The following is a 72,089-nucleotide window of genomic DNA, read 5'->3' on the forward strand; positions in this document are numbered from 1 at the left end:
TTATTTTTTATCATTTATATAATTTTTTTTCTTTTTGTCCATCTCAATTAGAGGAAGCATATATTAATTTTCTACTTTCCTTAATTTGGACTAAGGAAAGTGATAAACGATCACATATGTAGGTGAAGAGACATTCTAATAACTAAAGCATTAAGGTAATTAAGCAATAATTTTGCTAGTTATTTTATGTTTGATTTAGTAATAACAAAAGAAAATATAGAATAAAAAAACATATTTGAATATTATATGTATAATATTAAATTATAATTTTATCAAAATTAGTAGACAGATAAGTTTTTTAAATGAGCATAAATTTGAAAATGAGGGATTAAAATGTACATTAGTGGCATACATTATACTAAACCTAACCCTATGGATGTTCAAAATACCAAATGCCATGAAATCGATTGAGATTTCATTGCATCATTTTCTACCACTTTTTCCTAATTCTGTTAGATCATCCTCAACTAATCCACTATCTTAGAAATGGATGTAGAGGGTTTTGAATGAGGTAGAGGAGGCAAAGGAGAAGACCAAGATGGAGAAGATTGGAAAGATGAAGGGGAGTAGGGAGAAAAGGATAAGATGAAAACTAAGACACAAAACAAGAAGCATAGCAAGGAGGAGGAGGAGGAAAAGAAGGAGAAAACTAAGAAGGAGGAAAAAGGGAAGAAGATAGAAGGAGCCAAAGAAATTTTGGATATGGAGGAGAAGAGGAAGATGAACAAAGATAAGATAAAATAAGATAACTCTATTAATGTCCAAAAAAAGATCGCCAAGGGTCTAAGGGACTGAAAGCATACAAGAAAGGAAGAAACGGATTACAAGACATCAAATGGTGTCTGGGAAAGAGAAAGTGAGAACAAACCAAAAAAAACAACAAAGGGGCCAACAAGGAGGAAAGATCTAGGGGCCCTTCCTTCGTTGAAAGAACTCCAACACTAAACGAAATGAATCTAGGCATGAAGGGCCTCTGGTCTGTCATTGTGAGTTGTGGGAGTGGTGTTGCTAAGGAGTAAGAGTAGTACTAGTAGTACTAAACCTAGTGCAGGGTCTCATTGATCTAAAGTGGCAAGCCATGGGGGTACTGTTGGCATTGGAGGTCTGCTTCACCCCCCTCATTAGATACAAAGGGGAGAAGAACAAGGTGGTGATGAGGGGCTGGTCAGCGACCTTCTATGGGGTCAAGCTTTCAAAGTGGAGTCCTAGAACTGCATCACCTCCCTGAGATAGAGCATCAGGCATCTTTGATCCATATACATGAATAAATTTTTGAGGGAACTAAACTCTTTGAATAGGAAATAGAACCTCCCTCTAATCTCATAGTAGGACAGACAACGGAAGATGAAATGGGTCTCTATCTTAGCCTTTGACAAGGAGCATAAATCAGGTCCTCTCTACTCATATGATGATTAGTCTAGATCCATAACCAGTAGGAGCCAACTCTGAAAGATCCAAGGGAGATTTGTAAGGCATGACACCAACATCATGATAAGTAGTTAGGTTGTGTAATAACCCCATCAGTGATAACCAAGAAGTTCTCAGCATAAAAGGCCATCTTAGGACATAACCCCTTGGCCAAGTTACTCCAAGTTGTGGTGATGTACTATCTACAAATATTTATCCTAACATGCCCATTCAATTCCTATGGTGATGAGATGAGATAAGCAAGAGCATCCAATGAAAATTGGAAGGGAAGGAGGTGGTTAATGTCAATCCCTATTGAGCTCAACAAAGAGGTCACCTAAGCGTACCAACATTGACCTCTAGGGGAGGGATCAAAGGCAGCAATGGCAATAGAGGAGCAATAGGCCAAGTAAGAATATCAATGATGACCAACCACTAAGTCCAAAAAGCCATAGAGATGGTGAAGAAACCAAACCAGGTCAAAAATGGCACTTAGTTTGGAAGGATGAGCTCCAAATTCTGCCAAAATAATGTCATGGGGATGAATCTATGGCATCTGATAATGTGTCTGAGAAGTAGAGTCTAAACATGCTCAATAGAGGCCCAATCTAAGTTGATAAGAGATGATACCCAACCACTAAACCATAAATAAATGTTAGTCTAACCAAGGATTCCATGAGGCACAACTTGGACATTGTGTCCCAGAAGTGGTATTTGAAGCATTATCTCTCTAGCATAGCAAGGGAGCACATCGCCTTGTTAACTTTGGGCTAGATGGTTGGTCTCATACTAAAGCGATGTCCCAAAAACTTGACACTGAGATATGTGTAAGAAGAGGTTATCTCAATATCCTTTCCATGGAAATAAAATTATAAATTAGAGCTCTTTAGACAGTTAAATACCATAACTTATGTCTTACTCAAGTTCACAGTCAGTTATCGTAAGTCACAGAAGGAGCCTAGACTATCAATGAGTCTCTGAAGACTCTCGGGAGAAAATGCTAAAAGGACCACATTGTCAGCATATAGGAGAATGGAGATCAAAACCTAGTGTAAGTAGCAACCATCACCTGGGAGCGAAGACTCTCTGAAGAAGGTCTTTAGCTCATCAATATAAATGTCAAACAGTGTGGGGAAAAGAGGGAAACCCTGTTTCACCCCAATAGTGCTCTAGATAGGAGTTGAGAACCCCTTAGGGGTCTTGAATCTACCCATAATGTTCTTGTATAACCTCATAATAGTCATCAATAAGATCTCTAAATTCTTGATATCTCTGAGCCACTAGAAAAGGGCCCCCCACGGGACGGTGTCAAAAGCCTTACGAAAGTCTACGAAACAATAGTAAACTTTTGCAAAGTGGAGTTGAGCCTCCTACATAATAGCATGTAATGTCATGATGTGGTCCATGGTATGGTATCCTACCTGGAACCCAACCTAGCCTCTAGCTCTACAATCTCTCTTGTCAAGCTCTCTAGTAAGAATAGTGTTCAGTGTTGTGGCATAGAGCTTGGCAAAGGTGTGTCCAATCATGATACTCCTATAGTTGGTAGGGTCCGAAGTCAGCCCAAACTTGTGGATCGAGTAGATAACATGCCTCGACCAGGATTCTGAGAATCCAGTACAGACCACTATGTTGAAGAGTGTGGGAAGAAAGGAGCACAACACCAAGTTCACTTTAGTTCTTCATGGAAGAATTGGGACACCCTTAGAAGGATAATTATTTGTTTACATCTATTCAGAGTGCCATTCATCTTGCAAAGAATTTTCCTCTGCATTCAAAGACCAAACACATACAATTGCATACCATTTCATTCAGTCAGTTTTGGATAATGGCCAATTAAAGCTAGACAAGATACATACAGATGACAATCCAACGGGTATGTTCACAAAGGTAGTGACAAGAGAGATGTTGAATTCTTCTTTAGCTTCGGTTGGTCTTCTAGACTGAATAGGAATGAAAGAATAGCAAAGTCTAGGGTGGTTTGATCCAGTGGGAGCCCCATGTGGTAGCATTATTGCTACAGGATCGGTCTCCAAGTGGGAAATTCTTGTCTAGTGTAGAGTCTAATCAGTCCCCAAGTGGGAGATTAGATTGTGGTGATTGATCATGGAATTATTGTACATACTCCATAATTTCTTGGCGAGGTTTGGGTTGGGCCTCGAGTGGGGATTTGGGGGTGGCAACGCCCAATACAGTCGAGGTTGTTAGGCCATGACTATCTAGGGGTTCAGGGGCAGAGCCCATGAGGAAAAAAATTTGGTCCCTATTTTATTAGGATTTTGGACCGACATGTAATTATTAATTATAACCCTAAAGCGGTAAAAATACTTATATAAAAAGGCTTAGGGTTAGGGATTATTTTATAGTGGGTGATGTGAAAATTGGTCTTACAGTAGTATTGAGCTATAAGGGATTATGGATTGTAATCAAGTTGTAATCACTAGATCATAATAATATTGGACTTGCTATTTGGTTGACATAGCCCAGGGATTAGGTGAACCATGTTAAATCTTGGTGTCTTGTGTTCTTTTCTGTGTGTTCTATTATCTTTTTATATTGTTTATATTTTCATGTAATTGTTATTTATGTCTATGGTCTAATCCTAACAAGTGGTATTAGAGCAAGGGTTTTTTTTTCAGTTATCCTCTATTGAAAGTCTCATGGTTGAGTGGGAGTGATGATAGACGAGGGTAAGCTGAGGGTTGACAAGTTCAATGGGAAGAACTTTCAGTTATGAAAGATGCAAATGGAGGATTATCTCTATTAGAAGGATTTATGGAAGCCATTGGAAGGAAAATCCAAGAATCAGGGATCTATATCAAATGATGACTAGGATATTTTAGACAAAAAGGCACTTGGAAGCATTTGATTATGCCTGGCACCATCGGTGGCATTTAATATTACAAAAGCGAAGACGACAGAAGAGTTGATAGAAACCCTAGTGAAATTGTATGAAAAGCCCTCCACTTCAAATAAGGTATTTCTCATGAAGCGTTTATTTAATATGAAAATGGTAGAAGGTGGATATGTTGTAGATCATTTAAATGAGTTTAATACTATTACTAGCCAGTTATCTTTTGTGGGTATTAATTTTGATGAATAAATTATGGCTCTCTTGATTTTGTGTTCTTTTTGTGAAAGTTGGAATGGCTTGGTAATGGTTGTGAATAATTTGTTTCTAGATCTATTACCCTAAAATATGATGATGTGATCAGTGTTATTTTGAGTGAGGAAACTCATAGGAAAACCTTAGGTGGATCTACATCAGAAAATGCTTTGAACACACAAAGTTGAGGCAAAATGACTAAGAGAGGAATTTATTCCCAAAATCATGGGAAATGAAGAAGAAAGTCAAAGGGGAGGAGGTCTCAATCGAGAGGACTGAACAACTACTAGTACTATGGGAAACCAGGGCATAAAAAGAAAGATTGTTGGACTCAAAAGAAAAATGATGGAGATAAATCAAATGGAGACGAGAGGCAAATGTGATAAGTAACAAATCTAAAGAGGATGCTCTGCTTCTGCCTTTAGAAAGTGTCGATGATTCATGGGTTTTAGATTCTAGTGCTTCATTTCATGCTACACCTCATAGAGGTTATTTCATTGATTATGTCCAAGGGGATTTTGGACTTGTTTAAGTGGGGGATAATGAACCCTGTCAAATTGTTGAAAAGGGAAAAGTTAAGATTAAGTTGCAGAATGGGAATCATTGGCTACTACATAAGGTAAGACATGTTCCAAGGCTGATTAGGAATTTAATTTCAGTATAGCAACTCGGCGATGAGGGTTGTGTAGTTACTTTTAATGATAAAATTGGAAGGTTTCAAAAGGTTCCCTTGTAGTAGCAAGAGGTGTGAAAGTAGGCACCTTATATCTTTGTACAGGTCATATTGTTACTTCTACTTTGATTGCTACAAAGAAAAAGGAATGTTTAGGAACAGTTATTACAGTTAAGCAGGGAGAATAAATAATTGTTGTAGATTCTGATACAGCGTTGTGGCACAACAAACTTGGGCACATGAATGAGAAAGGTATGAAAGTACTTCATTCAAAGAAATTTTGACCAGGTTTGAAATGTGTTAATATGGATTTTTGTGAAAGTTGTGTATGGAAAACAAAAGAGAGTGAGTTTTGTGAAGACTGGGAAGGAAAATAAAAGGGAGAAACTAGAGCTTGTGAATACAAATGTATGGGGACCAGCTCAGGTATCTTCGCTTGGTGGCTCTCATATTATGTTACATTTATTGATGATGCAACTAGAAAAATATGGGTTTATTTCTTTAGACAGAAATCTAATGTATTCCAAACTTTTAAGAAATGGAAATGCTTGGTTGAAAATGAAATTGGAAAGAAATTAAAATGTCTTAGATCTGATAATGGTGGTGAGTATTGTGCCAAATGTGGCATGTTGTGATGGTTAAGTTGTTAACTTTTTATCATTGCCATCAAGGTTCAAATCCAATGGGGATGAGGTCCCTCGTTTCTAGCCTCACTGGTTCATAGTTCCAAGTCAAAGCATTTACCCCTCTTTAAAATAAAATAAAAATGGTGGTGAGTATTGCAGTCATGAATTTGAAGATTATTGCTCCACTAATGGTATTCATAGACAAAAAAGTATTCCAAGGACTCCATAGGAAAACGAAGTAGCTAAACACATGAACAGGACTATAATGGAACGTGCAAGGAGCATGAGCTTCCATGTTGAGTTGCCCTTACACATGTGGGTAGAGGCTATCAATATTGTTGTATATGTGATTAATAGAGGTCTCTCTACTCCTTTGGGTTGTGGTATTCTAGAGGAAGCATGGACTGGTAAGAAAGTGAGTTATTCTTTTCTCAAAAACTTTGGTTGTGAAGCATTTGCTCATATAGATTTTAAAAATAGAACCAAGCTAGAAGCTAAGTCAAAGAAATGTGTATTTGTTAGATATGGAATTAATAAATTTGGTTATAGGCTTTGGGATTTTGAAAATCATAAAATTGTAAGAAACAGGGATGTCATATTCAATTAGAAAGTGTTGTACAAAGATCTATTGCAGCAACATGAGAAGAAAGAAGATGATCATGTAGTGTTGAATGATACTCCAAAAGATGATGTTTCAGCCATTCCTCATGATGTGCAACAACTACAACAACAAGTACCATATACACCAGTGAATGTTAAACAGTCAACAAGGCTAATTAGACCTCTAGAATGATTTTCTCCCTCTTTGTATTCTATTTTACTAACCGATGTTGGTGAACCTAAATGTTATGATGAAGTTATGTAGGTGGATACTCAAGTTCAGTGGGAGTCTGCAATGAAAGATGAAATGGACTCTTTGCTAAAAAATAAGACATGCGATTTATGCAAGTTGTCTATAGGTAAAAGGGCTTACAGAATAAGTGGGTTTACAAGTTGAAAGAAGAGGATAGAGGTAAGAAAAGATTTAAAGCCTGGTTAGTTATAAAAGGATTTGTACAAAAAAAATGCATTGATTTTGATGAGATATTCTCTCCTGTTGTTAAAATGACTTCTATCTGTACTATTTTAAGTATTGTGGCTACTGAAAATTTGCATTTGGAGCAGCTTGATGTTAAAATAGCCTTCCTTCATGGTGATTTGGATGAAGAGATATATACGGCATAGCCATAGGGATTTGAGGTCAAAGGTAAGGAGAACATAGTGTACAAATTGAAGAAAAGTTTATATGGCTTGAAGTAAGCACCTTGGTAATGGTATCTGAAATTTGATAGTTGTATGCATGAGCATGGATACAATAGGTGTCATTTAGATCATTTTTTTTACTTTAATAGGTTGGATGATGATAGCTACATTATTTTATGTTTATATGTTGATGATATGCTTGTAGCTAGGTCTAATATGGATCATATTAAGGGGCTGAAATGCTAGTTAGCACATGCATTTGCTATGAAGGATTTGGGGGCAATAAAAAAAAATCATTGGTATGAAGATTTACAAAGATAGGAAGAACAAAAAGCTAATGCTATCTCAGGCTGATTATGTTGAGAAGGTGTTACAACATTTCTCTATGGAGAATGCTAAATTTGTCAGCACACCTTTACCTGGTCATTTGAAGTTGACTAAGGTGATGTGTCCCAAGACACAAGAAGATGAGGATAAGATGTCCAAGGTGCCCTATGCTTCAGCTGTAAGAAGCTTGATGTATGCTATGGTATGTACAAGGCTAGATATTGCACATGCAGTGGGATTCGTTAGTTAGTATATGAGTCATCCAAGAATTGAGCATTGGAATGCAGTTAAATGGATTCTCAAATATTTGAGAGGAACATCCAATAAGTGTTTACACTTTGGGGGCTCTACTACTGGCTTACAGGGATATGTTTACTCAGATTTGACAAGGGATATTGATACCATGTGGAGTACTACAAGTTATGTATTCACTGTTGGTGGGGTAGTAGTGAGCTAGGTTTCTAGGTTACAGAAGGTTAATGCTTTATCCACTATAGAGGCAGAGTATGTTGCTGCTACAAAGGCAGCCAAGGAGATGATATGGCTTCAATTCTTGTTGAAAGAATTGGGACACCCTCAGAGGGATGATTATTTGTTTATAGATAGTCAAAGTTTCATTCATCTTGTGAAAAATTCTGCTATACAGTCAAAGACCAAACACATACAGTTGTGGTACTATTTCATTTGGTCAGTTTTGGATGATGGCTAGTTAAAGCTTGACAAGATACATATAGATGACAATCTAGCGGATATGTTTACAAAGGTAGTGACAAGGGAGAAGCTGAATTCTTCCTCAGCTTTGGTTGGTCTTCTAGACTAAATAAGAATAAAATAATAGCAAAGTCTAGGGTGGTTTGATCCAGTGGGAGCCTCATGTGGTAGTGGTATTGCTACAGGATCAGTCTCCAAGTGGGAGATTGTTATCTAGTGTGGAGTCTAATCAATCCCCAAGTGGGAGATTATTAGATTATGGTGACTGATCAGGGAAGTACTACTGTACATACTACATAATTTCTCAGTGGGGTTTAGGGTCAGGCCAGGCCTTGAGTTGGGGTTTGGGGGTAGTAGCCCCCAATACAACCAAGGTCGTTAGGTTGCGGCTGTTAGGGGGTTCAAGGGCGAAGCCCCTGAGAATATTTGTTTAGGCCCTATTTTATCAATATTTTGGGCCAACATGTAGTTATTAATTATAATCCTAAAGCGGTAAAAATACTTGTATAAAAGGGCTTAGGGTTAGGGATATTTTATAGTGGGTGATGTGAAGATTGGTTCTTACGGTGGTATTGAGTTGTAAGGGATTACATATTATAATTAGGTTGTAATCACTTGATCGTAATAATATTGGACTTTTGTTTGGTAGGCATAGCCCAGGGATTGGATAAACCACGTTAAATTTTGGTGTCTTGTGTTCTTTTCTGTGTGATCTATGATTTTCTTTTTTTTTTATATTTGCATGTAATTGTTATTTCTGTCTATGGTTTAATCCTAACACCGAGGTACCAAGCTTGAGGAGCTCTGCATGAAAACCCTCCTCGTCAGTTGTTATACTACATCTCATATATCTGATGGCCTCAGGAATGTTGGAGGGGGTAAAAAGATGGCGACAATGGGGAGGCAAGGTGAGGTGAAGGGAGGGTTGGCCTAGGATGTTGTACAGAGTGGAGGCATGGGCGGTGAAGGAGATGAAGTCGAGGGAGGAGAGTGGGGTGGTGGAACGAGGGACTAAAGTGTCCCAGAATAGCTTGGGATCCTTAGAAACCATGGCACACAAGAAGCGACATTGGGAATTAATGAACGACCATTTTGTGGAGCAAAGGAAATGGTGATAAGGGGGACGGAGGCTGGTGAAAGAAGCAAAGAATGTCTCAAACGTCGAACGCAAGTGGTGATGATAAGACTTACAGTCATCATCGAACCATTGGTTCATAGGGCATGTATTACGTCACTTAGAGCAACAAAAAGGATGATGGGGGATGGAAAGGAGAGTGGACTCCCATATCATAGTTGTCAGCAAGTCAAACATAGTGGCAACTTGGTCATCTTAAAGAAGCTATCGTGGGGAAGAAGTCATCTGAGATGGAAGGTGAAGAGGGCAAGGTTGCTCTCAAAGAAGCAAAAGTGGGCAGGGGTTCAGGCTAGGAAAATAGGAGGGTGGGGAAGGGGAAGTGGAGGAGGGAGGGATGAAGCTAATGGTAGGAGGAAAAGATAAGAGAAAGGCAGAGGAGAGTGTGATCAGCCAAGGAAGGTGGGAGATGAAGAAGTGGTGAACCGACTAAATGTAGAAGGCTAAAGAAATGGCATAATCTATAATACTCACACCACCAAAGTGTGGCCAACAAGTGAAGAGCTTAGAACCTAGGAACCACCTGAGGTCATTTAGAATCACCATGTTAGAGGACTCACATTTGGAGGAGGTGGCGCCCATAACCGGATAGAAGTCCACAACTATCTTCGAAGGTGCGCTGGAGCCCAAGACTGGCCAGATCAACCTTCAAGGTGCAAGACCAGTATGAACCACAGTCATGTAAGGGTGTCTGCAAGTCTCTGGTTCGAGCATTAAAGTCTCCTAAAATGATGATGTCACCCTATCTACAAACATGGAAATGCACTCATGTAGGTTTGAGAAAGGGTTTTCATCCTCTATGTTATGAATGGTGTAGCATATTGAGAATAGTTAGGCGAGAAGTAGCAAGCAGTGATGAAGATATCTCTCTGGCAATGTATAGGGTGACTAGCATGTTTAATGTGGATCCAAAGGAATCTGGTTTGGACATTAGTATAGATGATTGAGGAAGAATTGAAAAGATCGTCCCTAATCAAAAAGTCCATGCCTCCAGATCTTGAACCCCACTAGAGTTACACACCTCTATGCATATGGATAGCCACTAATAGCCTCCAAACCCTGGAAGGGGACGGTTTGGACTCTCATGGTTCTATGTGATGATAAGGATTTTTTTCAGCTAATTGCATCCTAAAATAGGCCAAGTAGGGACCATATTGAGTCATTTCCATTCCAATAGTTAACAAGAACAGAGCTAGAGGAGGACCCACTCTTGTCAGACTATTGGTATGCACGTCATTTGGTATTGTCCATCTATCTCGGCACCCAAAATCATTAGGGGGGGGATCACAGATAGTTGCCTTGAGATTCCAAATCACAGCCTACTTCCCACTACTCCTAGCCTCAACAACTAGGCCCCTTGAGTGTTTCAACTCTGCCACCTATGATTTAGTGAGATCTTTGTCCAAAAATGTTTTGGTAGGAAGAGAGAATAACATCTTCTTTTCTCTAAGTGCCCATAGTCTATTTGAGAGGGAGTGAAACTAGAGAAATAGGGTGCCTAATCTAGATTATATAGAAGATCAAATGTTGTATTTTTTTCATATTTTTTTAAAAAGCTTTTCTATGTCTTTTTATTTGGCCTTTTCGGAGGTCTTCAGCTCAAAAATTGAAGCTGAAACTTTCATTAGTCCTTATAACTAGGCTATTGTAGGCCTGCTATTTTAGGGATTAAAATTATATTATTAGTTCTTCTTTCCAACAGTGTAAGCAGTTCTGAAATCCGAGCTCTAGGTCAAAAGTTATGACCCTAACAAGTTGGGGTAATTAAACACCTAGTTTTGAATAGTTTTAGTTTAATTTTGTTGTTTTTTATTATAGCCACATAAACATTTCGAATTCATAGCAATGGTGACTATTGATATTCCATCATTGTATATATTCTTTCAATTTCAATTAATAAAGATGGTTTTTGGTTTGCATACAACTCTTTCGAGCTTTGCAAGATTTTCTAGAACTTGAACATTGGTATTGCAGATATTTTGATTCACCAAATAATGTGTTTGCAGCCCACTTCTTAAATTTAGATTAGTGTCATCTGGGCCTAGCCAACATCTATCTACTGAAATATCTGAGATGCCAATCTGGTCTATAAGGAAAGAATTTCCAGCAACAAGAGGGTTAGAAGTGGGAGGGAGACCACGGACCCACTATAGACGCTCAAAAATAATTCACGTCTACGGTTTCATCACTATTTCACACTAACTCGTCCCATTTTCTCATTTCACTAATTCTGATCTTTTGGCCAACTTGATTGTCATTTAACCATATTTCAACAATATTCTTCGTTATGCATATCCCCTTTCAAATCAAATTGTAGATCGTTTCGAAACCGATTCCCATTTCATCCAAACTTTCTAAAATCAAATCGAAATCATCCAAATCAACTCAGAATCATCACTAATCATTCCAGATCAACCATAATCAATCTGAAGCATGTTAGATATCGCAAATCAATCATCATCTATCCAACCCTAAGCATTGCCATGTCTCTCAGTGCCTTGGAAATCTATCAAACCTATCAGACCTATCAAATCTAACTTTAGTACTATCATGGCTCTTAGTGCTAGGTCAAACTATCAATTTTATCATCCAATCATTGACATTGTTGAGTCCCTCAGTGTTAGATCATCACATCATCAAACCATTTTAATAACATTGACAACATTTTTCAATGTTATTATGATGAACCTTATCAATCAATTTCAATCTTGTAACATTTACAATGGTTGTTAAATGTTACATATTCTTAATCCATGTCATGTGTCTTTGGCATGTTATCAATATGAATTAGTCATTCAATTTGACCATGGCTTTGATCTACCCATCATTGTCCTAGTCAATCTGCATAATCATCACATTTCATCAAAGGATATTTTTGCATTTATCAAATCCAATTGGCCAATCATTTACTAATTAATCCTATGTCATTCCAATCATTTTCATCACGCATTACTAATCATTCTTCCTAATTAACATTCTCAATTGATTAATATTATCAATTAATTGATTCATCATTCACAAACCATGAAAATTCTCAATTTCCTAACTCTTATTTTCCACCTCTAATTTCCGAAATCCTAATTTCTATTTGTGTGGAATAATAAATTTTTAATTCAAATATTCCACATAACCTTGACATCATCATGACACATGGACATCTTACATCATGGATTTTATCCTTACACTTGGCTAAGATATGCCATAATCCATATATTCGTATTCCTTACGCATATCTATATTTAGCCTTTATTGCCATAGATTCTTGGCTATAAGTGGCTTTGAGGTGTCACATGACGTGTCATAGATCCTCTTCCATTTATAGGCGGGTTGACTTCCATGCATCATACAATCTTACATTTGGCATCTTGGGTCATATGTGTCATGGGTTTCCTAAGGAATCTCTTGCCAAGTTGCACATTCAAGGTGACAAGTTCAATGATCTCCTCTTGCGTGTTGGCTATATAAATTGAGCCACATTGCTCCCATTTCCGGTCCTAATTCCTTGATCCCTTAGACTTAATCACTCTTCTAGTATTCTCGTAGCATTATCATATCATAGGATTTTTCTTTTCAATTGTGTGCATTATAGGTAATTGGAGCTACATCATATGGAGAAGAAAGGAGGACATGGGAGTGACAACTAAAGAGGGAGATTTTACTTTATGTTGCTTTCTTTGTTTTAGTTGGCTTTCATGATAGACTAGAGGGTATTAACATATGTTTATTGAGTTTTGTGATTTCTCATAGTATGTTAGATGTTTAATCCATTTTTTGGTCCTACACCCATAGGTTTAGTTCCCGAGCTCGTCTCTTCTGCTCCTCGGTTATCTTCCCTTGGACTAGCTTCTCAACACTTGAGACAGGTGTTGCAATAGTGATGTTACACAAGGCAGCCCAAATTTTTACCTTGTGTTCAATGTCAAGTATAAGTGATGAATATTTATCAACAATTCCAGTCTCTCTCTCCTTAATAGTTGTGAGATTTGTAGTTGTATTGTTGAAAGTTGCTGAGAGATTATCAATAACAGTTGTATTAGAGGCTGATAGCTACTTAAGTTCTAAGATTGATGCTGAGAGAGACTCGACCGTGTCTTTAAGTTATAGGTCAAATTTCACCTAAGATTCCAGTGTAAGAACCTGTTTTTTTAATTTGTGATAGAGGTTAGATATAGTGAACATTGTGTCTTTCAATGTTACATTGTCTTTCTCTATTATTTCAAGACAGTCCACAATCTGCTGCCATGAGATTAGATCAAGTGGAGGAGTCATTATGTCAAACAGTTGGGTGATACATGTGTCGTGGTCCTTCTCCAACTCACCAATTGTGTTCTCAGATAGAGTGTGTTGCACAACGATTGGAGAAAAGAGGCAACAAAGGATCAACATGTAGTTCCAAGGTACTTTTGGTATTCTACATGAAGAGGCATTTTGTCAAACTCTTGGTCTTCGTTCTGCAATGCAATTGGTGACACATCTCACAATCACCAGTTAGACATTATGTCAAGCAGTTCACCTATAGTAGCCTTTTCCCTCAATCTTTGTCAAACCTGACAGCATACACCCAACGCTCAAAGACCATCGACTACCACAACAAACAAAAAACTTGTGCGTTATGGGGGACCACGGCAGGCAGGCACAACACACAGTTCAGGAATGCCCGGCCCATGGCAGGGGAGAAGAGTCTAAGGGAGAAAGTAGCAGCAAGAACATGACAAGAACCCCAAAATCCAGCCCATCTACAGGCACACGCAGGCACAGCTCATGTCTCATGGCTCACGGCTCCAACTCATGGTTCTAGTCACGGTAGAAGAAAAAATTCCACATTCAATATCAATAAGAAAAGAAGTACAATAAGAAAAAGGAAAAATAGAAGTAGCAAAAAGGAGGAGAATAAGAAGAAGAAATAGCGAGAAAAAAAATGTAACAAAAGACACAAAATAACAAGTAAAAAGAGGAGCAATGAAATGTCAACTCTATATCTCTCTATCATTGTAACTATTGCACTTTCTTTAGGTGCAAATGCTAGTTTAATCACAACAAGCTTTGTATTACTTCATGGTCTCCGTTACAGTCATACTCATCGTTTTGATAATCATTGTTTATCAAATACATACTTCTGTCACTTCTTTGTATGCTATTGTGTATCATTATATGAATGTGTTTCTTAAAAATATCTTATGCATATGATTGTTCTTCATTTTTTATGAGTGGAGTCCATTACTGGTATGGAATTTCAAAGTTGGTTCATAGTGAAAGTTTGTCGAGCTCTTAAAAAACTCCTGATTGCATCCCTTATTTTGTCATAGACCATTTGGTTCAAACATTCTTTTTCTTCACACCTCTATACTCGAAGGTTATGTTGGTTCTCAAAATCATAGATTGGAAATCCAAGAGCTTGCCAATTCTCCAACAAGATTCTGCAATCAATCATGGCGAGCGAGAAAAAATCACATTGATTCCCATGCACTTTAGGCTCCACTACACCCACGTGGGTAGACCTTCACCTCAAACACTGACTATTTAGTTCAAGGCTTTTCTATAGCAGATTTGAGCTTTGGAGTTCTCTAGCTGGCAAAGTCTTTGAACTTGATTAATATGGAGTTATGTGATAGTTTGAAATGAATGTTTTGTATAAGGTTTTTAACAATGGATTTGAGGTTTTTAAAGAGGTTATAGATTTTCTAACTTTGAATATAATCCAATATTTCAATGATAAATAGACCAATGTTTCAGCTTATTCGGGCAACAGAGTCAACTACAATGAAGATTATAATGTACAACTTTATAATATTCTATGTGCATAAACTATAAATAGTTTAATAGTCAAGATGTGACAAATCAAATATATATATACAAGCAATTCTAAACTAGTCCAAATTGCACTTTAACTCCTAAGGTCAGGGAGACAAACTGGATAGAGATTTGCAAAGAATTAAATATGTCACAATATTTGCAATGATCGAGTTTTAAATGTCATAGATGACCTCGTCCATTTATCTAACCAAAATTGTTCAGAAAATTAAAAAGTGATTATAAAGGATGAATCAACTGCATTTTAAATCTCCATGCCTTTAATAAAAATAAACAAATGACCTTTTATTTTATCATTAAAATAAAATATTTGAATTTACATTACTAAATTATATTTAAAACTCAGTATTCCTCCTTGCAAATAAATATATGAATCTCTCTTCTTTTTGAATGTCGAATGTGTCTTGTTATTTGAATATATCTTATTTATATCTCATATATTAAGAAAATGTGACTTTCAATTTAAAACTTATAACCTTTCACATATTAATCACACCCTTTGTTTGTTAAATTCTTCTATGGGTGATTAATTGAGCGCAGCCTCCTCAAACTTGATATCTATTAACTTTGGCACACTAGTAAAACATCATTTTCTCTCCACTCCATGGAGATTAGAGGGGCATATTTTTATTTGATATAATGACAACTTTGATTATAACACTTTTAGTCTAGACGTGAAGCCTTAGTGTGTGAAATTTAAGTCCCACATAGCACACCCGATATAAACATTTAAATCCACTCTGCTTTTGTGCAAATATTATTCTTTTACAAAAAGGTAAGGTAAGGTAAGGTGGTTTTATAGTCCACGACACTATGCCATAGTTTTTGGGTTTACATATGGTGACAGTGATATGGGACTACCTCGTACTCTTTTTCGAGAGGCGCTTGGCGCTACAAACGAGGCATACATACCCTACCCCCCAGTGGGATTTGAACTTGTGACCTCTCTTTCAAGAGTACAAGTTCTCCACCACTAGGCCAACTCAGGCTGTACCCGATATTCAGAAGTTATGAGGCTTGCGTGGAGGAGGAGTGCAGGAGATGGCAAGGTGGAATTTCCGCTCTGACTACCGGATGCTTCTATCAAATGACTAGCTGCTACAACTTGTTCTCTTGTTTGCAGCGTCACTTTTTATACTGAATCTCGTTTTGCTTCTTTTTGTGCCCTGTTCCAGCACTCTAACACTTGCTTAGCCTGACTAGAAAATATTAACAGTTCCTCGTGGAGCCATAAGAAGCTGCGGGTGTTTGTGTTGATTTATGTGGGCTGTCATATAAATTGTATACGCCTTTTGAGGCTTTTCAGTCAAACTGGGAGCATATGCATTGTTTGTGACCCATGAAGTATCCTTGACAAATTGGTTCCATTGCTGATTGGGCCTTTAACTCAAACAACAGACCTGTCATTATGTATACAAAACATTTCACAAATGGACTGTGTTGTAAGTTTGTAACTCCCAAACTAATGAAAATGCACAAGTGTTACTGATCCGAATATTTCATTCTCTCTTTTGTGAAATGAAACTTTTGTTTTGTAAAAGTCATCAGCAAAACAAAGCTGTCAGATTAACTAGGTGAGGAATCATCCGTCAAACTTCATTAGCATTGATAAGATGTTCTTATGTAGCATTTCTCTACTTATCACCTGAATTGCCTGGTTCAATGAGCCAAATATTCCTGTTATTAGCTACTTCACAAATCAATAATGGAGATTAAAATTAAAGCTTCATCAGATTCTTCATGTACATGGTGGGTTTCTTGAAATTTGCTTGGACTTGTTAAGTCTATTCTAGCAGGTGAGTAATAAACAATGTTTCAATATGTTTGGCACTGTTGTGTACAGTATTAACTCAAGGTAATATGTGTTACTCGGTACCTTTTTCACATCATTGTTGTTCATATTTGATGGCTATATGATTGTTTTAATTCTTATGCTCTATTGCTTGCATAGTTCCATCTCTTCAAATCTGCTCCTAAGTCTAGTTGATGTGATTGACAAGTCAAGAATAGATTGGCTCCCTCTTTCCATATTCATGATTGTATCAATTATATTGATGATGAGTACGGTTGCATTTATTTATGTCATAGTTCTTACAATTGTGTCATCGATGTCTTGATGTGGTGCGATTGTTAATTGATCGGAAACTTTTCTCATACATGTGTTGTTGTATAGATATTTGATACTTGATCATTTTACTAAACTTTACCAAATCATATTATGTGCTGCTAGCACTGTATTTGTTGTAGTAAATTTCCTTAAATCTTTTGAGTTCATATTTTTTGCAACCTTTCCTTCACATATTTAGTTTGGTGAATGATAGCAATGACAATACTATCATGTCTTCAACATTATTTGGAAGCCCCTAGTCCATCACAACTAACGACCATCTCTCCCTCTTTTAATCTTTTTATCTATCTACTTACCTCTCTCCTTCTTCCTCTATCTTCACCTCTAATTTTATCAACACACATGGCAAAAACTTAAAGACGCTTTGTATCTCTTGTTAATATTGGTGGACACTAAAATATCACACGCACCAATACTAATTTTACGTTGGCATTATTATTAATCTGTTGGCTCATGCATCACGATACTAAATATTATACCTACACCTTTTTATTAAGCTTATGTTATAGAAATAAAGTCTAGGCTCATAAAATCCGACCATCTTTGGATTATATGCTAAAAGCTTTAGCATTGACGGCAAAAGGTACTGGATCGATTTTTACTCCGTCAAAACCACTGACGCGGAGATTCTAAACCAGAGTCAAACTCTTGATGACAAATACATTAGACTTGTAAAAGGTTACGGAGCAATTATTATTTATTTAAGTCCAGAATGGCATCACCAATCCTCAACCATTGTTTCAGCAGTAGAAAGAACTTTCGATTTGATAATCTCTTCCAGACTCCAAAAATTGTCTTTCTCAGGGTTGCAAGTTTATGCCTTACGAGTCGTATCTGCCGCAATATTTCTAAGGAAAATAACAAGTTTAAACTTTTCTGTGCTAAAAATGTTAGGCCCCAACAAAATATTTAGTACGGCTTCCTCAAACCACCACGGCTTCTCAAATATATTACCAAAACAATATAAATTTTCCAAAGTATATAACAAACGGGTCAACGCAAATATAATACTCGGAACTTCAAATGTTCCTTAGTTCTGTTGCTTTAGAACTCACAGGCAAATAAGAATATGTGTTCTGATCAATTTTCTGAAAATTTGTCTATGATAAAGATATATTTCTGAATCTAAACTATTGTATGCAAATATCTCGTTTGTACAAATCTGACCCTTTAGGATGGTGGGATACACCACTCTGATACCACAGTAATATCCAGAACGGATACTTTTCATAATTGTTTCTCTCATAAAAATTTATGGAATAAAAACAGATATTTAATGCAAAATAAATCAGCATAGCTCAAATAAATTCTTCATAAATATATTATTACATTACACATCAGCAATACAATAATCAGATATCAAAAATTCAATCTTAAATGCAGTCACACAATCATATTGAAAAACTAAAAAGGAACTTGTAACCTTAGTGTGAACTCTGTCCAGAATCCACTGCAACAATGAATCAGGTTTCTTCCAATCCACCAGAAACGGCTTTTCCATTCTCAAGTCTAGATAGAAAGTTGTAAGCTCTCCCAGTATTTCTTCATGAGAAACTCAAAATCCCCAAATCAAAATAATAAATCAAGCATATCCAAATGAATGCCACCTTCCTTTTCTAAATACTCAAAGTTGTAACCCTTCAACCCTTCCCTTGTCTTTTCGTCTTATTCCTTTGTCACATCTAAGCCCCCTTCATAATATTAAACTGACCCATTTTTATGAATTGACATTATTCTCTCACAAGTCAGTTTCAATGTTACATGAATACAAACTTATTTTCTTAAATATCCAAAAAGGGGACATTACACATGTTTCTTTCAACCCTTTCTATTCATGCTCTCTAATTAATACATCCATATATAGACCATTATAATAGGAAAATTGAGTGTTTTAATATAAGAATAGCCTCTAAAATTAGGCTGGCTCCTTAATAAAAAAACAGAACATAAGAAATTTTGGATAGAAAAGGTAAGAGATGTATTCTACAAACAAAAAGAAAACAAGATCAATATATAAGAATACTATGAACTAAACATTCTTCAAACAAAGTAATACAATACATTGTTATTTACAAATTATTACAATTCAACAAAGATGTGGAAGGTGAGAAATAAATACTATAATAATCAAATTAAACATTTGAACATGCTTCAATACGTAGTTATATCATTAACTGTTATAGATACATTCAACCTTAGATTCTAATAGAAAATATTGCAAGAGAAAGGTAGAACTATTGATCTCAAAAATCAGCCTATATGGCTCATTAGTGTATCTTATACATTGTAACCTTGGTGTCATTCATCAAATACTTTAGCTAATATAGTGTAAGATCATTTTAAAAGGCAAGATTCATCTTACCAAGTACAAAAATCTCATAATAATATGGATGACATTCTTCATTGCTTTTCTCTCACATACTTTGATCTATTCCAATGTCAAGAAGCATCCTAACTCACTATTGTTCTTTATGATTTTTTAAAAGAATATTATCATCTCCACTCATCACTATAATAATCTACATAATTTTATAGGCTATTACTAAACTATCTTATTTTCAATAATGCTTATGTAATCATCATAATTTTTATTTTTTAAATTTCATTCTAGCTTACCTTGCAATCTAGCAAATACATTATCTTTTTAAAGATCAATGAATCTTTAGTTAGTATCAAAGTTCCTTCACCATTAAAGCCTAAGCCTACTATTTCAATACACTAAATAATGCCAATCAATCACAGAAATTCAAGTATGTTGGGACATGTCATTCTCCCTTTTTGAAAATTCAAAAGATGTTGCATTTTGAGCAAGCCTCTATCATATCATATTGTTGCAAGAAGATTAAATAAAACAAAATTATATCATTGAACTTGTAAAGAAGGGTGAAAATGTCTGCATGTAAGAGATTGCAAGGATGAAAAGAAGTTGACCTTTTGCAAAATTTTAGAAAACGTAGACTTTATCAATGTTGAACCCTTTTTGGGATAAAAATGATGTATATGATACATGCATTAAAATAAATTAAAATTTGGCATCAAGGTAATCATATGAAACAAAATAATAAGAAAATTCTTAGGATAAATTAAAATTAAAAAAGAACATATAATAAAACATGAAACAAATAACTTAAAAAAACATCTTTGATTATTTAGAAGCCATAACACAAAAATCATCAATTTAATGCTTGTGAACAAAAAGTTAGTGTGATCTGCATTATGACAGTTATATTTATCTTTGATTTAATGTCAATGCTTTAATCCTAGGACCATTGGATGACCTTTAATCACCTCTTAACTCATTTATAAATGCTTTTAAACCATGCAATTGAAAACAGATGAATAAAAAAAAATCTTAGATACTACATATGAAGCTTTAATGAAAATATGATTCTAGAAAAGAAATTTAGAACGCATCCATAAAATATTAGAGTAAAATCGTGTTCCCTATAGTAAAAATTATTCACTCGCCATCTACAAACTAAACTAATCACCTCACAAATAATCACCTTGAATGAATTCCTATACAGTATTGTTCTACACTGGGCATCAAAACCATACTTAAGTGCCCAAATCTTGTATTTATGCATTTGGCTCCTATTAATGTGTAATCTAACTCCTCTCTCCAATGTGAATTCCACTCTTGACTGCCCTCAAAGCTAAATTAGTATGATTTATTTTTCTTGATGTGCTTATAAGGCATTTAAACCAGCTCAATAGTTACCAGAAAAAGGCATTTAAACCAGCTCAATCGTTACCAGAAGCTGTGTATTTTCACGCAAGCCAATTCCCAACTAACGCATAGATCCTACTCATAGGCGCAACACGGAAAATTTTCACCTACAAGAAACAATCTTATTTGGACTGGTGGTGAAGCTATGTGTAGTCCATAATGAAGGTTACAAGTTGTAATCTGGTTTTGGTAAGGGCATACACAAATCAATGTCTAGTTTATTTGCCTTTGTTTTCAATATTACAATTTATAAATGAATTTGCAAATGCACACTTCTGCATAATCCAAGCACATATAAAGTATGAACCTAATGGAAAAGGACTCCTTAAATGAATTCATGCGGTCACATATTTCAACATGCTTTTTCCAGTGTTCTCTGTATGTATTTAAGGTTTACCCTACATTGTACATTTATGTTATTGAGGGATTATTTACATATATCCAACTTTTAAAAAGTTCAAAAATTATGTTTGGCAAGAGACATTGACTAAGACTATGTTCAATTGGCGAGATGTAATGAAACTCATTTATAGCAATAAATTCAATAGATGTTGCCTACATCATAAACTTGTTTGTTATACTGCTAGTTCACTTGTATTCAACCACAAAATCCATGACACCTTATACAGACAATCTGACTCGTCTCAGAATGGATGCAAAAATGGTAACAAAAATCAAAAAGTCCACTTAATTTGTCACCCCATGGATTTTGATAAATTAGTATTAATTCGCTAGCATATTATTCTTACATTCTTGTAGAAACCAAAACAATAAAAAAATAACATATTGAGATTTTGAAAGAAACTGATGAATAACTGAATGTAATTGCATGTTTGTCATCAAATTTTTGGTTTAACATCCCCAAGATAAAACTCAACTCATTTCCCACTCCAAAATGCTGTTAGAATTGAACAGTGTTTATAGCTCAAACAAGCTAATTGGATTCAGAAACCCGTGCTATCCAACACTTTAAAACTAAATTTAGATGAATCAGTTTAGCCATATTAATATACACAACTACGACTCTAGCATGCCGGCAAAAATCAAATACACAAATTTTTAACACATCAAATATATATACACTTACAGCAAACCAGGGTTTCCAAATGGATTCTTTTCATGGGGATTAGCGGGATAACTTGTTTCAAATGGATCAATGAAAGGGTTTGGAGCTGGCTGCATTGGAAACACTTGTGCCGTCACTGGCATCATCTGTTGTCCTTGTGGTTGTTGCTGAAGCATCATTGCATTTTGCTGCTGAGCCATTGCTGCCATCTGAACATTGGTAGGTGGTGAAATATTGTTGGACATAACAAATGGATCATGTACGCCTGACGACATCATAGGGTGAGACTCAAAAGGATTGTTTCCATATGGGTTCATTCCATAGCCCCCTTGTGCACTATATACAGTCTGCCGTGTCATTGCATCATCATACAAGCTTTCCAGTGTAAGCTTGTCTAAGCCTCCGGCCTAGTATACACAAAAAGAAATACTGGTAAATACTTCAACGACCAAGATATCAATAAGAAGCTAGACTGAAAACAATAACATTTCAGTCCCTACTACCAATTATGTCATATTCTTCAGACTAATAGAAAAGCTTAAAACAAAACAACACATAAACCTGTGCATACATTCCCGTCACAAAAAGGCGCTAGACATATAAAAAGGGGTATTCAGAACCCTTCCATAGTGCTCTACACTGTTCTAAAGAAAAAAACAAATGTTCAAGAAGCATATGTTGTATTCTAAGCATTCACAAACATACATGAAATAAAACAAGGATATGGTAAAGGATTTATTTTATATTTAAGCCTCTCCTAGAAAGTGGAAAAAAAATTGCAGACTCAGCAACCCATAATTCTGAATCAAGCTCAAGACTTAACAAAACTTAGCAATGAATAAAATTATAAAGATTTTGAGGAAAAACATGTACTCGACAAGTATTTGCCTTGTGTGTTTCGAGCAACTCACCAGACAGATTTGGTTCATAACCATTCACAAGATTTTAGAACAATGGGACTAGCAGGTTGAATGCTTAAACATCTTAGCATGTCGTTCTAGGTTCAAGTCCTAGTTAGTTTATGCAAACTTCAGTGGTATCAAAGACAAGCTTGAACCCTAAGTACAGAAGGGCAACTTGAGGTCGTGGTGGAAGAAAAAGGCCACTATTGATCACAAAGAGAATAGTGACTTGAGACAGAGAGCAACCCAGAGTGCCAAGCATGGTTTTCCGAAAATTTTTGGTTTTACTTTCAGCAACAGCTGATTGGTCCATGAAAAATACATATATAATATCAAATTCAGAATAGGAACCTGAGTCTAAGATTGTAGCTTCATGGAAGTGTTGGAAGAGAAGCAAACCATACATTGGGCCCACTAGAAGATTTCAGCAGTTGAACATACCAGCACGCTGAACAGACCTAGATTTGAATCCAAAGTGGTCCATAGAAAATTAATAATTATCTAATGGTTGACCAGCCTGATTTATCACGAACCATGAGCATAACATATGATAAGTGATATTGGTCAATACTCTAACCTCCCCCACCACCAAAACTAATCACGCCTATTTATTTTGTTTCCTTTTCTTTGGTTTTTTGCTTTTGTCAGCTTTCACCTCACTCAACAGAAAGGGCATCTTCAACTATTTTTCCTTCTGTTGCTTTTCTTAAGCAATGACTGCTGAAACAATATAGTATTAAAAATGGTGCAGTGACAGAACAAGGTTAAGAGTTGCATTGTCATAGTTATTTGCTTAAGAAGACATCCTTTGCATTTTTTTCCTATACGATTGTATGCGCCTCCGTGTATCATCTTTGTACAGACTTTAGTTCACTCAAGCAGCTAAAAAATTCATTCCCACTTGCTATTCAAATTTCATAACGATGTTGTTTTAATCAAAATTCAGCATTTGCTGCTTTGAACCAAATACCCATTTCAAAGAGTACTTTTGAAAGCTCTGTTACGTCAAGGAGATAAAGCCTAGCGGTTTATAGAGGAAGTCCAATACAAGATTTTGTCATATCATACCCCAGTGTCCCATTCCTATAAATTTGCAGGATCTGCACATTTTATATTTGTCCATCAAATTATCCCACACATACATTTGTTTTGTAGATGCTTCTGAAGTTTTCTTTTCTGCAAATTAAATCATTGGTTTTTGTGCAGTTGGAAGAAAAATGTGTTGATTTCAAGTTACTTCTAACATAACAGAAAAAACTTTATTTATAAAATCTTTGGAGACACCAAACTTACAATCAATAGCTTCTGTCTGGACAGATTCTTGAGTAAATGACTTCCGTCTAGGGCATGCTGCACTTCACATTCTCCATCACAATATATGGTTTATTCACTATGGCTTCACCCCCTTTTTACCTATTGTATTTCTTTGGTGTAAATTTTAGCGTAGTTCTAGCATCCTGCTTGTTTTGCAGCTACTACTCATCTTCCATGTTATTTCTCATGGTTGTACTTGCAAGTGTATGGGTAATAATATAATGCCTTGTAATTATAGAGCCTTAAAAATAGAAAATTTGTCAACATCCAGATGGGCATAGATTAACTAGCAATGGGGGCCAATATTTCTAAAACAAAATTTCCTTCCAAGCATTTTGTACAGTTAGTACAACATTTAAAGCTTATGTATATGACTAAGACACAAACATGTTCGGTATGAATAGCTTCACTCTCTCCTAAATGCTTTCTGTTCTAATTCAGATTTTAGTTTTAGGTGCCAAAAAAGGTACATAACTAGTTTATTAGGTCCTATTTGCACTAACATACCTAATCTTACACGGGACATTTTCTTTTTGTGTCTGATTTCATAGGATTAAGAGACGTCATGATTTTATTATATTCTTTAGGGTTTATTCATTACACATTTTGAATCTAATGAATAGTTAAATACCAAATCAATTGCTTCGCCTCTATGAAAAAAGCTGTCGGTTGCATGTAATCCACTTCTGTGAGGTCAAATCAGCAATACTTACATTTTACCAGAGCTCCAAATCTTCAATTCTCTTACCTCTATTTGGAAATTTTTCAATTAGTAATTCCGTACCATACATTCTAATGCAAAACCGGACCTCATAACTACAACCAAAAGATCCAAAAACCTATAAATCCACATAAGGCGTGATAGGGTTTGGTTACAAGAAAAAAAACTCAGCTCTTTTAGAAGTTGACTATTGTCAATGGCCATTGTAGCAGTCCATACACATTGCTGCATTGCATTATTGACTGCCATGTGCAAGCATTGCAGCAACCAACCAGTGTTGCACTTTTGAAATTCAAGACAATCATGACTTAATAGAAAGTTCCCTGAATCTAAGGATATCTAGCAAAGTAGGTTAGACCACTTGAAGCAACAGAAATGAATGCATCAATTCTTGCATTAATCTGAATGCTGAAACTGAATAATTAGAAACATTGTGCACTTCAAATACACAACATAACTGAAGCTAAGTTTGTTTCCAAAGATTGCTTTGGATTAATCAAAAGAAAACAAATTTGCAGGCTCTTACAATGTAGCTTACAGAAAACAGATCTCCAATGCTCAATAGAATGAGTTTTGATATCCAAAAGATGAGGATGACTAATATTTGGCAGCAATACAATATGCCTAGTGTGTGGAACTGCTTATAAGTTACAACTGTTATGTTTGCACACGGAACATTGGAAAACCTGATTCACACCATGTCCCTACATGATTACCCCGATAAGAGCATCTACTGATTTAAAAGATAGATGAAGATTCGGAGAGTAATTCTGCAGCACTTATGTGGATTGACTTGAGAGAGTAACAACTTACCAGTTTACTCTCTACGAGGCTGCTATTGTTATTCGTGGGTGTGGTAACCAGAGCTAATTCCCACCCAGTAGAATCCAATCCCAAGCCAGGCAGACCATTTGATTCATGAGAAGTTGTAGCATCTGAATAAAACAAGATAGGAAAAATAGAAGTTTAATGTACAAAATAAAACCCTGAAATACAATTGATCCATCTAACCAGCTGAATGAACTCAAATTAGCATACAGTTAAAACAGTTTTTTACCAGATGTAACAATAGCTAAAGCTAACGCATTTCTTTCCTCCAGAGCTGAGGGATCAGGATTCGGCTCACTCAGACCCTATACAAAGTAAAATAAATATCAGGATAGATAATGCAGGCCTGAAAAATTACATTTTTTAAGTGTTGAGATAATATTGAGCAATAAATCCTTTGGAATTGAAGTATTGCTTTTATATTCAGTGTTTACCAGTAAATCACCAGTGTCTGCAGAAGATACAGTTACAATAGCGTTTTCCTGGAGAGGGGCTTCAACCCATGCAGCCTCCTTTTCTGTGTCAATTTGGTCTTCAGCTTCCACAGTTACAGATTCCTCTGGCTTATAGGTCAGAAGAAGTTTGTCTTGAAATTCCTAGCTCAGGATAACATTTTCCCCATCATTCTTCTACCAAGTTGGAAATCTTAGACCCATAAGTAAATACAGAAATTAAAACTAATCACTAAACAATACTCAAACAAAGAAATTCATAATTCAAAAAACCAAAACAAAGAGCTGGGCGCTGACTTCGGTTTCTTTCTTGCTAAACACATGGTGCACTACGAGTAACTGCTTGACAAAAATTGCACCAGACAGGTTGAGATTTGACCAATTTTCTGGAGCAAACAATCACTATGATAAACATACCCCAATCCCACACTTGACATTGTAAGGATCCACCGACTTGCTCTCTCTCCTCAAAGAGGCAATAGTACAATTAACATGGAACCCAGTATCCTTCAACACGGCATGTAGTAAGAATTTGCAGATCTGTCTTAAATTTAAGGATTTCTTTTATTGTAGTATATGAAAAATATTCTGATATTAACCTAAACTTTAGACAAAGAGGCACATATGTTTCACTGTGTCTCTTACACATATATTGATGTGTGTAACAGAGAATAAGTTCATTCTACGGGAAAAAGAAATGCAAAGCATAACTTTAGTCTAGGAAAATAGATAGAGAACAAGGCAAAAGTCTATTTTTGAAAGACTGCTTTTGAAAATTGGTTTGGCAGGATCAAATAAGGATAGCTTATTAAGATGACCATTTCTATTCATGAAACATGCTGGTAGGAAAAAGCAGCCTCCAGCCACAAACCTCCTGCTTGTAAATATGGACTGGAAATACTCAACAAACTATTTTTCCCTGTTTCATTCCAAAGACCCTTCCACATTGGTAAGGACCAGTGTGATGGAACTCTAATTTCTGCAAAGGATTAGAGTCTCCATTTGAGAAATAATGTTGGGGATTCATAATGGAAATACAAGCAATTGATGTGTCATAGACTCTAGCAGCAATCAAGCAAATTGGGACTGTGGATATATATGATAATTCTGCCAATAACAAAATATTCAGTGATATATAATACAGCAAAAACTACATATTGATTCTTCATATATTCAAGGAGTTTGAAATAGGATCATTGGAGATTAAGAATTCGATGAAGTCCAATAATGAATTGGCACTATTGATAAGGAGGAGGTATTGGAGTCACTAGTCGAATGAAAAAACCAATTTTGCATACTATAAAATTAATATTCAAAATATGTGGCAAAAGATTCATTCCAAATCAGTGATAAACAGAGAGACCTTTCAGTTGCATAACAAACCCAGAATTTCATAGCAGTTTTGTGATGAAGTTTTCTACTACATACATTTGAATAAATTGAAACAAATATAAATAGCAAGATATTAAAGTCTCCATGGCACTATCAGTAACACAGACGTAAAGCATGATACCATCAAGAGCTAATACAAAAGTCGTCTCACATCTAAGAAATAAATCACGTTAAAACAGAGTCAAAGCCTGGACACGCGAAGTAAATATACGAGGAGGAATGAGGGATGAATATAATCACAAACAGAATGTGCAGCAGTCAGACGATTTGAAGCTGTATGCACCAGAACAGAGATAGACAAGATGAGAATCACTGAACCTGTACGTGTAGGAGTAACTGTTTATGGTCACGGAATGGTATCTTCGTAATTTCTCAAGGAAGTACACATGCGATTTATTGACATAGTCGAGCAGTTAAGTCATCGATTTTGAGATGGCATCAATAGGGCAGGTGCGAATGTATCACGCAGGAATAAAGCGGCAAGGAGAAATACGATGCACTATAATAAGAGTTAGTAAATTAGTAAACACCAAACATCGGGAGCAGCCTTGACGGGATCCTTGCCAAGTTATTAAAAAAAATGATATGCAATCGAACGATATATTAAAAGGATTAAAATCAATTATGACTTAAGTAATTATGTTATCTGAGGCTGCGATTTATTTTCGAAGGCACAACTTTAAAATCTGGGCAGTCACGTTGGTTCTATTTTTCAAAATATAAAGACCATTATTTTAAAAACAAGACACAATTCAATATCCGAACATATTCATATTTTTTGAAGAAGTATTTAACATCTACTTGTATGGAGGAATAAGGAGCAACATTATGATTTTGTAATATAAATTCTATTATTTTATTTTTATAATAAAATAAAATGTCTTTTGTTTATTACTAAATGGTGTGGAGATTTAAACTAAAGATGGTTCATCCTTCATAATTATTTTTTAGAATTTTGTATACAATTTAAATGTGGGATAAGTGGACATGGTCATTTAGCATTTTAAAATTGATCATTACAGATATTGTGAAATATTAAATCATTTCCGTATCTATGTCCAGTTTGTCTCCCTACCAAAGGAGTTAAAGTTCAATCTGGACTAATTTAAGATTGCGTATATATCTGATCTGTCGCATCTTGATTATTTAAATTGTTGGCAGTAAGGTGTGTAAAACATTATGAAGTTGTACGTGATAATTCACTGAAGTTGACTCTATTACTCGGATAAGTTGACTCTATCTGATTGAAGACTCTGATTATGGAGCACTGTAATATTTGATTTATCAATAAGAGTTGCAGGTATTGTTGGCTGGCTTGTTTTCCTCTGATAAAGAGGGTTTTTCCCAGGGTAATTGCTTGATTAGTGTTTGAGATTTGTTATTTCTGGTTCTATTTTTAACTAACCATCTCCCAGTTGCTGGAGGTTCCCTCAGAAAGAAGCCCGAACACAAAAAAGCTGAAAGCAATAGGAGCAAACTTCAGTTGAAAACAACATATAGTTTATGACGTGTGCATTTAAAAATGATTAGAAAATCATAGTATGATCTATGCAGTGAGAAAGGGGAAACTTTTCTATTCAATGCACTAATTGTGACCTGTCAATAAAAAAAGGTCAGCAAATCAAGAGTGACTTGAAGAGCTTAGATGCATCACACATTGTAATTATTCTGTAAACATGCAGAAAACATTTGATTCTAGAATAATCCATTTACAACAAAAATTCTTCTATATCATCTGGTTATTCATAATCCAGAGTCCAGACTTTACCATATAAAAAATATTAGAGATGGAAGGAAACAGTTATGTAAGATCTCTTATGTGGTAAAATTCCAATATAAGGCAAAGACAGCAAGGAAGATTGCCAATAAGGAATAAGCAATTAGGAGGGATGCAGACAGGCACAATTTTATTAGAAGAGCTATTTACAGAGTCCTGATCCATGAACTTCATCTTGATGACAATAGAAAACAAAACTCGTGTCTTTAAAAAATGAAATATACTAGTTGCACCCAGCAAATCAATATAAAATTTATATGTCACTTGCAACATTTATAATGATGTACAATTGTATTTAATTGTAACTAAAGGAATCTTGTATTGATGTGGCAATGACCTATGTCTACCAACTTTGTCCCTGAAGGCCTCAATAACTGGCCTGACTGGGTCCAGGTCTAGAAATGGGTTGCCCAGTCCCCAAGCTCAGCTGTGACAGACTGTACACACTGCAGGCATACCAGGGTTGCCCAGCAATGCCCTAGGGCGAACCCAAAACATATTTCAAAAATAAATAAACAAAACAGAAAAAAATATTTGATAAAACATCATTAACGTTTATACATTCTGTTCTGCCAGTGCCATGGTTGAACTTGAACCCATGGATAAGGAATCTGTTCAAAGCTGTTAACAATAGACAAATAGATCCTGGCACAAGGAGTTTGTGGCATATGGAATACATTTCGATGTCACTGTTATTCTGAATTTCCACGCCTCTAAATGAGTCATTCTTGTAATATTTTTATATTGATTTATGTCTGAATCGTGCCATTATCTCTCATCAATTGGTCATCTACAGTTCTTTATCATTTTATCTAACCACAGTTAGAGGCAAAATAATCAGGTGTAGTGGGATGAACAGATGCCAGAACTTATGAGATTATTGTTTTTGGTATTTGATCCATGTCTTTGATGGATTGTTTGCATTTGTCTGCTTGGAGTTTATATGATGCACCCATTTTCAACAAAATCAATATTTCATTTTTTATTCCATCAAAATCCTTGCTTGAATTTATTCAATATAATTCTATAAGTTTACTTTGTTCATAAATCTAAAAAAATAACGGTATGCAAAATGTTGCCAGCTTTTTTAAATATACAACTTTATAAACTAGCAATAAAAATAGCTAACTCAAACCTACTTTAATTAACAATAAAATAATTACCTGCATTTATAAATTTTAATACTAGATTCATTCTAAGATCATTTATAGTTATGCTCCCCCAGAAAAGGGTTAAGAAAGAAAACTCTTAAGTTACCCATATGGGTATAGGAACAGGCAACTTAAAAGTGTTCTTTCATAACCCTTTAATGGGGTATATATGTTTGAAACTTAGTTACCGGATTCGCGTATCGGATCCTAGATCTGGATTCGGGTCCGATCCGGATCCAGATCCGCGTGTGGATCCGTGAGGATCCGGGCAGGATCCATAATCTTGCTTGTGGATCCGTTGGGATTCGCGGGCAGGATTACGGATCTTGCCCGGATCCTCGAGGATCCACCGCACGAATCCACGCCAAAGGAGCCAAGAAATGTTGTAAAAAGTGGGCCCATTCAATTTTTTTAATTTTTTTTGCCTAAACCCTAAAAACGACCCTCTAAGTCATAATGCAAGTTCATTTACTCTCTATTTTGCTCTCTCATACTTGCTAGTTTGAAGTAAAGTGCTTGAATTCGAAGGAGATCAGTTATGGAGCTCCAAATACTTTGCAAGAAGTGTTTAAGCTATGCATTCAACCATATTCTTCAGTTCTTTCATAGATTATTGATTTATTTTTAATTTTCCAAATTTTCAAGTTTTTGCGTAAGTGTGAAGTATGGTTTTCTTTCATTTTTTTTCTAGATTGCAAGAATAGAACAATGAATAGTCAAGGCTCAGTGGGTGGGGGTGGGGCTGCATCACCAAGCTTCAAAATTGATAAGGGATCTCCTTTATGGGGACACACAACACAAGTCACACAATGTCCTAGGGGTGGGGCATACATATGGAAATGTAATTATTGCAATATACAACCTAGAAGCTCCTATTCCCAAGTGAAACTACATTTTTTGGGCCCTGCGGGTGAAGAAATTAACATGTGTCAAGGTAGTGATAAGAAGGGATTACGAGCTGCACAAATAACAGTATTAGCAAAAGAGCAAGATGATACTAATAGAGCAATAAAGCAAAACATGGTGCTTCCAAAAGAACAAATACACCAACACCATCATCCAATCAAACAAGCACAAGAACACATCCTTTTTTGCCTATGCCAACTACAAATGATGAAGATGAAGACCCATCTCCACTCACCCACAAGAGAGGCCCACAGATAGGGCATTCCAAAATGAAAAGAGAGACATTGCTGATCACAAAATTGGATGTTGTTTAATTGCAAATGGTGTTTCATTTAATTTTGTGAGATCACCTTATTTTAGGGAAATGGTGGAAGCAATAAATGAAGCACCCCATGGTTACAAACCACCTGATTATGAGAAGTTGCGCAGTACCATATTACATGATGAAAGGAAATCTGTAAAGGCTGAACTTCAACCAATAAGAGATTATTGGGTTCAATCGAGTGTGTCTATTATTTCGGATGGGTGGAAAGATTGTAGAAACCGTCCATTGATCAATGTTATTGTTGTATGCCCTAAGGGGGCAATGTTCTTGAAAGCAGTTGATTGTGAAGGGCAAGTGAAAAATTCAGAATTTATTTCACGCATTCTCATTGATGCCATAGAGTCAGTGGATCCTGATAATGTTGTCCAAGTGGTCATGGACAATGCAAAAGTTTGGAACGCTACAGGGATAATAGTAGAGTCTAGATATGATCATATCTTTTGGACACCATGCACCATCCATTCTCTCAATTTAGTGATGAAAGCAATTGGCACCGAAATATATTGAGTGAAAAAGGTATATGAGGAAGCTGGAGAGATTCAAATGTTTGTGACAAATCACCACATGTCACAAGCAATTTTTAGGAGTTTCTCGGACTTGGAATCATTGAAGGTAAATTTGTATATTTAATTTATAATTGAATATTATTGGATTCCATAATTTATTTTGTTGTTCACATTAACATGGTTTAATTTTTAAATGTATTACTAACTTGAGTTTAACATGTTCTAAGGTTGCTGAAACCCGCTTTGCCTCTCACACAATCGTCTTGAGACGACTTGTGAAGGTAAAAGAAGCATTGAAACGTATGGTCATTAGCACCCAATGGGGCGTTTGGAAGAATTCCAATACAGCAAGGACCTTAAATGTGAGAAGAATGATACTAGATGAGGATTGGTGGGGTCTTGTGACTTATGTGTTAGAAGTCACCGATCCAATAATGGCAATGCTTCTCTTTGCAGACAGTGATGAGCCATGCCTTGGGGATATTTATGATTCCATGGACACTATGCTAGAAAAAATTAAAATGGTAAGTTCTATGCTCTTTTACAACAATTTTTTATTTGAGAGATATCTAGATTCTAAAGTTTAAATTGACATATTCACTAATTATAATTATTATTTCATATCTCATATCCTAGGTCATACAAAGGAGGGAGAATGATCCTGAGGACACCCTTTACAAGAAGGTGGAAAAAATTGTTCATCATCGATGGAACAAGATGACCACACCTTTGCACCTCCTTACTTATGCTCTATCCCTGAGATATTGTAGTTCTTATCAAATGCTTGTGCTTATTTTATCCAATGTTTGCGCTATTGATATTTGATAGTGTACAACTATCTTTTGTTATCCCCAGGTACGATAGTGCAAAAATACTTCGCCTTCCAGGTACAGTGCCACCATTTAGAGATGCAGAGGTCACAAATGGGTATAAGAGGGCACTAGCTAAGATATTCCACCATCCAGAGATTGGGATAATTGTGAGGAGTAAATTTGCTGCCTTCATCTCAAGTGAGGATTTCCACCCTATTGCCATAGCAGACCAAAGCAAGATGGATGCCATCAAATGGTGGTACCTTCATAGGCAAGCCTTCATGTACCTCCAACCTCTTGCCATAAAGGTCCTATCCCAAGTAAGTTTGTAAAATTTAGCTTAAGGTTAACACTATCAATTCCTTGAATTTATTATTCAATTTATTTATCTTGATTGTTGTATTGATAACTTTTAATTTCTCTTTAGGTTGCCAACTCTTCTACAACTAAGTGGAATTGGAGTACTTACTCCTTTATCCACACAGTCAAATGCAACCGATTGGCTCCAAAAAAATCAGAAGACCTTGTGTTCATTCACAACAATTTGAAATTGTTGTCACGAAAGGATCCAATGTGCAAGAAGGGGCCCGAAAAGCTTTGGGATGTAGCACCCGAGACTCCTGATTTAGATATGACCATCCGAGATCTTGCTAGATCCACTTTGATTGACGTAGAAGATGAGGAGGATTATGAGTTCACAATCCCCTCTACTACTAGTGGTTTGGGTTCCTCTACTGATATAGATGCAACACTTGCAACTCATCAGTATCCCTTTGATGCGAATTTTCTTGAAAATCCATTTGATGATTAAATCAAAAACTTTAGTCTTGACTATCGACTCTTTTATGAGTAAATCATGTTACAAACTTTAAGTTTAATGATTTATATTTTGAATGTTACAAACTTTCACTTTTAGTAATTCAATGTGAATGTGTTGATTTTCTTTATAATCGTGAAAATAGATTAATTATCATTGATCAAGTTAACTAGATTCACAGATGCATACTAGAATCATAGATTCATACTATGCAATGATTTAGTTTTAGAGTTATGTATATTTCTCTTTTTTTTAGTATATATCCCAAATCCACGGATCCGATTCACGTGCCCGAATCGGATTTGTGTCACGAATCGGCAACTAAGGTTTGAAATTATAAGTTATAAGAACAATGATACTCATAATTGACAATGAATAGAATATTAAAATATCTCACTACCTCATTCATTATTTGCAAAAGTGAAAATACTCAAGTCTCTAATCATTCCACAATGAAAAATTCAAAATTTGTGTTAATAGAAAGGCCCATTAGAACCATTTCTGGCTGGTTTCACTAACCAGCACTATGTGGGATGTAGGTATACTTCCATTACTTTGTGTAAATTTTTAGCTGTGTTCTAGATGGGAACATGTTCTTAAATAAGAATAATCATCCTTGGCTGCTGACAAGTTTTGCATTAGACTATTGAAAAAAATCATCTGTTGATTCTTTCAAGCAATTTTAATCATTTGCACAATGATCCTATTCATAGCACCACCAGCTTATTTCCATATTTGGGAATAAATACAAATCCATATTTTAAGAACATCATATCTTTTCTTTATTAAAAATGGAAAGATATTGCAAGATACCCAACATTCAAAGTAGAGATTATATCACTAATGCAATAGATTGTCCAATCGGTGAAAAATGCTTGACAGATAAATTGATCTTAATGATAGCTTCAATAACAGGTGCACAAGGGTCTTGCTCAATACACCCAAGTAGTATCCCGGGCATCCCAAGGCAAACCCGTTGTACACTAGGACCAGTACCTGACCCACTACAAGGATCAAAAATGTACCCAATAACATAGAAAAACTTGTAATAAACTCAATTCTTTCATTAAGGCCCTCACAAGACTTCCTATAGCTCAATTTCAATGGAGATTCTAAAGGCGACCCTGTGTTGGTTGGTGTTGGGCTGATTATTTGGGATGGTAATGGAACTTTTGTACATGGTGGCTCTTTTTGGGTGCAAACTTGCAACAAATAATGAAACTAACTGTGAAGCAGTTATTCTGGGATTATCTCTAACCAACTCTCTGGACAAAAGAACTAGTAGTTTGATTTGATTCTTTACTGGTTACTAATGGAATCCACAAAGGCTTGTCCAAACTGGAAGCTTCACAATCTTCTGGGGGGAAGCTATTGGTATAGACAAGTCTTTCATTGAAATTGTGTTCACTAAAGGCACCTCACTTTTAGGCCAGTAATAGTGTTGCCCAAGACTCACTCACAGCCTTATATAGCTCCTTTGTATCTTGGTTGGGATTGGAAAAACTCGCTGTCAAAAAGCCACCTTGCCAATCTAATTACCTTACCATCTCTATTAACCCAAAATATTATACCTAACCATGCTCTCATTATCTCCCAGCATGTTACTACTCATCATATTCCAACCATCTCCTTAAGTTTTACTGATCCAGGTGGATCTAGGGAAGTCAAAAAAATTCAGTCTCAAAATCTCTCAAATTCAGCATGCGTAAAAGAGCTCTAAAAATTGAACCTAGTGCAACTTGAATGGGTGAAAAAGGAGCTCATGTGCAAAAGTTATGCTTGGTCAAAGTCCGGGTCAAACAAGCGAAACAGGGGTTGACCAAAACGGTAAAATTTGACCATCTCAAAAGTAGTCAACAATGGGTTTCAAATTATAGATCTCATCGAGATCTTTCCAACAGCGTTCATTTCATTGAAAACTAAGATTGTATGTGGAAGTTATGCTCATTTGAAGATAGTAAAGAAATTGAGTCAAAATGATGACGTCACCATGATCTCAGCTGTTGGATGACATGGACCAGTATTGTTTTGACACATGGTGACACGTTTTTGGGTTGAAAAAATACTTTGCTTGGACATTTGAACTCATAACCTCCTACATCACACTTAGCCCCTCCACTAGTATACCAAACCTGGCTTTTTGAATTTTAAAAGGAGCACCTTATATTTGTTACGTTATAGAACAGATAAGGCAAAAACCAAATACACATATGGGGTGTGGGGCCCAAGCCAATCTCCCATACATGGACTACAAAAGGGCAGATTTTGTTTGTTTTAAGATAACAAACATGGTAGATACATGCCTCCAAGTTAGAAAAGGTAAAAATAAACTTTGTTAAGTTTGCTAAAGAAAATCAACTTGAACCCTTATCACTTTTATAAACCAACGAATATTAAGGGGTTGTTATTTGTGAAAATAAGAGGTTAATTTGTTTTGTTTGGATTTTATTATTTGAGAAGTGTTATTGGTTTTATTTGAATGGCTTGAAATTATAAAAGCTAAAATGAGTTATTAATTTGTTATTTGGTTATAAACCAAAAGGAAATAAATTTGTATAAAAGGGGAGCTAGTCTTCTTTGGAGGACCATTAGTCCTTGGGAAAGAAATTAGTCTTGGAGGAGAAATTATTGTGAGAAATTCTTGGAGAGAATTTTCTGTGAGAGATTTTGCAAGGTGTTATTTTACACCAACAATTGTAAAAGAAGAAAGAGAGATGATTCTTCTTGTAATTTCAACGGTTTAAAATACATACCACAAAATTACTGCCTGGATCAGGGATTAAATCTGTATTTGGATTAAAGTTATAAGACTTGTAAATCCTAGTTTACAGATCATTTATGTTAGGCAAGATGTCTTAGTATTATGACTAGCCGTGTTACAGTCCTATACACCAATATCTATTACTTTAAGCAAATTGGAAATGTTGTGAGTGGTTTGTCATGTATTTATAACAGTGGTATGCTGATTGTGGGTAGCATGGAAAGATCTAATCTGGTGTCCTGCCAGTGTTTTCTTTTCTTCTTTTTTGAATGGTGTGGCATTAGCAAAATCAACCCCTTGCATCTCATTCCACAAGCATAGGGTCTCTGATAAACAACTGGAAAACTATCTTCAATCATGAAGATTTAGTTGCACTTTGTTTTATCAAGGTCATTTTGGGTCACGTTATAGACCCGGACCAAATATTAATAAATACAAAAGGATTTCATTAACATGTTGGTGAATATAATCCAAATGAAATGCAACAAGGAATTGAGTGAGTTTAGTATATTTTGTGCCTCTTCCATCCATGGGTGTTTCATAACAAATTAAAATTTAAGACCACCAAGATTTGAGCAGGAACCTGGGGAAGCAACTAAGAGTGTTTTCAAGTTTCCGTAGTGGAGTTATTAGAGAGAAAGGAGACTTATCTGAGCTTCAGGAACGAAAGAAAATTGTCAAAAATCTCATGGCTACCCACAACCATGGCATCCTAGAAATTTCAAGTGCATTTGCAATGCGTAAACTCACTGTTGGTACATTAATGCCCACTAAAAACCATTATCATTGTGTCAAATTTCAAGCATTGGGCCCCACAGGCTCTTGTTTGGTGTTAGTCTAGGGATGGCAAGGGGTGAAGAGAGTTTCCTTAGCTGAAATAGAGTAGGCTGTTGTTACAAGTGGCCAGTTGCAGGGTCCCTTTCTGGGATATTTCTCATTTTTACCCTAAAACAACAATTCCAGCTTAAAATGAGAATGGCAACATACTGATAAATATAATTTAACCACAAATCAAGAAATTTTATTATAGCATTCAACTTATAATTCTATGAATAATTCAAAATATAATACGTATCTTGGTATTTTACTATTTTTTACAATAATTTTCTTTCAGACAATCTTGTTTTAGAACAATAAATTATTATAATATTCAAATCTATTTAGCATAATTGATTTTTGGATCAATATACCATAGCACATTCCTCACGGCCAATCACATCATGAGTTCCTTGGAAACGCTTGCAAATGACAATTATCAAGGTTGGTCATCTTTAATTTGCTGGGAGCATTGAAGGTGGGTCATCTTTCCACCCGAGAGGCTTGTCACCCTCCTTGATCAAGCCCAAGAGCATGGAAGGTTGGCATCCTTCCAACTCCTGTTCAACTTGATAAGAGCATGAAAGGGGGGCCTGTTCTTTCATCTCTGACACTTCCCGCAAATTCAACACTGATTTCACAATGAATTTGCTAGAATATTGCCAAATAAGTACCTCTTGATGAATTAGCAAATTTGCTCTCAAATGGCTGCAACAAATTTTCTGTTGTTTACACTTGATTTTATATTCTAGATTTTATTCTAGGATTCATGATCTCACCTCTTTGGATTGCTTATGGATTCTCCTCCTCTACAATTGAAATGTCTTTGTTTTTGTCTTCCATTTAAGGGGAGACATGCATCTTCATAAAATCCATTGCCCTTGGCAAGTGTTGCACCTGTTTAAAGCTAAGTGCTGCCTAATAATATTGCTTAACTAATCTCAATCACCCCCTCTTTAAAATAATCGATGGCATTTTATAACTTCTAGTTTCGGTCGGCCTCCTTTATTCAATTGCTGATAACTAAATTCTTTTAACCTTGCTTAGCCCTTCACATGCAAATGCTATCATTATTTTTTCATTTCAATGACTAGATTTTATAGATTAATGTTGTGATCTGTTTTGTACATGGCGGGGGCATGACAGTCCACCCTTCCCAAGATTGCAACTTTAAATTGGGATGATAAAAAATTATACTCCTTCCCAAATGGCGTCTTCCATAGGAAAATACTTCCTTTTGACCAAGTATTCTGAAATAACTTTATTCCTTGATATCTTGTCTCGTATCAATGATGGCCCCAGGTTTCAAAATTATTTTTCCTTTGACATCAAGCAAGGGCAACATTGGAGAAATAATGAGAAATTGCAAAGCATGATATTTGTTTCTATGATCTAAAGCACACCATTTTGCATGATATTGTTTCTATGATCTATGTTCCTGTCAGCTACAAATGACAGGAACATATTTGATATTCCTGTCCTGAAAATTACATCAAAAATATCTCTAGAAATTAAAACTATTATGTTCCTAATTACCCATTTCAGACATGATAAGTGGAATTCCTCTACAAAAAAATTTACCACATGAGAAGACAGAAATATACTCTTATATCACAAGCTTCCTTTTCCAATTACTTATGTTTTTATTTAAATTTAGCTCTGCCCGTTTGACATGAGAGGCATAATTAAATCACACGAGATGCACACTACTAAATAGGCTGTTTAAACAAACAAACAAAGTGATCCCTTAACCGCTTATTGACAACAATTAAATTGGAAAAATCCATATTTCAAAATTCAAGGTGTACACTCTCCTTTACTTTCATTCTCAAGCCATACTTCAGAAATGGGATTGGTTAAGGTTTCTCAAACCACAAACAAACTGCTCTAAATTTCAATTCTTCATTACCTAACATATTATTCTAGCCATTTTTTGCATAGTCAATAAGCCTGTAAGGCTATGATCGACTGGCAAGATATGTGACTTGGTGCATGAAGAACAAAAGTTTTATTCCTGATGGCTGTGCACCATCCCATTATGACAGCATGGGAATGCCTGACACACATTTTCAAGCTTGCGAAAGGTTGTCTGATATTATCTGGGCTGGAAAACATAATTGCTGGACACTGACCAAACTAGGAAATGCCACACAGGCATTTACAAAAAATATGGTTAATAGTGGAGTTTATGGTAGCCACTCGACCAATACATAGACATTTATTTTTTTAAAAATCTTCTTGTTTGAATTTCAATTTAACACTAAAATTAATTTAATTTAAGCATATAAATGAAGGGCAATTTTTTCCTTGTTGCAGCAATGTGCAAGGAAGTGCAGTAGCAAAAAAAGATCTGGTATAGGAGAGCTAGCAATGTAGAAACATTTGTAGCTAAAGAAAAGTAATTATCATAAAGGATTTTGCAACTACAACAGAGAAATTACTTAGATTTCTTTTATTCCCCATTTACTCCAGACATCTCTGTCAAAATTATTCATTATACATTTTGTATTAAGTATAAAGGATTGTTCCCACTTTCTTTACATTGCATGTAACAAGGAAAACAATAGAGGCCAGAAGCTGCAAATAGAAAATGTAACAAAATGTTCTATGCTTGGGGTTCATGTCCAGAATATTCAAGTTAAACTAGTGCAATATCAATTTTGGCAAATGTAAAGAATGTCACTTAGAAAATGGTGTTCAGAAGATTACCTTTTGCAAGGATATTATAAATCTACTTCAACCACTAAAACATATAAGGGAGCAAACAAGAACTAATAAGTGGCAGCATTTTTATACCATCCATCAGGAAAGAATGAAGCATCATACAAAGAAACACTAAAAAAGTACACTTCAGATATAGTAGGGAATAATGAAAGAACTGGAGAGATTGGTCAATACATGGTAAAAGCCATCTATACTTCTGAAGGAATTTCAAGACTGCCAATTCTGAGAAATTTTGCATCAGCTTAATATCCCCACAGAAGGACTATGAAGATATTTTTAAAATCCAATGAAAACCCTTGGAAGCTATTTGTATTATGTCCAAAATATACAAATGCAGTCATCCCTCTATTATTCATTTTATTTCAGCTACAAATGACAGGAACATATTTGATATTCCTGCCCTGAAAATTACATCAAAAATATCTCTAGAAATTAAAACTATTATGTTCCTAATTACCCATTTCAGACATGATAAGTGGAATTCTTCTACAAAAAAATTTACCACATAAGAAGACAGAAGACAGAAATATACTCTTATATCACAAGCTTCCTTTTCCAATTACTTATGTTTTTATTTCAAAATTCAAGGTGTACACTCTCCTTTACTTTCATTCTCAAGCCATACTTTAGAAATAAGATTGGTAAAGGTTTCTCAAGCCACAAACAAACTGCTCTAAATTTCAATTCTTCATTACCTAACATATTATTCTACCCATTTTTTGCATAGTCAATAAGCCTATAAGGCTATGATCTACTGGCAAGATATGTGACTTGGTGCATGAAGAACAAAAGTTCAATTCCTGATGGCTGTGCACCATCCCATTATGACAGCATAAGAACGCCTGACACACATTTTCAAGCTTGCCAAAGGTTGTCTGATATTATCTGGGCTAGAAAACATAATTGCCGGACACTGACCAAACTAGGAAATGCCACACAGGTATTTACAAAAAAAAAATGGTTAATAGTGGAGTTTATGGTAGCCACTCGACCAATAAATAGACTTTTTTTTTTTTTTTTTTTTTTTTTGAATATCAATTTAACACTAAAATTAATTTAATTTAAGCATATAAATTGGAGGGCAATTTTTTCCTTGTTGCAGCAATGTGCAAGGAAGTGCAGTAGCAAAAAAAAGATCTGGTATAGGAGAGCTAGCAATGCAGAAACATTTGTAGCTAAAGAAAAGCAATTATCAGAAAGGATTTCACAACTACAACAGAGATATTTCTTAGATTTCTTTTATTCCCCATTTACTCCATACATCTCTGTCATTCATTATACATTTGTATTAAGGATCGTTCCCACTCTCTTTACATTGCATGTAACAAGGAAAACAATAAAGGCCAGAAACTGCAAATAGAAAATGTAACAAAACGTTCTACGGTTGGGGTTCATGTCCAGAATATTCAAGTTAAACTTGTGCAATATCAATTTTGGCAAATGTAAAGAATGTCACTTAGAAAATGGTGTTCAGAAGATTGCCTTTTGCAAGGATATTATAAATCTACTTCAACCACTAAAACATATAAGGAAGCAAAAAAGAACTAATAAGTGGCAGCATTTTTTTACCATCCATCAGGGAAAGAATGAAGCATCATACAAAGAAACATTAAAAAAGTACACTTCAGCTATAGTAGGGAATAATGAAAGAACTAGAGAGATTGGTCAATACATGGTAAAAGCCATCTATACTTCTGAAGGAATTTCAAGACCGCCAATTCTGAGAAATTTTGTATCAGCTTAATATCCCCACAGAAGGACTATGGAGATATTTTTAAAATCCACTCAAAACCCTTGGAAGAGCTCAGGACACAACAACATGTCTGGTGGGGTACAGAAATTGTATGCAAATTCATGATAAATTTTATTGCTCACCAAGCATGGGCTTCATGTATATATCAGTCAGTTGTTCTTGAGGAAGATCAATAAGAAATTATATCCTTTTCTTCAGCATCTCTCATTGCATCTCTTGTTATTTTGCATTGAATTCCAATCATTATTAGCGACATTAGATTATTGAAACCAATGGGAAAAGGAGAGCCCTACAAATGGACCTTAAGATAGCTATAGGAGTTCCAAAATACATTTTGAATATTTCCATGAACCTAAACAAGCTTTCAGGAAACCTGACTGACTTTCAAAACATGCAGGACTGAAATCTTTCTAGATAACTCAGTTGCCAATGATTGTATGCCTCTTGAACATTTACAATGTTGTACATTATAAGGATTACCATTGTGACAGACTAGTTATTTTTAATTTTATGAGTTGGCTACAAGAAAGTAGAATGTGAATTCTCAGGATTCCAACTGAAAACCACTTTTGCTACATTTATTCTTCATGAAGCTTCATCTAAAACTGCAACAATTTCTCCTATGTATATTAGAGATTCAGCTCAAAACTCAAATGTTCAACTCGTCAAATCAACTTTTATTTCACATGACATCAATTGAACAAACCTTTTCAATACCTGTATGGTCGAATATCAATAATAATCAAATAAGTCTGAAATCTAAAAGAATTGATTTCCTCACCAAAGCAAGTGCCTCGCTGGCTATAGGAACCACACGAGGAGCATCTCGAATATATTCTTCCATTGTTGCCAGAAATGAATTTGGAGGCTGCAGCCAAACAAAAAGCAACAAGCATGTTCACTAAAATCAACTTACATTTGTATAGCACAGTTTTGAACAAAGTAATGATAGAATTGATAGTTGGAATGTTCTCTCATTGAGATTTGAGATACAAAAATGAAGTGGCTAGTTGACAGACCTGACCCAATGTAGGAAACTGGAAGTTACGAGCAAGCTCCAATCCTTTGCATAGCTCATAGAAGTTAGAGAGACTCTCAGCCTGCAAAACAGAAACTACAAATGTCAACAGTGAAGCTTGTGAAATTCATCAAAGGTTGGTTAGTAGTAATAAGCAGCCTATAGCTATTCAAGAATAACATAAATCTTACAGACAGAATATTATCCAAATAAAGATAACAGTTTGTTAAAGTAATAAAACATACCGAAACAGAAAAAGCAAATACCTGTTGTCCAGCTCTTCTATAAATATCAAGGGCTTTAATGGCTTCATGCCGTGGCATCTCAAAAAACTACAGTAGCATACCCACTGTAAATTTAGTAAAAATACCTAAAAAGAAAATCTATTGATATATTAAGTCTAAAATGCAGTCAATTCTACCTTGTCCACCAAATTAATAATGCCATCATTGATAGCACAATATATCTTAAAGCTTTCCTTCAAGACCTGAAGCCAATTGTAAGAGATTAAAAATCATTACTAACCTACAAGAAAATAAAAATCCATGCCTTGACCTGATAACCTTGTGATTAATTTCATGATCGGTTACATACAAGATGCCATTCATTAAGATGCAGATTTCCCCAATTTAATATTACTTAAATAATGGCAAAGAATTTGCAGGAAGAAGTTCTGGTATATTCATTATTTCAAATATACTTTGTTCTGGTGACCCTGATAAAATAGATATCTTTGGCAACCTACAAATTTAGATCCTATTAGCAGAGCAATAAAGATGTCCTGAAGTCTTACCAATGCGAGAGCGTATTGAATAACAAAGTTGCCAGCAGCTGCTCCCTCAGGCTGGGAATGATTGTATGTAAGCAATAAAATATATGAGAAAAAACATGGGACAAAGTGAAAATGAGGATAAAATTAGAACTGATCATCAGCCAAAAAGATAAAATGGGCACAGGAGAAAGAATGCAATATTATATCTGACTAGTTTATAAAAGCTCAAATATGATCAAACAAATACCTGACAGCCAACAAGGCGGTAGAGTAATTGTTGCAAGGCAGGTAACTGTTCTAAGAGACTCTCAGTATCCAAGTCTCGTGTCCTGCTATGACCCTTTAAAGAATGAAAAACAATAAAAACATCAGATAGGGTATTACAAAGAGTAAATTAAATGATTTTGTACACACGGCACCATATATACCAGGACAATTCCCACCTTCTCTTGTCCGTTTGCCGGCCTCGTTGATAACCGCTCTGCTTCTACATCATACTTTAAGACTCTGAAGCACTCCAAACGCTCTTCCAAGAATAATGCATATGTGCGAACCCATCCAGAATAGTCCCAAGCTGCAAACAAGAAAGGAAAAAAAAATATGTAGGATATCAATGGTAAAGTACCACAACAGTGCCTAATATATTTTTTAACAATTTGAAAGGGAACCAATTATCAGATAACTTTTAGTACATCGTAGTTACATGCGCTGGAAACAAAAGTTTCATGTTGCAAGCAGTGTTTCTAATTAAATCCACATCTTACCGATAGGACTTGACTCATCCTTGAAATTTGATAAACGTAGGATATGTGCTCTATATAAAAAATTTAAAAGCTCTTCTCTAAATGAAGGATCCCCTTCTCTTAATGTTCTATGGATAACTATCAACGTCTTCAATGCAACCTGCATATAAAATTAAGGTAAATAAAACAAATTACTAAAATGGTTGAATAATAAAGAAAAAAGACATTTTCTAAACCCTTCTATTATTGATGTTTAACAAATAAAATGTATGACAATTAGTCAGTTAAAACCATAAGTGAGATGGAACGTATCAGAATTTTGTTAGGCATGTTTGATACTTTATAACCCAAATAGTGTACTTAATCTTACATGAAAAGGGGAATCAGTGGAGATGGTTGTCTTTTTATACCTACTTTAGCAGTGATGTTTTGTGAGCTATGCTTAAGCTTTATACCCGCAGCAAAATTAAAGCTTAGAAAGAGATATGCTGACATCCTCAGAAACATGGCATTTTCAACTCAAATATCATGGCATTGCAGGCAAGATGTTTCTTCCATATATTTGTTACCCAGTCATTCCTTTGTGAGCAGAAAAGAAGTTGGGTCCAGATTTTGTACACAACAAGTGGTATCAAATTCAAAAATATAGCTTTTTGAGCAAACAAAATATGTTTGGGCAAAGAGAACACTAACACATTCACCCACTTATATGAATTTAGGTTCATTCACCACTCACTAAATTAAACTTTCCATGCTGTTGTGCTGCATAAATTCCTTGGATGTCATGTTCGAGTTTAAGATCTTTCAACTTAAATATCCAATGTCTATACAGTTAGCTAAACATAAATGCAAATATGCATGGCATGCTAGAATTGCTACTCTTTTCCAACAAATTGAATATTGATAAAATATAGAGAAGTACCCCTCTAGATTTCTCTATTGATGCCCTCAATTTGAATTTATTGTGAATACACTTTTGCAATGATTTGAAATTGATATAGAGAAATCCACTGAATTTCTTTATTGATATCCTCAATTTATAAAGTGTAACCTTATAAGAGGCATCAATATCAATAAGAAAATTTACAAATATTAGCAAAAGACAACTTAAATAAAACCAAAATATTCTTTAATACCTCAGCCTCTCCACTATGTTTTTGTTCTATTCATGTCTTTGGAATGGTACCATTCCAGCTCTAACATACTCCAAGAAGAAATTTGCATTCTAAAAGTCCCTTTAGCACAGGTTTGGGCTTGAGAGGCTAGGTCTCAACTTTAGATGGACTCAAACTACCATGTTTTGCATGAAGAGGACACATTCACACTTTGCCTACTGAATCTTGAGCCTACAAATCGTTTCATTTTTAAATGCCCTGTTTACAGTGAGGTTCATAAAAGATACCACCGCCTATTAAGACATTCATGGTTCATTAAGGACTTTCCTTCAATATAAAAACCTGGTATATTTTGATTTGTTTATCCATGACATGTAAATTAAAAATAAGACTTGTCTTGAGATCATCTCACACAGGCCCTGACTTTATTTAAATCGTCTCCCACTTTAAGGACATTGATGGCCCAAAATACATACAGTTTACAGGTAGAATAAATATCAGAAAGCATACATCTTAGCTTCAAAATAATGTTTGTAGAGCGCATTTTTTATATGGTTGTTAGTTTGAGCATTACACTTGTTTCATTAAGCTCTTGTTCTTTAGAAGATGCATAATGAACAAGTGCAATGCTCTTGTTTCATAATGTTTGTGAAGTGTCTTTTTTATTATATTTTCTCTTCGTAGCCGGATTTGCGTATTGGAGGCCGGATCCGAATCCGTGCTTGGATCCTTGAGGATCTAGGCAAGATCCTCGATCCTACATGTGGATCCGTCAGGATCCGCGGCCTGCCACTCCCGACGGATCCACGAGGATCCATGCCGCAACACGAGGATCCAGCACGAATCCACAGCCCATGAAGCAGCAAAAAAAAAAAATGGACCCCACTTAATTTTTTAAAGTTTTTTTTGTCTAAACTCTAAAAACGGTCCTTTAATTCATTATGTAAGTTCATTTGCTCTCTCTCATAGTTGCTAGTTTGAAGTAAAGTGCTTGGATTTGAAGGAGATTGGTTGTGGAGCTGCAAATAGCTTGCCAGAAGTGTTTTAAGGTATGCATTTCAACTATTTTCTTTAGTTATTTCTTAGATTATTGATTTATTTCTAGTTTTCCAAATTTTCAAGTTTTTGTGAAATTGCTGAAGCATGGTTTTCTTTATTTATTTTTCTAGATTGCAAGAATAGAACAATGAGTAGACAAGGCTCAGTAGGCGGGGTTGGATCACCAAAATTCAAAATTGATAAAGGGTCTCTTTTATGGAAACACAAAATAAAAATCACACAATGTCCTGGGGGTGGGGCATACATATGGAAATGTAATTATTGCAATGTACAATATTGAAGCTCCTATTCCCAAGTGAAACTACATTTTTTGGGCCCTACAGGTGAAGGAATTAACATGTGTGAGGGTGATAGGGCAGATGAAAAGGGATTACCAGTTGCACAAATAGAAGCGTTAGCAAAAGAGCAAGAAGATGTTGATAAAGCAGTTGGAAAAGGAAAACATAGTGCTTCCAAAAGAACAAATACACCAACACCACCATCCAATCAAACAAGCACAAGAACACATCCTTTTTTGCCTATGCCAACTAAAAATGATGAGGTTGCAGACCCATCTCCACTCACTCGCAAGAGAGGCCCACTAGATAGGGCATTCCAAAATGAATTGAAAGATATTGCTGATCACAAAATTGGGTGTTGTTTAATTGCAAATGGTGTTTCATTTAATTTTGCAAAATCACTTTATTTTAAGCAGATGGTGCAAGCAATAAAAGAAGCACCTCATGGTTACAAACCACTTGTTATGAGTAATTGCGCACTACCATATTACATGATGAGAGGACAATTGTAGAGGTTGAACTTCAACTAATAAGAGATTCTTGGGTTCAATCGGTTGTGTCTATTATTTCGGACGGGTGGAAAGGTTGTAGAAACCATCCATAAATTAATGTCATTGTTGTATTCCTAATTGTATTCCTAAGGGGGCAAAGTCCTTGAAGGCAATTAATTGATTGTGAAGGGCAAGTGAAAGACTCAAAATTTATTTCACGCATTCTAATTGATGCCATAGAGTCAATGGATCTTGATAATGTTGTCCAAGTGGTCACGGATAATGTGAAAGTTTGCAAGGCTGCAGGGATATTTGTAAAGTCTAGATATGATCATATCTTTTGGACACCATGATCATATCTAGGTGATGAAATCAATTGGCACCGAAATAAATTGGGTGAAAAAAATATATGAGGAAGCTGGAGAGATTCAAATGTTTGTGACGAATCACCACATGTCACAAGCAATTTTTAGGAGTTTCACAAACTTGGAATTATTAAAGGTAAATATGTAAATTTAATATTCAATTCTATATAATTGGATTCCATAAAATAAAATAATTGATGTTTACATTAAAATGTTTTAATTTTTAAATGTTTTACTAACTTGAGTTTAATATGTTCTTAGGTTGTTGAAACCCGCTTTGCCTCTCACACAATCTTCTTGAGACAACTTGTGAAGGTAAAGGAAGCATTGAAACAGATGGTCATCAGCCTCCAATGGGGCATTTGGAAGAATTCCAATACAACAAGGGTCTTAAATGTGAGAAGAATGATACTAGATGAGGATTGGTAGGGTCTTGTGACTTATGTGTTGGAATTCACCAATCCAATCATGGCAATGCTTTGCTTTGCAAACAGTGATGAGCCATGCCTTGGGGATATTTATGATTCCATGGATACTGTTGAAAAAGATTAAAATGGTAAGATTTACGCTCTTTTACAATTGTTTATTTAAGAGATATCTAGATTCTAAAATTAAAATTAACATAATCACTAATTATAATTATCATTCATATCTCATATCCTAGGTCATACAGAGGAGGGAGAATGATCCTCAAGCTTTTCCAAAAAGGTGGAAGCAATTGCTCATCATTGATGGAACAAGATGACCACACCTTTGCACCTCCTCGCATATGCTCTATCCTCCAAGTACTGTAGTGCTTATCATATGCTTGTGCTTATGTTATCCAATGTTTGTGCTATTGATATTTGATAATGTTCAATTGTATTACGTTATCCCCAGGTATTATAGCGCAGAAATAATTTAACTTCCAAGTAGAATGCTACCATTTAGAGATGCAGAGGTTGCAAATGGGTATAAAAGGGCACTAGCTAAAATATTCCAAGATCCAGAAATTGGGGCAATTGTGAGGAATGAATTTGCTGCCTTCATCTCATGTGTTGATTTCCACTCTATAGCTATAGCAGACCAAAGCATGATAGATGTCATTAAATGGTGGCACCTTCATGGGCAAGACTTCATGTATCTCCAACCTCTTGCCATAAAGATAATATCCCAAGTAAATTTGTAAAATTTAACACCTAAAGTTGGTTTCTTAAGCTTAAAGTTAACACTCTCAATTTCTTGAATTTATCTTGATTGTTGTATTGATATTTTTTTAATTTCTCTTTAGGTTGCCTGCTCTTCTTCAGAGTGGAATTGGAGTACTTACTCCTTTATCCACTCAGTCAAATGCAACCAGTTGGCTGCAAAAAAAGCAAAAAACCTTGTGTTCATTCACAACATTTTGCACTTGTTGTCACGGAAGGATCCTAAGTACAAGAAGGGGCTCGAAAAGCTTTGAGATGTAGCACCTGAGACTCCTGATTTAGATATGAACATCAGGGATCTTGCTAGATCCACTTTGCTTGATGTGGATGATGATGAGGAGGATTATGAATTCACAATCCCCTCTAATACTAGCAAAGCTGGTTTGGGTCCCTCTGGTGATACAAATATGGCACTTGCAGCTCATCAATACCCCTCTAGTGCGGATTTTCTTGAAAATCCATTTGATGATTAAATCAAAAACTTTAGTCTCGACTCTTGACTCTTTTATGATTGAATCATGTTACAAACTTTAAGTGCAAGGATCTATATTTTTTAATGTTACAAACTTTTACTTTCAGTAATTCAATGTGAATGTGTTGATTTTCTTTATAATCGTGAAAAGAGATCAATTATCAAGTATACTAGATTCATAGATGCATACTAGAATCATAGATTCATGCTATGAAATGATTCAGTTTTAGAATTATGTACATTTCTCTTTTTTTTAGTATAGATTGTATATATATATATATGCACGAATCCTAATTGGGAAAAACAAAATCCCAAATCCACAGATCTGATTCATGTGCCCGAATCGGATTCATTTCACGAATTGGCAACTAAGTTAAACTCAAAACTACCACAATTTATCCAACTATCACCTCCATTCTCTTTAATTCTTCTTTTGGATTCCCCTACAAATATTATGCTATTCAATTTCCCTCAATAGGACACTCCTTGATTACCACATTAACAACCATTGTATTTTCATTTGAGGTGGGTGCATTTTAACATTTGGGTGTATCAAAAGTGACAATTAAATTGCCTGCAATTTAATGAAGTTTTGGCACGTGTATGAGCACCAACTTATACCTTATTTCTGCAACTCCTAGCAGAGTGAGTTCGTCCGTTCAAATTTAGTGATTGAGGATAAAAGTGGTGAGTCACAGGCCACCCACATCCGTTTCAACTCTACATACAAAAAGAGAAGTAATATGAGAACCAAGCTCGCCCTTTGGTTGCGGAAGGGAAGCAACATTACCAATTATGTGTCAAGACAGACAATAAATCATTTTTTGTTTTTCATTTCCATGTCCAACAATTTCACTATTTTTTTTCTTGTTTCATCTAATTTATATCAAGCTGCAGGTTGTAAAAGGCTTCACACACAAATCTGATGGTGGCTTGCAGAATCTGATTTTGCTGGAAACTCATGTTGTAGATTTGACACCCTAATCGACTTAAGCCAGGTTCACATTTGTGCTAAATTACTCAACCTTTCTAGTTACAATGGTTCGACAACTGCACTTATCAGAAGTTTGACATGCCAAGCTCATTGACACAGTAAAAACTTTTCCAACCTTTTTTTTATCGACAACTATTTTTTTCAAGCATAAGGAATTGAAATCTGTCCATAGGTTTTCCCAATAAATATAGCCTATCGGCTAATCATGTTAGCAATATATTTAGTCTATGAATGTATCTTTGTGCTCTTGTTTCCTTTTTTGGTGTTTTAGGACCTAAATCAAGGCTTATCGTGTTAAGTGCTAGTGTAGTTTTTTCGGGTTATTTATTTTTCCCTATAGTACTAGGTTTTTCCTACACTTTTATTAATCTCGCTTAGGTTAATAAAGCATGTCTTATTAGGTGAATGGTTGCGAGGTGTCACCTTCCTACATGTGAGCATCTATTAGCTATCTTGGGAAGATACTTTGCTATCTTTAGTCTGATAAATGGTTGCTCCTCATTGGTCAGTGCTGCCACCTCCTCCCTCTTCCTAGCCTATATAAGCATGCTACCTATCTTGTATTTGCATCTCTTGTTTTTGCATCCTCTTAATGCTATTTTGCTTCTAGCATTTGCATTACTCTCTTGGAGACTAACTCTGTGTTGCTATTTTGATTTTGTATCATTTGCATTCATAGTTTACATATCTATTTTTTGCACTAGTTTTCTGGGTTATTAATCTTTTCATATTCTAACATGGTATTAGAGTCATTCTATGACTAGTTTTTGCATCCTCTTAATGTTATTTTGCTTCTAGCATTTGCATTACTCTCTTGGAGACTAACTTTGTGTTGCTATTTTGATTTTGTATCATTTGCATTCATAGTTTACATATCTATTTTTTGCACTAGTTTTCTGGGTTATTAATCTTTTCATATTCTAACATGGTATTAGAGTCATTCTATGTACAAGAATAGATTTTAGTTTCCTTATTTGAGAGATTCGGGGGGGAGCTAATAGATCTTATTGTAGGTTTTTGAAAAACTCAGTATGCTCTTCTCTTGCATCTTCGGATGATCTTGAGAATCAGAAAAGTTTGATAAAAACATTTTTTATCTCTGGAGTTTACACGTGTTTTATGAAATCTGGGTGATTGCAGCATTTTTGGTTATACTGGCAACATTTCTGGTTGTTCCAATGCGTCCAGGAGGTTTGAGAAAGTCAAATTTTGGTTTTCATTTCACCGAGCTCGGAGATCGTCATACAAGTTGTGAAACTGGGGTTTCAATCTAAAATCTGACAACCAACTTGCATATTTGGTGTTTTCAATCAATATTGCAGGTTTCAGCATGTCATTGATTGACTTAGGTAGCTAATTCAACCTTTGCATGTCACCTTTTGGTTGTTGGGGCTGTTTCTTGGTTGTTGGGGCCATTTTTTATTGTTAAAGGTGTCTGATTTACACTACAGCTACATCTTCTGTACATCAACAAGAAAAACGCTTTCTGGGTTTTGTTCACAGCACCGAAAAACCATCTGGATCTCTTTTAGTTTTTGCATGCAATCTGTAAATTTTGCAGAATTGAACACGAAAAGCTACAATCATACCCCTCTCCGTTGGCAGTTGCAAATTTGAATGTAGTTTTCAAATGCTTCATTCTTGCTCATACAGACTCCGATTTCGACGATTCTTGTTATGATCTTGGCATTTTTTTTGTGCTCTATCCATTAGTGCAGTCGTTTTTTGATTTTCATGCATAAATTTTTCAGCAATTGCAGATTCTCAACCGTGACGTTGCACAGTTCTCGTTTTGGAAACTTCGGAGGATCATAACTTTCTCATACAACCTCGTATCGAGGCAATTTTTTTTTGAAAGTGCATGATTTTTCGAGTAGATCGCAGTGGTGCTATTTGTTTCCTTGAGTATTGTGCCCAAGTTTCACTTTCAGGATATGCTCTTCATGAGGGTTCTGTAATGCATTGAAATCAAGAACACTTAGTATTTCTTGCTAGTGGTAGTTGTAAACACACTAATATAAAGTGCCAAATCATATTTCTTTGGGGGGGGGGCGCATTGTTTTGGTTGGGTTCTCTTCTTTTTAGCATTTCTTCATCATGGATCAAACAAATATGCCCATCCTAACTCCATACAATTACTTTGAGTGGAAATCACGCATGACAATTCACTTAAGGAAAGCTAGATTAAATAGGATAACTATGGGACTTGAAACTGAACCTGATAAAGATGAAGATAAGCCTAAGTGGTTTAACAAATGTGATGAGGCATATGGAACATTGTGTTTTTCTGTTTCTCCTGACTTGCTATTTCACATTGAGTCTTTGGATACACCAAAAGAAATATGGACAAAGCTAGAAACACTATTTGGCACACAAGATTCAATGAGGGGTCATATGTTGGAAAATGAACTAATTAGTTTAAGTCTAGGAAATTTCAACACAATCCAGGATTTCTTCACTAAATTGAAATCACTAAGGCTGCAGGTAAAACAATGTGGAATTGAAAAGAAAGATGAACAACTGATTCTTAGTATTCTCTCTAAGCTAAGTTCAGAATATTTTGTGTTTGTCTCTCTACCTTCTATGCTACTAAAGGTGCATTTGGTACTCAATTCACCATGCCATCTTTAGATGATTTTGCTATCAATCTCACTCGAGAACAAGACAAGCTAATCTAGATGGGCACTCTTATGTCCTCTAAGTCACATGCCTTGGCTGTCAACTAAAGTACAAAAGAACAAAAAGGACAAAGTAATAACAACAATAGTAAGGATGAGAAACAAAATAATAGCAAGGAAAAGAAAGATCAAATACCAGTTGCTTCAAAAGCAACTATTGATACCCCATCTTCCAAGGGCGATAAGCCTAAGAAAGAAAAAGTCCAATAGTAAAAGACCCAGTCATGATGAACATGAATGTTTGAAAAAACAAATTGATCACTTGACACACATTCTTGAGAAGAATAATATCAGTGTTCTTGAGTCTATTAAACAAAGTTCTAATGAAGGGTCTAACAAGGCAAAAGAAAACAGAAAGGGGAAAGGAAAGGGCAAGGCCCTTGTTACAGTTGTTTCCTCACCATCCACTTGGGTTCTTGATTTGGGTGCTTCGCACCACATGGCTTCATCTAAGGAAAAACTTGCATCCTTGGAGTCATGTACTATGCATTCTATTTTGATGGATGATGACACTCCTACTGAAGTGTGTGGGAGAGGGTCTATTGATGTGGGGGATGGCACATTCCATAATGTTCTTTGTGTACCCTCATTATCAACTAATCTCCTATTGGTATACCAGATCACTCACACAGGTTCAAGCAAGCGGGTTGAGTTCACTCCTGATTCAGTGGAGATACGTGAGTTGCACAGTGATTCTACAGTTGCAGTTGGGAGAGCAAATCATCAGTCACGACTCTCTGTTTTCTCACTTTGTTCCTGATCCTCCTTTGACTGTTTTGCTCACCCACTCTAATGATGTGAGTAAATTATGGCATGAGCAGTTTGGCCATCTTAACTTCCGCTATTTGCATCAGCTCAACCAGCAGAGCATGTTCACAAGGTTGTCTTCAGTTCAGTTCTCAGGCAGTGTTTACCAAGGTTGCATTCTTGGTGAGCATCCTAAGGAAAAGTTTGACAAAAGTAAGGCATGGAGAGCTTCACAGCTACTAGAGTTAGTTCACAATGATTTGGCTAGTCCATTTTAGCATCCTTCTTTCAACAAGGCCCGATATCTCACATTCATTGATGACTTTTCTCGATATACTTGGGAGTACTTTCTCAAACAAAAGTCAGAGGTATTCGATCATTATCAGGACTTCAAAACTTTTGTAGAGAAGCAATTCGGGAAAGCCATCAAAGTTTTGCGCATAGACAATGGTGGTGAGTATGTCAACCATCGGATTGAAAGATTTTGCACTTCAAAGGGGATTGATTTACAGCATTCAATTCCATACAATCCTCAGCAGAACGGTGTTGCAGAACGGAAGAATAGATCCTTGAAGGAAATGGCAAACTGTATGATTCACTCTAGATCTCTTGCACCACAGTATTGGGCAAAGGCCATTAACTGTGCTTGTTATATCCAGAACCGTGTTCCTCATCGAGCCTTGAAGGGAGTTAATCCTTTTGAAGCTTTAAGTGGTCGAAAACCATTAGTTAAGCACTTCCGAGTTTTTGGCTCTCCTGCATAGGCCCACATTCCTGCAAAGAAACGGAAGGCCTTGGATCCGCAAAGCAGACCTTGCATATTTGTAGGTTATCCTGATGGTGTGAAGGGTTATCGATTGCTCCACCCTACTACACATGAGTTGTTCATTGAGAGAAGTGTTCAGTTTGAGGAGGGATCTTCAAGCTCACTTTCTATCACTTCTCCAACTACTTCTAGTTTGACATTAGAGTCACTTGGAATAAATGATAGATCTTCTGATGAGTCAAATTCACTTGAGCAGTCTCCTACCTCCACTTTCGATCCAGAGAGTGATTCAGAGAACTCACCTCCTTCCTCTCCTAGTCATCATTCAGAGGTTAATGATTCCCCTCTAGATTCTCCATCTTCCACTCCACTTTGGGCTAGACAGACCTTGCAGTCTGCAGGTGATTGGGTTGGGGATCCATCAGACACTAGGCGGACTTGTTCACAATTCCAGGATGCTCCACATGTCTTCATTGCTATTGCCTCAAATCCACAGTCCTTTCATGAGGCTTCTGGTATTCCTAAGTGGGATACAACTATGCAGGAAGAGTATAGTTCCTTGATGAGGAACCACACTTGGGATCTTGTCCCTCTTCCTAAGGGAAGAAAACTTGTTCGATGTAAGTGGATCTATCGGACAAAATTTGTAGCAGATGGATCAGTTGACAAGCATAAGGCTCGCTTGGTCACCAAAGGATTCTCCCAGGTTCCTAGGATTGACTACTGTGAGACTTTTGCGCCAGTTGCCCGAATGAATTCCATTCGACTTGTTCTTGCCATTGCTGCAGCTAATCGTTGGGAAGTACGTCAGATGGATGTGAAGAGTGCTTTTCTTCACGATGACCTTCATGAGGAGATCTACATGGAGCAGCCACAGGGCTTCTTTCAGGATTCTTCACTTGTGTGCTGTCTTCGGAAGTCTCTCTATGGCCTCAAACAGGCTCCTCAGGCCTGGTATGCCAAGATGGACTCCTTCCTTCTATTAGTTGGGTTCAGTCGGTGCCATTCTGATCCTAATGTCTACATTGTACAACAGGGTGATTCACTCCTATTTTTGGTTTTGTATGTTGATGACTTGCTGATCACAGGAAGTTCTTCACCCACCATTAAGGTTGTCAAAGTTGCCCCTCAGGACAGTTTTTTGATGACTGACTTGGGCTTGTTGCATTACTTTCTCGGGATTGAAATCTTTCAGTCTCCTTCCGAGATCACCATCACACAATCCAAATATGCTCTAGATTTACTCTCAAGGTTTCATATGGCTGACTGTAAGCCCGCTCCAACTCCCTTCCTTTCTAGAGTCAAACTTGAAGCTCAATGTTCTTCTCCACTGGTTGATGGCACCTTGTATCGCCAACTTGATGGGAGTCTCATTTATTTGACTCAAACGAGACCAAAAATCTCATATGTTGTAGGCATGGTCTCTCGATTCATGCAGGAGCCTCATGAGCTGCACTGGAAAGCAGCTAAGCGGATCCTTCACTACATTCAAGGTTCTCACAGTTATGGGATTCACTATGCAACAGGTATTGAGCTTGATTTGGTGGGATACACAGATTCAGATTGGGCAAGTGATTCTCAGGATCACAAATCTACTTCAGGTTACAGCTTCTCACTTGGTTCAGATCCTGTTTGTTGGTCAAGCAAAAAGCAATCTGCTATTGCTCTATCTTCTACCAAGGCTGATTATCGGGGGGCTGTGAATGCCACCACTAAGGCCATTTGGCTTCAACATCTTCTCACTAAGGTTGGCATCCAGATCAAACGGCCATCAGTCATATTTTGTGACAACCAAAGTGTCATTCAGATCTCACGAAATCCGGTCCATCATCAATGGACCAAACACATAGAGATCCACATGCACTACATCTGGGAGCTCATCCATGGTCATGTCATTGACCTTTGCTATTGTCCGACTTCCAAGCAGGTTGCTGATATCTTCACCAAACCTTTCACTGAGAGCAAGTTCCTTCATTTGTGAACTTTGTTGGGGGTGCGGGATGCTTCATCTTTTGGGGGGGCCTCTTCCTCTCACTTGGAGTCCTGACTTTTTTTGGGGGTCTCTTTTCTCTCTCTTTTGGGGGAATTTTATGTACATAGGTACCTCATCAGGCCTGACTTGTCGGGACCCATTTCTACATCCACCTAAGCTTCGCTTATGAGGGGGTGTTAGTGTAGTTTTTTAATTTCCTAGTGCGTTATTTATTTTTCCCTATATTACTAGGTTTTTCCTACACTTTTATTAATCTCACTTAGGTTAATAAAGCATGTTTTATTAGGTGAATGGTTGCGAGGTGTCACCTTCCTACATGTGAGCATCCATTAGCTATCTTGGGAAGATACCTTGCTATCTTTAGTCCGATAGATGGTTGCTCCTCATTGGTCGGTGTTGCCACCTCCTCCCTCTTCCTAGCCTATATAAGAGGTGTCACCTTCCTACATGTGAGCATCCATTAGCTATCTTGGGAAGATACCTTGCTATCTTTAGTCCAATAGATGGTTGCTCCTCGTTGGTCAATGTTGCCACCTCCTCCCTCTTTCTAGCCTATATAAGCATGCTACCTGGCTTGTATTTGCATCTCTTGTTTTTGCATCCTCTTAATGCTATTTTGCTTATAGCATTTGCATTACTCTCTTGGAGACTAACTCTGTGTTGCTATTTTGATTTTGTATCATTTGCATTCGTAGTTTAGATATCTATTCTTTGTACTAGTTTTCTAGGTTATTAATCTTTTCAAATTCTAACATTAGTTTTCTGGGTTATTAATTTTTTAGATTCTAACAAAAAGAGCATTTTAATCAGTTGAGTTATATCTCTAACCATCTTACAATTCTTATTCTAATGGAATTTAATATTCTAGAGTAAAAATTAGGGCAATTCCAAAATGGAGCCATTACAAAGAGCATTTGGAAAAATCATAATTTAAATGTATATTAGTATCACCAATACATAGAACAGCCCAGGCTCTTCAGTAAGCCACCTTCCTGTGGAAGGTGACCATCATCATTCCAAAAGATTCTTCAAAAAAGATTGTACAGCCTCTTATAATGGGGAAGGGCCGGGGACAAAAGAGGAAGTATGCTGGTGGTAATCTTTCCTGATGAAGCGATCAACGTTATCTACTAATTTAACATTGTGCAACAAATCCCAACTACTTCTAACTAGGTGTTAACTGTGCTTTATTTCAGATACTCTTACTATGGGCCTCTTTATTTTAAGATTTCAATTTGCTTATTTAACAATGTGCATAACAATGTGCATAGACCCTTACTGAATTTCTAAAGTGTCCTTGAACTTAGGAAAAAGAAGCTGACCCACTATTGACTGTGTTTCAATTTTAGATATTACTCCTAAATTCCTAATATATCATCACCTATCGATAGGAAAACTTCCATGTTTAGACACATCCCACTGCATCCTTCAGTGCCACCTTGAGCTTGTCTAACAATCACAAAAAAGTCCACCTGACTTGAAATTTGAAAATGAAAGAACAAAGCATGATGCTCAAGCCAATAACTAAACCACACAATTACTGTCAAACAGAAGGAAAAAAATCCGGACTATGGTTATCCAAATCCTATAAGCCACAGTATGGTGCACTGAATCTGGGATTGTCACATGGAGAGAAACTGTGTGCACAAACCCATTAAATAATTGCAGAAATTGATGCCACACAAATAAATTGGTCTTTATGTGCTAAGTTCTAAATACTTGAATTTTTCTACATCAGTTACATAGACCTAAAAATAAATAAATATGACAAGAAGGAAGGAAAAAGGAAAAAAAAAAACGAAGGAGACCTAAATTGAATTAATGCATATTGATCTCTCTCTGTCTCTCTATTCATTTATGTATGAGTGGTTTATTATGTACTCTTGAAGTTTGAAATTGGTGGCTTCTGAAAGTTTGGGGCTTTTAAATTTTCTCGCAAGAAGGTTTTGACTTGTCTGTTGACCCGGCACAACTGCTGGAATTTATTTCCTTTCAGTAATTAATTCTAAAAAATCAATACAAAAGGTTGATCCTGAAAATATTGTTGTTGAGCACGCAGCCATCGACTTGTCATATTGAGATTTCCAGACTTCCCTTGCATATGATAAAGGGAAGGGCTCATGAATCTCACAAGTTCACAGTTCACTCAAACTGAAAATTCACGTAAAGAAGATAGAAGGGGCGTAAAGAAGATAGAAGGTCTTATCAAACATACAAGTTTACAAATACTTTCAAAATGAAAACTATCATTACAGCTGCCTGGTCAACATCTGAAGTTGGCTGTTAACTTGAAACCACCCACCTTTTTCTAATTTCAAAAGGAAATTGCAAAACTAAGCATTTGTTGAGTAGATCCATGTGAGAGAGCAGTGGTAATGAAGTGCAAGAAATATGACCCTTGTGTAGTTACAAATTATCTTCAATTTATAGAAAAAGTGCAGTTTCGTACCCTCGGGTATGCCATCTGAGACTTAGAGAACGCAAGTATTTAAAATGAAAATACGACTTTCAGAGTTTCCTTGGTAGAGGTTTAATTCAATTCGAAATAATCCGTTATCAGTGGATTCTGAAATGATTTTGGTACAGTAAACATACCGTCCAGTTATGAGTTTTGGAAAGTCGTCTGGCAAGGGCATGAATGCAATAGGCCACGTCCGACCGTGGGCGCGATATAGAGGTTGCCATGAAGATCTCTGCATTCCAAAACGCATCATCAATTCGATTTAATACTCATAAAATTCGATCGCATGGCTGAGATCCAAGCAATCACTTACTTCGGATATGTCTATCCTTCGGTGGACACTCCACATGATTTGTAGCCTTTACCACGGCTATGTCCAACTCCTGTTAATCAAATCGATTCAACCAAAATACGGGCAAAAGAAAATCGGAATGAAAAGCAAAGAAAAAAGCTAAGGCTAAGGCAAATGACCTTGTATTCGCTATTAACCTTGGCAAGGCCAACTTTGGTGGTATCCTTCAAAGCACCGTAGGCTTTCCTCCAGCTCTGTTGCATGCTTACGCTGGCCATTTCTTTTGTTACCTGGCAATTCCAATTACAAATGGATGATTATGGCAATCTTGAGCAGATTTGAATGTCTGTGTGTATGCTCTTATTCATCCAGATAATATCATCCAACGATCTAATCGCCTGCAAGACGCGCACTTCCTCCGGACCTCCATCTCCGCACCTCTTCCTTGTACCCCTTTTGCCTTTACCTCCTTTCTTTTTTCTCTTTTTCTATTAGTGTTTTTATGTTTTTACATGTAGGGAATCCTATTTTTAGTTTTTGATTCCTCTTCAAAAGGACAAGACTCCCTAAAACTTGATTACAATAAAATTAATAATAATAAAAAAATTATTAGTTGGGGATGAACAACAGTGGATGGCTTTCGCTTTCCAAAGCAAGTGGAATGGTCTCATGTTTTTCTATGCAACTCCTACCAACAGCAACGTTCGCAACAAATTTGGGTGGAACAACTTATCATTAAACTTACAAATTAATTTAAACACATCAATTGACCAAGTTTTCTTTTTTCTTTTCTTTTTTTCTTTTTAAAACAAAACAAAAATGTAGAACTCAATACAATTAGTTTTTATGTGGATGCATAACAGAAAATGAAAATAGAATATAGTAAAAGAGTTTTACTTTGTGATTTATAGAGTGTCCAATCTCTATTATTAAAATGCTTTCATTCATTTATTCATTCATTAAAAGATGTTTATGAATAAAAGTGTTGTTTTGAAAATATTTTTATTATATTTTAAGGATGTTTATTCAATAGAATATGTATTTAGCAATTATTTTTTCATTAATTTTTTAAGATGTTTAATCAATAGAATAGTCATTTTCTAAAATAATATTTGTAGCATCTTTAAAATAATAAAACATTAAAAAAATTATATAGAAAAAATCTTTATGTTTTTACAAAGATATTATTAGTTCCTTTATTTTTAATTTGTTTGTCCATTAGAACACTTTATTATTCAATTACATTTTGAACTATAAAGTTTTCATATTTATTGTATTTAAAATAATTCAACATAATATATTTATTGACAATTTGAGTGGTTGTTTTGTGCTATAATAGGGAGTGCAACTTTTTCTTCTATTTGTTTGTCCATTCAAAACAATTTATCATTCAATTACTTTTTACAACTATAAAGTTTTCATATAATATATTTGAAATTTGTTTGTCCAATCAAAATAATTTATTATTCAAAAAAAATTTGGAACTATAAAGTTTTCATCTATATTATATTTGAAATAATTCATAAAAATATATTTACTGACAAATTGACTTGTTGTTTTATGGAGCTTTTAATTATTTATACACAAAATGTAACATATTATTTTCAAGACTTTATACATTTTATTATTCCATAAAACTCGTATTATTTTTTTCTATTGACAGGAACTAGACGCTTTGTGTCCTTGTTGAAATAGATATGACATTTGTTTTACTAAAGAATTATTTTACTATATTAATAAGTGATGAAAAAGTGTAGTTTCATGATATTAGTAGAAATGTTTTTATTTTTACTCTTCTTTTATTACATCACATCAATTTAATAAGGTATCCAATGTATTGTCATGAGTACTAATTAATTCAAAATTTTGATAATATTTTCTATATAATACAAAAACGCTAATTGACTAGCAAAACTATAATAGCATAGTAACATAAGTGTGAAGCAACTAGTATGGAAAATCTTTGATTCTATCATTTCCCCTCCTCGCAATCCATGTGATCTAACTGTACACTCAAAAGTGTCCCACTCTAAACCCTTCTATCCAAACAATTTCATGAGTTTGGAATGCTTAGATGTCGTCTTAGAGCTCCCTATCCACGAAGTGCAAGAGAGTGTATTTCAAGTTCAAGGGCTCTCAGTTGAGCCTTAGGAATACTCTTCTTGGAAACATGTATGAGAGTGTTACAATCCAAATATTAAGCTATGTGAGATAGATTATTGCAAAATAGAAGCTAAACTAACATGCAACATGAATCTAAGCTAAAATGCTATGGTATGAGAGAATGTAGACAAGAACTAGAAGTTCTCCACAAAGCTCCAAAGAAACCTATTAGAAAACCTGCAGCATAACAATACTCAAAAGATGGATTCTTTGAGAGGGAAAGCTCTCTCCCTTTTTAAAGTCGTACGGACGGTGGAGATCAAGATGAAGATGGTGGATGATCAATGGTGGAATTCAAAAAGAGGAGTGATCCATGTGCACACACAAATTAACCAATAGAATATAAGTTGACTTGTCATATAAGACAAAAGTCACAAAGCCTTTTCTTTTAATTGCAAAATAGAAAAAGAACTTTATGTGTGTACTTTAAGTGGGTTAGAAGAATGGGGTCTTTTATTTAATTAAAAGGGGACATGTTCTTTTAATCAAATAATGAACTTAGGATAGCATAGTCAAACTATAGGTTATAATCAAATAAATTGATTATTAGCAATTTGATTTAGGTAAATGATTAAATTAATTTAGCCAAAATGTTGAGAAGGGGGCTAATAGTCTAGATGACCATTTTTAGGTGATTACATTTGCCCCTCTTTGACTAATGTGTGATCGATCTAGGAACACATTATGTCAAAGAAAATAGAAGCCAAGTAGGCAAAAAATAGATATAGATATTTGATTTCAAAGAACGAAATGCAAAAAGTGATAGTGAGTCCTGAATGTAAAGCCTGATAGCGGTAGTACTGAACACTAGGAAAAGATGATGTTAGAATTCAAGAAGAATGCTAACACTTAGCAAAGTAGATAGATTGAGAACAAGTGAGAAGATTAAACAAATGGTCCTAAGAAATAGATAGTTGTAGCAATCAGTGATAGAGTATTTATGCCCCCTCGGGATCGAAATCGAAATGAGGTAAGGGGATGCAGAAATCGGCTAGACATGAGAAAATCATAATATAGCAATGTCCAAGATGATAGATAGATGATTAGAACCCAAGAATGACTATAAGAAACTGATAAAATGCCCCTATTTGACTAAAGTTGACCTTGAAGGATATAGCATAAAAATTAGGTTGAAACGAGTAGAAAGGTGATTTTAGACATGAAACGGTGAATTGAAGTAGATATGAAGGATGAAAATGATGAAGACATGAAGAAATGAAGATGCCCTAGTGATGATTCAGAGATTAGACCTCAAAAGGTCAGTTAATTGCTCAAAAGAAAGTAGAATTTTAAAAGACAATTTTGACCATCAAGATGAACTCAAATTTGGATTTCGATCCCGAAAATGAATCCAAGACATCAAAATTATTTAAGAGGTCAAGACTTTATATAATGTGATGATAAAAAGAGATGAAGTGAAAGATTAAGAAGGTGAAAAGACATGAACAAGAAGAAAGTAAAGAAATATATGAAAGGAGTTAGCCGATATGTCTGCGAAAAGATGAAGAGAGAGCTCTCTCCACATGCAAGAATGCAAGACTAAGCTAGAAAATGAACCTAAAATGCAAGCTAATATGAAAAGTGGTTTACCAACAAGAAGTGCATAACATTTATACTCTTAATTTCATCATTGAGCGTTTATCAGGGACTTCATGAGATCATATAATTATCACTAGCATAACTATGAGAATATGAATATGATCAATATCAGATAGGTATGTGGAAATCCAATCTAAGCATCAGAGACATGTAAGTCAAGATAACTATGCAATTATATTCCTTAAGTTTGATTTAGCAAGATTACACCTGTATCAAGGCATAAGCGTCAGGATAACCCCCAAGTCTAGTCTTGTGAAGCAATCAAGGATGATACATTTATAAGTCAAAGTGTCAAATAGGATAAGCATGAATGCTTGAAACACTATAGATAAATGAAGTATACCCACAAGCAAAAATCAAGAAAGCATGTCCCATGCCCCTAGTCTTCTAGTCAATGACATCCTCGAAAGACTATTAGGGAGGGAACACATAGTAAAGAAATCATTATAGACAGCACATAAAGTAGATAAAGATCAGCATAGCTTAGTCATTTAAGTGTTAAAGTGTGTGTGTGTAAGTCACTTGGTCATTTCTTCAAGACTTGATTATGATAGTGAGAAATATCGCAACATCAAAGATCGTAGGTAAACTATCTGAAAAGTGTTGAAAAACACTTGATGTCAAGGTGGGGAAAGTGTTGAGAAACACTATTTTGTGAGTGCTAAAGAGACCCTAATGCACAAGGAGACCTCAAATAGGCTAAGCAGTTGTGCCCCCAAGACGAGGACAAGAAACAATTCCAAGCTAGGAAATGTGTAGCAGAGTGTGTAATTAAGATTGATAGACATAGGTGCAAGGGTCTCAAGTAGCACCTGTTTCCAGGTTTTCACCACTTGGTAGATTTTTTCAGGACTTTTTTTTAAAAAAGTTGTATTTTTAAATTTTTTTATTTTTTTGGTGATACATCAAAGCACCTATTGCTAGGTTTTCACTAAGATGATATTTTGTCAAGACATTTTTTAATTTTTAGGATTTTTTCAACATCATTTATGATTTTTTGAATTTTTTTTAGAAGGTTTTTAGAGATTACTAATTCTCGAGCAAGATCACATCATTTTCTCCTAATGTCTAGCAAGGTATAGGACACGATGGAGAAACAAGCCAATGGATAAGCAGAGATGGATAAGAAAGGAGTATGAAGCAAGTAAAAGTGATCCTCGAGGACTGACTCCTGAAGAGTACCCAAGCTAGGGAAAGAGGTGAAATAGTAATATGAAGCATGTTTTGGATAAGCAATGGAAGTAATGAGAAAGATAGCGTGTAGGATAAGCAGTGAAGCCAACAAGTGCGATAACATATAAGATAAGCAATGGAAGCCAATGAGTAAGATAGCATGAAAGTATGCAATCCAAGAGAGTAGACATGTCAAGAGGCCTATGAGAACCATGTTTTATTTATTGTGATCAAGACTCATGGGGTCAACTAGATAGGATAGCAATGGGATAGAGCAATAAGAATAAAACTCAAGATGGAGGCTATGAGTGAATGAGAAAGCACAACAAAGAATATTGTGGATAAGATAGCCAATATGCAAAGATAGCTCAACATGGTCAAGATCAAAGAGAGAAGAGGGGATAGATGGATGATGGAAGAATTACGCATGATGCCTATTTACCAAGTTTTTATCATGGTACTTATCCAAGGTACCAAAAGATGTAATTTTCACCATAGGACGCATTTATTTCTCTTTACTTTTGCTACCAAGGTGCCACAAGAAGTAGTTTTCACCAAGGCACATTTTCAATTTTTTTTTTTCTTTTTTTTCTTTTTTTTTTTTGAATTTTTAGAAAGAGCTCAAGTTTTTTGAATGTAGATAGTGCTCCCATAGGAAAGATAAGTCATGATAAGACAAGACCATAGAAAGGTATGCTCAAAGATGTTGATAGGGTGATGAAAGAGAAATGGTAGTAGGAAGAATATATTGAGGATAAGAGTTCATGTATAGAGAGTAAGTGTAAGCTTTAGAGGATTTCATGAGGGTAGCTGAAATATTGGACAAGATCAACATTGACACACACCTTGAAGGGTATTGGAACGATGGAGGAATCATGGATGAAATAGCTTGAGGTTTAGATGCATGAGGTGGTAGAAGAGATTTGGAAAAAAGTGGAGTGGAAGGCTTTGGAATATTTTTAGGAAGATTTTTGGAAGAAGATGGAATGGAAGCCTTTGGAAGCTTGAATGTCAACTTTGAAGTATTTTCAATATTCAAGTCTTTTAAAAGAGACTTGGGAATCCACATAGCTTTAGATTTTCCTTGTTCTTTGGGTGCATGAGAGTGCATTTCTTCAATGATAGATTTAGGAACCCACATTTGCTTTGATTTAGCTCTCTTAATAGTGGACCTTTGCGGTCTCTTTTGTGCATTTTGCTTCTTAGCATTCACATGTCGATTAGATGGGACATAGTGATCTTCATTTTTCAATGGATTCTTATGTTTATTCTCACTTCCAAAGGACTTGGGATTTGTGGATGAATAAGGCTGATATGACTGGTTTAGATGGATAGATGGGTGAAAAGTCATCAAGGATGAGTGTCTTTGTTGATCTTGAGGTATGATGGGAGAGCTAGGAGTGGAAAGTGTAGGAGATGAAGGAACATAAGGTCCCAATATAGATGGAAGGTTTGAAGGCTTTAGCTCTAATGGATGAGGACCAAGGATAGAATTAGGATATGCAAATGGATAGTGAAAAGGGATATTAACATCTTTAGAGTGAGCAACATGGTCAAAGCTATCAATAGACTCATGAGTAGCTTTGATAGGAACAACACTTTTAATAGGAGTAGTTGAAGCTTGAGCACAATTTTGAAGTGGCTATGGAGAAGTAGAACATGAGGGGATGCTTTGATCTTGACAAGTAGCTTTGGATAGCATATGAAGAGAACTTTTCTCATAATTTTCAGTAAGCTCAAGGGAGATAATGGAAGTGGTATCTTCATCATATTTGGGGGATGGAAAAGACATAGGATACGAAGGGGTGAAATTATGAAGAAGATGAAAGGGTGTTTGATCTTGATATTTCTTGACATTTATAGCTTTTTCTTTTTGAGAGTCCTCTTGACATGGAGCCACTTCTAAGGACAAGAGAGAATGAAGAGTGAATGAAGTAGTGCTTGGATCTTTAGGCTTAGTAGCATGGAAAAGGTTTGCAACCAAGTGAAGGTTAGCTTGAGTTTCTTTTAGAGGTAGCCCTTGAGGATAGGCATAGTGTACGTGAAAAGCATTAAGTTCTTTATTTGATAAAGGCATGTTGGAATCCTTTGAAGTGTTGGGAGATGCATAAGTGTTGGAAGAAGTGGATGTATCAAGGAAACCATCACTAGAAACAGGTTCATTAATATGATCTTTCTCAAGAAAAGTATCCTCAACGCATGAGTCATTAGAGGTATCAATAATTCCATAATCAATAAGATCTTGGATTTTATGTTTTAGCTCAATGCAATCTGAAGTACTATGCTCATTATGTTGATGATAAGCACAATAGATATCCAAGAATGGGTTTCCATATGAGCTAGACTTAGGTAACCTAATGAGCTTGGTGCTAAGAAGTGTTTGCAAAGTGTCATCATAAGAATCTTCCAAGGGAGAAAAAGTTCTATCAAAATTATGTCTAGAGTCCTTTTTTTGTTTCTCAAGTGAATGGTATGCATCCATGTCTTCATCATTGTCTTGGTCAATGATAGGTCCATCATGATATCTTGGAATAGGCTCAAAGTAGGTATCACTTTCTTTCTCTTTAAGGAGGTCATTAGATCTAGAAGATGAAGACATTTGATGTCTTGAAGTAGAATATGTAGACCTTGAAGAAGATTAACCATGTGTATTTAAAGGTCTTAAGGGAGAATTATTTAAGAATGCAATCTTCTCCTCTAACCTTTTCTCAAGTTTAGACTTCATTTCTATCATGAGCTTAGAGAAATGAAGGTAAGAAAGATCATTTGTCTCTTCTAGTTCTTTTTATTGTGCATATAGATCTTGAAACTCTTTAGTGGCATGGAGGATATCATGATCATCTAGATTTGATTGAGGTTTGGTAGCACAATGTTTGAATGCCATAGTGGTAGATAGATAATCAAGCATGAAGGAGACTAGAGGAAGCTAACAAGGTGACACAAGATAACCTGATGCCAAACTAGAGAGATAGATTATTCACTTGCCAATATAGTAAAGATAGAGTAAAGTCACTTGTCAAGAAAGTGTCCAAGTTACTTATGACACTAGTGACTCAAGTCAAGAGCTAGGCAAGAAGCCAATAGCCAAGTAGATAGAGCAAGTGGGGTGACAAGTGAACAACTTTCCCAACCTAGAGTGCAGTCAAGAAATCAAGGTAACCATTTCAGCAAAAGGATAACTAGCAAGCGGACATAGACCATGAAGACAAAAAGACCAAGAGCACTAAGATCAAAGAGCCACTTTAAGCATGTTCAAGAACTAGAGACATAGAAAATAAAATTAAAATGATAAGACTCCCCTTAGCAAGCAACACAAGAAAAATGTTAAGACTTGATGCTTTGACTTGGTTGACAAAGTTTGACAATAGTTTATAGCATAGCAATTTTGATGTTCAAAAACAATTTCTTTTCAAGCAAGATAGTGACACATGGAGTAGTCTTCAAACAATCAAGCAAGGGACAAAGCAACCTTGCATGATACAAGAATATGTGAGGTCTTAAAAGAGGACAAAGCAACCTTGCATGATACAAGCATATGTGAAGTCTTAAAAGAAATCCCTAGAACTATCGTCATGTGTATGTTCAAAAGATTTTCATAGGTCTAGCACATTCAAGAACATATCAAGCAATATCTACCTAGAAGTCATGGTTGATTATTCAACAACTTGGCCCACACTTGATGCTCCTTTTCCTCACACCAAGTGGTTTCCCACAAGAGATATTGGCTTTGTCATGAAAATGCAATAAGCACAACCAAGGGAACACATATGGTGAGTGTAAAATCTTGGGGTGATCTGGGTAGTCCACTAGGATCGATCCTTGTACTAAGAAGTTGAGCGGCTAAAAAGGGTAGTTACTAACTTAGGGTGTTTAAATAGGGCTTCCGTTCATAGTGTTCCTCTTGCTCCCAATTACGAGACACCTCACCTTGCGATGAGTAACCAATCTCACGACCACAAGAGTGCCTTAAGCATTCTTGCCTAGTGATCTCCCTATGGTTGAAATCCCATAAGCGATCACACTGGGCGAAGACAGACACTACGTCTACCAAGGTTTTATACCTTTGATAGCCTTGAGTTTATAATGGGTTGGAAGAGCTGAGTAATCTACATGTCCCTACTTGGGTCGTTCCTCTCAGGTTGTCCGAGAGCAGGCCCTCTAAAGGATTCTAAACTACATAAAGAGTGGATCAACTTTGTGAAGTCAAAATTTCTGATTCACCACAAGGATGAAGAGCATACTCTCCTATTCCAATCATTTTCTCCCAAACACACCAAGAAGATTTAGTTGCCTCTTACTCTTGAAACCAAATGGTAAGTCAAGATTTTTTATTCACCACAATTGTAAAGAGCATACTCTCCTATCACCAAAAGATCTCAATCATAAGTTTTAATGTGCCTACAAAAATAAAATGAACAACTAGTAGATGCCACACATGAAATAAAAAGAACAAGAAAGTTTTTGTTTTTATGCTTTGGGTAGCCCTGCAAACAATTGTTAGTAGCCATTGTGCATTTGAAACTTTGACATGTGTTCTTTTTATGCAATGTTTGAATTTTTTCACAAGGATGGCAATCTGCAATCACAACTTGTTAGCACCACAAGTTAGTGTGAAATAACATAAAAAATTGTAGTAAAAAGTGGTTAGTTGCCTCAATTATCCAAGTTATCTTCCAACCAAGTTTATGCAAAGAAAGTGCAAACTAATCACAAATGCTCTCATTTTTACTCTTTGTTTTTAACCTAGTCAACATGATTAGATTTTTTTTGCCATGATTTTGGACCCAAAAATAGAAATGAAAAGAAGAGACCCCTACTAAAAACTAGAGAGCTTTCCAAAAATGTAAGAAATTCAAAAAAATCTCTTCATTTGTGCCCTAGAGACCCATTTTGTCAAAATAGACTAGATTTATTAAATTAGGTTTTTGATCCTTAATATGACCCCAAAATTCAAAACACAAAGAAAGCACCTCCCATAGAATTCAAAAACCTTTCTAAAAATGTATTTTTTTCTGAAAAAAGATGCTGATTGGCGACCAAAAATGACTTTTTATGAAAAATAAAAAAAATATCATAACTCACCAAATCACATCAAAATTCTTTGAAAATTGGACTAAGACATATTGGACATCTACTAAACTTTCCAAAAAAAATTCAGAACCAAACTCCAAGCGGTTTAGGAGATATGATCAAATCTTCAAAAACTTAGGATTTTGGCCTTCAAACCAATCTGCATATGGGTTAGCCTTAAAACCAAAATAAGAACCCTACAAAACCACTTGATTAGATCCAAGAAATTGTTGTTAAAAATAAAAAATGATAATGTAACCAAAATGCAAGCAAGAAAATAGAGCTAGAAACTTGTTCTAGCCCCATGATGGGCACCAAAAATGTACACTCAAAAGTGTCCCACTCTAAACCCTTCTATCCAAATGATTCCATGAGTTTGGAATGCTTGGATGCCGGCTTAGAGCTCCCTATCCATGGAGTGCAAGAGAGTGTATTTCAAGTTCAAGGGCTCTCATTTGAACCTTAGGAATACTCTTCTTGCTAGTAAACCATGCAATGGGAGGTTCCAAAGACAAGATGCAAGAATGCAAATGTCTCAAGGAGTTCCTCAAGAATGCAATGCAAGTATGGAAACTAAGCTAAGACAAGAATGCAAAATGTAGCTGTGCTAAAACATGTATGAGAGTGTTACAATCCAAATATTAAGCTATGCGAGATAGATTATTACAAAGTAGAAGCTAAACTAACATGAAACATGAATCTAAGCTAAAATGTTATGGTATGAGAGAATGTAGACAAGAAATAGAAGTTCTCCACAAAGCTCCAAAGAAACCTGTAGTATAACAATACTCAAAAGATAGATTCTTTGAGGAGGAAAGCTCTCTCCCTTTTAAAGTCGTACGAACGGTGGAGATCAAGATGAAGATGGTGGATGATCAACGGTGGAATTCAAAAAGAGGAGTGATCCATGTGCACACACAAATTAACCAATAGAATATAAGTTGACTTGTCATATAAGACAAAAGTCACAAAGCCTTTTCTTTTAATTGCAAAATAGAAAAAGGACTGTATGTGTGCACTTTAAGTGGGTTAGAAGAATGAGGTATTTTATTTAATTAAAAGGGGACATGTTCTTTTAATAAAATAATGAACTTAGGATAGCATAGTCAAACTATAGGTTATAATCAAATAAATTGATTATTAGCAATTTGGTCTAGGTAAATGATTAAATTAATTTAGCCAAAATATTAAGAAGGGGGCTAATAGTCTAGATGAACATTTTTAGGTGATTACACCAAAATGTGTCATCATTCATCCACTCAAGGACACTATCTTCTATGATTCTCCATGAATATGGATGATCTACTCTATCAGTAATATGGATAGGTTGAGGCAGTGTTGCAATAGACACGTTTGATGGAGGAGTTGTTGCAATAGGTAGAATAAGGGTTGGGAGGTCCATGAGTCTCTTGTCTCTCTCCTCTTTAGTTTTGGTCCTTCAACTAAAAAGTTTTGAAGAGCAATTTCAAACAAGATTATGTCTATAGGAGCCTAGGTCTAGGTGTAGTCATTAGATATCTTTTCTCTAACAATTCTAACCAAGCCATTATATAGTTGTTCTTTAAACTTTCTTCTATATGGCCTCATTTAGTGACTATAACCTAAAAGACAATATTTGTTAGCATGAATGCTGATGATATTAATATGGGGGAGTATCCTAGCATTGTTGGAGCATTTGGGACATTGTTGGTATGACTATATGTTGCATTCATGGCAGTGTTTGTCATTGATGTCAACATATTAATTATTTTGTTAAGATTGATAGAGGAGAAAAAAAAGTTTGAGATTGTGAGGTTTGAGGATTGAAGATGAGGTCAATCACAGTTGTGAATATGTTCTACAAATTGTCTTGATGATGTGGCTATGAGCACATACAGAAAGTCAAAGACTGGTGACAATTATTCAAGATTTGTTGAAGACAGTATATAGACAGAGTTCCTGAGAAGTGGTTTTTTGGTAATTGGATTATATTATCTAATAAGGATAGAATTCAGTTAAGTACAGTTAGATAGAGGGAAAAGACATCATGATGATGATGTGATTGAGTGTGCAAAGTCTGAGGTTACATGTGCAAAGATTTGTGAAGACTGTGAGCTAACAGTATTATGTAATTATGAAAAAATGCAATGTAATGTGTATTGATTTAGCTTAATGAAGTCCTATTGTAATTGTAAATTGAGAAAGCCTCAAGGTCGACTCAATAAATTAATTTGAAGACTTGGTATGAAGGAAAGTTTTTTTCTTTGTGATTAAGTGTGTAATAGAAAGGAAGTAAGTGTGTAAGCAAATTGTATGCGAGTAAGAAATCTAACGGATTTGTGTGATGCGAGTTTACATATTTGATATTGAGATATAAGAATTGTTTGATGTAGTAGAGGCATAGTGAAAGAGCAAAGTGATTATATTTGACAGAGAGTGTTAGTGAATAGTTGATCATTTGGTATTGTTCTGGCATGAATAATACTAAGGCTAGATGGACACTGAGTTCGGTGGTTGTGCCCCTAAAGTTGTTTGGGCAATGGGACCTTCTACCTTCCACAACTCCGAACAAGGTTGAAATCTCCTCACATAGATTCAAAGTCTCCTAATAGTGACTGATATGTACTGAATGTATTTCATTGACTCCTAGTAGGGTCCATCCTCTTGCAAGGAATGTATATATTAGTACATTATTTTTTGGGTACCATCCCCACTAGGGATTTCCCTCTTATCAAGGATTTCCCCACTAACAAATCTA

General features: G+C 35.7%; 1 protein-coding gene across 1 annotated transcript; it reads right to left on the bottom strand.

Annotated features, from left to right (window-relative positions):
- Positions 1-21,685: 21,685 nt before the first annotated feature.
- LOC149556906 (putative clathrin assembly protein At2g01600) lies at positions 21,686-59,820 on the bottom strand. The gene is made up of 15 exons (XM_089831536.1): positions 59,527-59,820; positions 59,369-59,438; positions 59,190-59,287; positions 44,471-44,609; positions 44,150-44,280; positions 43,954-44,046; positions 43,728-43,778; positions 43,356-43,421; positions 43,201-43,266; positions 42,936-43,016; positions 42,698-42,784; positions 26,159-26,320; positions 25,954-26,029; positions 25,710-25,831; positions 21,686-22,366 (listed from the first exon to the last, which is right to left on the bottom strand). Exons 1-15 carry the CDS (start codon positions 59,623-59,625, stop codon positions 21,977-21,979), a joined length of 1,731 nt encoding a protein of 576 aa, XP_089687662.1. The 5' UTR covers positions 59,626-59,820; the 3' UTR covers positions 21,686-21,976.
- Positions 59,821-72,089: the final 12,269 nt, after the last annotated feature.

Source organism: Cupressus sempervirens, chromosome 5 (assembly GCF_028749045.1).
Source record: "Cupressus sempervirens isolate cs-2001-9-10 chromosome 5, ASM2874904v1, whole genome shotgun sequence".
Lineage (NCBI taxonomy): Eukaryota > Viridiplantae > Streptophyta > Pinopsida > Cupressales > Cupressaceae > Cupressus > Cupressus sempervirens.

What these genes read in the sequence shown, in the direction of transcription:
- LOC149556906 (XM_089831536.1), bottom strand. Translation starts at nt 59,625, where the DNA reads ATGGCCAGCGTAAGCATGCAACAGAGCTGGAGGAAAGCCTACGGTGCT. An exon ending in CGGCAAACGGACAAGAGAAG is followed by an intron (nt 44,047 to 44,149) that starts GTGGGAATTGTC and finishes CATTCTTTAAAG; the next exon opens with GGTCATAGCAGGACACGAGA. An exon ending in TTCAATACGCTCTCGCATTG is followed by an intron (nt 43,422 to 43,727) that starts GTAAGACTTCAG and finishes AATTGGCTTCAG; the next exon opens with GTCTTGAAGGAAAGCTTTAA.